Raw genomic sequence first — 72,089 nt, forward strand, 5'->3', positions numbered from 1 at the left:
TACAAATTTGTTCATTTGTTCATTCATTTATGTGTGAAGAGGTCATCATTTGTATCCTCTTCAAAATTTTCTTCATTTTGTTGTCATTGTCAATTATTTTTGTAGTTGTCATCTTCTTCATCTTCATTTCATTGGCCTCATGTGTTGTTGTCTTCATGTTGTCATTCGTCGTGTCATTTTGTTGATGTCGTTCATTGGTCCGAGAGGGTGCAAACTTCTTGACTAATGTCATAATGCACACATGCATGTCAAATATAGTGATCATCATATGTCTGCCAATGTGTGTGCTCATGAGAAAGGTCTTACCCTGATTTTGCAAGGTAGCATCTAATTCTTGTGTACATGTGTGTAAAGTGCCTTTGTTCACATGTAGTACATACATTTTGAAAATGGGATCTTTGCAAAGAAAGACTTTATCTTGATTGCTTGGTGAAGCAACTCTCCCTTGAGTGTTGCGAAGAGGGCCCCGAACTTTGTGTCCCTTTAAATTTGAAGAAGAACTCTGATAGTGCTCGGTGTGGAACAAGCCCTTGAGGTTACTATGAGAATGAGGCTTTCTGCTCTTCAGCTCGTGGAAAGAGATCCTTTGTAAGAGCTAAATACAAGGGGCAACATGATTGTGGGAAAGGGGTCCCCTTAGGAGCAAAGTAATTACCAGCTACTCACTTGCAAAGTTGTGTCGTCTTTTGCCTAGCTTTCCAGCCTATCGCCATCTGCTCTGCAAGAAAAAATCATAAAGAATTCAATTTTCATTTAAAGCCTGGTTTGTAATCTTTAGATGTTTGTGTTTATAGGCAGAAAATTTTAGGAGCACGTAGTTGGTGAGTTGCCATATGTGGCACAAGCTGCAACTAATGATGCAACATGAACCTGAAGTACACAACGTAATGGCAGAGCAACAGCTGATGAGTGGCACCCCTAGATGATGGTGTGAGTTGCAATGCTAACAATGAAAGAGTGACCGAGTTTTTGATAGCAACGTGGTCATTGAGTGAGCTCACTAAGCTGAGTTGGAAGTGGGATGATGATGAGGGACACTGGATGAAAATTTTAGGTGTTGTAGTAGATGAATGGAGCCAATGATAGGGTGGGAGGTCAAGCCTTTGCTAACTTTAAAGTAGGAGGTCTGTGGCAATGGGTATTGCCCTCACTCTGTATGTGCAAACGAAGGCAATATTGAGGTGTTTCCGACTCCCAAGACAGGGAGAAAATCCACCACCCCTTTAAAAAAATGAAGTTCCACCACGTTCCTTCTAGGTTGGTCCCAAAGCTCTAAAGTTGAATTGAGCGCCTTCTTGGAGTCCACCCCGCGAGCCTTGTGTGAACGCCCCTTACAGGACCTTGGCTCCTATTTTTGGGGAATTCCCACTCCTATTTTTTCTAGCAACCTTCTAGAAGGGGAAAAGTAAGTGGCCTCTAATGCTCAAAGCTTTACACACACACACACACACACACACACACACACAGAAGCTTGAGCTATTGCATGGAAGGCATTCCAGAGCGTTGAAAACCACTAATCTTGCAAAAATTAATTGAGCAATTAAATGCTTTCATGAAACCCAATTAGAGAAAGTTGACAATCATCAAAAAGCTCTTGATGTGGCCTTCTCAAACACATGACTTGCTCAGAGTAAGGATGGCATTAATGAGAGCTATGGCACAATGAAATAGGCTGAAAATGAGCGTAATAAGAAAAAGAAGAAATGCACAGACACATAATGATTGAGCTCCACTTATAAAAAAGCCACAAGTCAAGAAGGGTAGACGCTTATTGGTATTGCCAAGAGGCTGCAATATGTCATCCAAGGCAAGGTACACATATTAGGAAGCAATAATTGATGAAGGCAACAATGTAGGCTCAAAGTTCTATTCCACTTCTAAGGTCAAGGGTGATTATGTTTGCATGTCTATTGTACTTGAGTCATTTTTGGAGGGGTGTACAAAGGTAATTAGTTTCTCATTGGATGCTACTTGAGCACATTGAAAAAACAAGATGGTTGGTCTAAACAAGAGTTCAAAGGATATGCATAAAAGCTTATGGTTATTTTCTAAAGAACGGATGCTTGTGGAAGCACCCAAAGAAAAGGGATGCTACACCACAAAGGGCTATATGTGATAAGAAAAAGCATCGAAGGGAGAGCATTGAGAACAAAAAGGATAGAATCTGTATGTAAATTCCTCCTTGATGATGTGATTTGTCGCTATGGTTGTGTAGGAAAGGTAATTGCAGATAGGGGTGAACTGGATGTTGAAGAAGCAAGGGAATTCTTCTCTCACATTGGAACGAAGCTTTCCCTTACTATTGTTTACAATCTAGAAGGTAATGGGAATTGTGAACGAGGGAATCCTCCAATCATCAAAGCTTTGTCTATGACTTAAGAGGGGCCCAAGATTGTTGGCATATGCTTTATGGGCTGATCGCACAACACAGAGATGTGTAGCTTGTTATATGCCTGCAGAGTTGATGTATGGTCAAAAACCTGAAGAAGCAATTCCCACATGGAATGTGCTACCTTGGCATGAAGAAGATATTGAGGTTGCAAATTGTGTTTGAAGAATGAATAACAAAGAATACTTTGATGAGACATGCATGCTTAGAAGAAAGGCAATTGAAGAGGGTAATTGGGCTTTGATGTGTGATATTAGTCTTGACAACTAGTATATTGTCATGCAAAAGCTCTCAAAAAGATGGTTTGGACCATATGTAGTAGAATATGTAAATGACAATGCTACTTATACCTTGTGTGAGCTAGATGGGAGAAAGATGAAGGTTCCTATCGCTAGGAAAAGAATCAAAGTTGATCAAAAGAAGAGGTGACAGTGACCCGTGATACAAAATCTTCCATTTCTTTCTTAATCATACATGCTACTCCTCCTTTCCCTCTTTGCTACTTGAGATTCTTTGACCACATCAATGAATACATTGTAATCCTCCAATCCGTTAATCCTTTGTGTATCATTCTCCCAAGTTTCAACAAGAAGCACAACATTGGATTTGCTTGTTAGTTCATCAATGCCAACCCCCACATTCCATGGGTATCCATTGCAATTCCAAAAGCATACTTTCAATTGTAACTCAACCTCATAGGAGAGAGAGGCAAAGTGACTGAAGGAGAGGAGGGTGAGATAGAGTTGGGATAGAGAGAGAGAGAGAGAGAGAGAGTTAGGGACACTTTACGAGAGGGTGAGAGTGTTTCTATAAATATAAAAATTTAAAGCTCCAATCTCTCTCTCTCTCTCTCTCTCTCTCTCTCTCTCTCTCTCTCTCTCTCTCTCTCTATGAGAAAGAGAGGTAGGGAAAGAGTTAGAGAGAGAAAAAGAGAGGGTGAGTGTTTTTATTTAGAAAATTTTTCATAGACTTTGTCTCTTGCACTCACCCTTTCTCTCCCCCTCCCCCTCTCTCACCCCCCCTTAGACACACACACACACACACACACACACACACACACACACACACACACACACACACACACACAGAGGAGGGTGAGATATAGAGAGATGATGGGAGAGAGAAAGAGGTAGGGACATAGAGAGATAGAGGAATGTGGGAAGGAGAAAGAGAGACTATGAGAGAGCTAAGAGAAAGAGAGGGAGAGAGATAGAGGACAATAGATAGAGAGATAGGGAGTGAGTGGAATGGGATAGAGTTAGAGAAAGGGATGGACAGTGGGTGAGTGAATGAGATATGATGGGGGAGAGAAAGAAATAGAGCGAGAGGTAGGGAAATAGAGAGATAGAGAGGGAGAGTGGGAAGGAGAGATAGATAGATTTTATTATTGTCCTCGAAGCTACTAAATTGTAAAATTTGGAGTCAACGGGGTTCACAATTATGAAGAGTGAATTTACAGAAACATACAATGCACGTTATAGACCAAGAATTTCAATTCAAGATTCCAAGAGAATTGACTCGGTAGTTACTGTAGGGGATGATGGCAATGGGCTCAAGGTGGCTTGAAGGTGAAGGCATCCATAGTTCAGACGGTTAGAGAGAGAAGAATACACACTTCTAAAAAAGTGGATTCAATACACAAAAAAGGGGCTAGCAATACTTTTGCATTGTATATTTACAGCATAGGCTTGGGCCTTATTTATGTACAAAGCTGGAGTGGCTATCCGGCTGATGACTCTCCATGTGGCCAGCCCCTCTTAGAAGCTTACAACTCATAGTCTAAATGTCAATAGCAAAAGGTATGCACATGTAGAGGTGTTTCCAATAGTCGTTGAAGAAGGACATGCCTATCTCAACAATCCTCCCCTTAGGTATGGACTATACTGAAGCAAGCTGGGTCGAGACTCAATGCCACACAAGCAAGCAATCACATAACCTAGGGTAGTCACAAAGACTAAATCATGGTCTCAAACAAACATGGTATCACACAGACTTTAAGGATTCCTCCCCTTAAATATGAAAGGCAAAAGATAACCATATCTATAATTGTTAGTGTCTACTCTTAGTAGCACCTCCCCTTGCTCCTAGTCATATTCATTATCTGATATGGTTTGCTGCTGCCACCACTGCAGCCTGTGCATACTTTGTCGACGATAGCTTCACCTTTGGTTCTCTTCTTGACAAAGACATTTAGCATACATAATAGCATGCGAGTGATGTTAGCACGAAGGTTTATTTCAAGGAAGGTCTTACCTCCAAATATAACTGGGGTAGTGTCTAGTCCTCTCACATCCTTTGAAAATAGATTCGTGAAAGGTAAGGCTTCGTTATCATGCCTTGAGTGCAAGAGAAAATAAAATGCATAATGAAATGAGAAGTATGCAATGCTTTTGTACAAATGCAAAATAAGCTTGTGCAATGCTTTGATAGCTTTTACAACAATTGAAGCTTGAGAGAATGTGCAAATTCAAAAGGCTTCGAAAAACTATGAAGCTTGATTGTGTGCCTTAAGTCGACAGGCGAAGCTTTTAGACATGCGTACTTTGAAGTTGAGAATCGAAATCCTTATAAAACTTTCAAGCTCTCAAATTCTCGATGCAAGGTTGTGCAATTTGTATGTGGGTCTGAGGGCGACTTGCTATCAAGTTCGCAGGTTGAGCACGGGGTCGACTATGTTGGCTACAAGGGTGGGGATATTGGTTGTATTATGTTGAGGTAGGTGAGATCAGACGAGCTGTGTGTGGGTACAATGGCTTATTATCATAAAAATTACAAGCATAGGAGTAAAATAAAATCCAACGAACTCAGTCGATTGTCAGAACGAGCAGGAGTCGTCCAATGTTGCAGCGATGGCATGAACTGAGGATGCAGAGTAGTTCACCTTGGCCTCATGACTCAATCTGTGGGGGCTAATCGAGGCTAGGATGATGACGCGCTAGTGTGTGTGTGTGTGTGTGTGTGTGTGTGTGTGTGTGTGTGTGTGTGTGCGCAAGAGCTTGCTGCTCAAGTTACTCAATTGATGTCATAAGCTTTTGCCTGGTCCTGCAGCGTCCATCTGCACTCGGTGTTGCCCTCAATTGTTGGTGGAGAGCTCCCAAGTCTTCAAGGCTCACTTAGTGTTTTTTTCTCACGGGCTGTAGCCCAATTTCTTGCTGCAACTACACACTCTGCTGCTTGGTATTTGTTGGCTTTAGTGGCCACCGATTGCTCCTTAGATTGCTCGATTGTGCCCTTCCTACCTGTGCTCAATTTGCCACAAGTTGCCCCCAACTTGCAAAGCTCAAGGGATCTTTGCTTTACTGCTTTTGGATTCTCTCCTCTCTTTGATACTTTGCTAATTCCCTTGTTGTGATGCAATGCCGAGATCTACCTTGCTTCCAGCTGGTTCTACTCGCTATTGCTCGACACTCTCCCTCATTCAATTCCTTTGCTCTCCTACTAGTTGCCGACTAACATGCCCGATTGGCCGATTTTGTGCGGTTAAGGGGCTAGCCTTGATCGCCTTCAAAACAAGTGTGTTCTTGATGGAAATTGGACAAATGGGTATTCTAAGGATTGTGTGCGGTATTGCTAAGCTAATGGCGGTGCTAACCGGATCTGATAAGCTAATGGGTATTCTAAGGATTGTGAGGTATTGCTAAGCTAATGGCGGTGCTAACCGGATCTGATTCCAGTTGTAGGGGATGATGGCAATGGGCTCAAGGCGGCTTGAAGGTGAAGGCAGCCATAACTCAGATAGAGAGAGAAGAATACACACACTTCTAAAAAGGTGGACTCAATACACAAAAAAGGGGCTAGCAATACTTTTGCATAGTATATTTACACCATAGGCTTGGACCTTATTTATTTTCAAATCTGGAGTGGCTATCCGGCTGATGACTCTCCATGTAGCCCTTCTTAGAAGCTTACAACTCATAGGCTAAATGTCAATAGCAAAAGGTATGCACATGTAGAGGTGTTTCCCATAGTCGTTGAAGAAGGACATGCCTATCTCAAAAGTTACTATGGAAGCCCAAATTTTACAACATACTATTGTCAACATGCACGAGAAATTCGTGGTTGAAACAACCAATTCATAGGTCCAAGGCAAGAAGTATGAAGTTCACATCGCAAGTAGTCCAATGTGTACATGTGACTCGACTTTGTGGATCGAGTGGCATAGAGCAAACAATAAATGGCTTGCAAGCATATTTACTTTCTCTTCTTTGGCTTGGATGTGAACCATAACATGTTTATCCATCAAAGCAAGCCAACCAATGAGGACATGCTTTGAGTGTTCAATTGTTGTCTACCATTTAGTCAAAGCTAATGGGTACACTATGATTGTTGTATCCCAAGAACATCCAAGCCATCTGGCGCGATTTCACCTTGTAATTCCTTTTTGACAAATTTAGATATATTTCTTGGTAATCATGTTGTTGATTACTTGTATATGCATGATTGTAGAATGAATGGTGTTGCATGAAGAAAGTCTTGTTTGGTTTTGGTAGCAAAAGAAAGTATGTGGGAAGGAATGGAGGGAAGAGAGTGTGATGTGGAGAGAGATTCACAAAGAGAATGGTCAAAACATCGAGACACAGAGAGAGAGAGAGAGAGAGAGAGAGATTGGAGGGAATTTGGAGTCCGAGAGTGAAAGAAGCCCTTCTCATACACTTTTTTCTCTGGCCCATCTCCATGAGGCAAATCTAAGCCAACCTTTGGTATTTAGTTCTCCAAGTTGAACCACCTACTATGTTGTTTAAGTCGGGCTCTCTAAAAATAGAATAATATCAAAAATATCTCTCTCTTGAAAGGTCTCTCTAGTGATCTATGAAGCAAGCATTTTTAGTAAATACCACATGTAAAGAAAACGATAAAAAAAATTCTCTCCAAAGTTTACTCCGTTCCCATCCCCCATGTTTACCATAGCCTAGCTACACATATCACAATGCAAAATGATAATTGTGCAAATGAGGCTTACTTAGATAAGCAACAAATGAACGAATCAACATGTTGGGACTAATTTCTACCAACAAATTGGATAATTCCAAATTTGCAATAAGAATATGTCAATGGTATCAAAGATCCACCATCTTATGTTGGGCTTTGGCATTGGTCTATAACGAACGGTCTACCTGATGGCTTCAAAATAAATATATTCACTACTACTTACATAGTGAAGGACACTCTAAAGAGAAGAAACTTAAAGGGAAGGCCCTCGTAGTTGTTCAGTAGCTTTAGTATACACTTCTTACTTTTGTGCGCTTGTGGGCACACAACACCCCCTACAGAAAAAATAGGGAATTAGTACACGGGATTACCTGGGTTTCAATTCATAGAGATGGAAAAGGGATGAAATAGGTGCAACCACTTAGAAACCACAATTCTAGTAATTGAAAGCTTGCATTTTTGTAAAGCAACTCCTAACCTCACTCTTAGAGGCATTCAATTCCACAAATTGGGTGTCCTTGACGAGAGTGAGAGGTGAGGTTTGAAAGATAAGTATGCATTTTTATGAGTATCACGCTATATGGGAGAAGTGGTTTGGCATACCAAAAGACTACTACCACTTGCTACCATAGTGAACTAGATACATAAGAACACATACAAGAGTAAGTGAGAGTTGTTGAAGTTCCTCCTAATGACTACAAGCATAAATAATGACTTCAAAGGCTTTGTCGTTGTGGGAGAGTGCGAAAAATAGCCTGGTGCCACATTCTTTTACTAAAGATGAGAGAGAGAGCTAAAAAATTTGGCAAATGGAGTGCACTTTTCAAGTATTTAGGCTCCGCATCCCTTTTCACCCTAGCTTTAGTGTTGACCCTCAAGTACCATTAATAGGGTCCTTCCTGAGCAGTGGAAATTGTCATAGTGAGATATTTTTGAAGACACTTACAAGAATTCCTAGTGGCCTGTGAATATTACGAAGCCTCTTAAACTTGCCAAGCTTAGGCATTACCATTTTGTTGGTTATTTCAATATGGATATGTAAACATTTTTTTTCCCTTGGTTAGAGATACCAAATCTCTCAACAAATAATGAAAGATATTCCTAATGGCTTCAAAAAAATTAAAAGGTATTCCTCATTCAAAGATTCTCTCAACAACAACAAAAACAATGTGCTAGTCTATAGCACGTAGCAACGGGCAATGATGAAGCACATAGATTTGCAACAATATTAGCTAGAAAGGACAGATACAACATTTAGAGAGAGAGAGAGAGAGAGAAGAAAACACTAAAGGAAAAATAAAGAAGAAGAAAAACACTTTGAAGAGAAGAAAACACTAAAGGAAAAATAAAAAAGAAAAACACCTCTTTATATGTGTGGGAGTGGTAAAGCCCAATGTGCCGCGCCTAAGTGTTGGGCAGACGGAGACTACCAGGAACTAACACTGACCATTCATTCTACATAAAAGAATAAGGACACATAACCCTAACACTATTGTGTTTTGGACTCCACCCAAACTTGTGTCTCCTATTGGAGCTAAATTTGGAGACAAGCGGAGAAGCAGCAAAAACTGCAGCACGTTTTTTCATATCTATTTTGGCCTACCAAAATTACTTATCTAAGTTGATTCCTGATCGGTTTTTCGTCCTCTACAACTTTGTAGAAGAAAGTTTTCTCAAAATCTGCACCAATTTTGAGATACGTCCCTCACACTGCTTGTAGGTCATGAAGTAGAAGCTGCAGATTATAGATTTGTTTTGATTTGTAAAAACAGCTTATTTCAAGTCCATTCCCACTACCCCAACCGTTTTCGCGTGGTCTACAACTTTGCAGAAGGAATTTTCTGCAAATTTTGCACAGTTTGAGAGATATTCAGTTCAGACAGCAGGGTGGTCTACCCTCGTCAGCTCTTCTGCGTACAGGTTTTCGTTGCAGACTCTTTCTGCAATGTCTGTCACATGCATATTTGATGTAAGGTCTTGAGAGTCTGTTATATCAGACAAATTGCCGCAACGGTTATAGAAAAGGGTTTCTGTGGTTGATGTAAGATCTTATGCGGTTTATGTATTATGATGGAAATATGCAAAGCCTATTGTTGAGGGTCGTGGTAAGGTTTTATTGAGCTGGGGGATTCTCAAATGTGGAGATCCTTTCGGTGATACAGGTTTTGGAGCGAGCCCCCGACATCCCCATAGTTTCGGCATCGACATAGGATGTATGTTTATGTGGTTAGTGCAATATTGGTGTGCATCTGCTGACCCGCCATTGTTGGCATTGCTGTCGTCTTTATGCATATGCCTTTGATAGTGTTCATCAGTTGGTCAGAGACAGTCTTCTAGAGTTGGAGACATTGATAGTGACAGTTCTTTGAGATTTTATCTTGCCGGTTTAGCCACTTTGATCAACATTTCAATCATTGTACACATTTGTTTTGGGTTCAGAAGTCATTTTTGCAGGGGAGACTCTGCCGAAATTTTTCAGGTTTTCTATCATCTTCTTTAGTGGAGCGGATCTATCACTTTTGTTCCTTGTCGAGTGATGGCTTCATCATCAGAGAACTCTTTGTTCAACATTGAGAAGTTAGATGGCACTAACTCCCCATTTTGGAAGGAACTAATTTACAATGTCTTAGTACAGAAGAAGCAGATCCGGCGGATAAAGATGAAAGGGAGAAAGCCTGAGGATATGGATGACTATGATTGGTAGGAGTTGGATGAGCTTGCCAAGTCCACCATCATGCTGACTTTGTCAAAGAACGTGTACTTCAATGTGAACACGGAAAAGACTAGTTATGACTTGTGGAAGAAGTTATGTAACCTGTATGAGAAGCAAAGTGCAGCATCACAGGTTTATTGGCTGAAAAAGTTAGTTGATTTGAAGATGGATGAGGGCACACCTATGTGCAACCATCTCAATGAGTTCAACACAATTTTCAGTTAGCTTTCTGCGTAGGGAGTCAATTTTGACAATTCGGTCAAAGCAATGTTCTTGCTAGTTATGTTGTCAGAAAGTTGGGATACTTTTCGCACAACCATAAGTAACTCAGTACCTCCTGATGGTTTAACATGTGCTGATGTTGAGGGCAGTTTGCTTACTGAAGAGGTTAGCAGGAAGAATCTTGATACTTCTCGTGGTACTAGCAATGCTCTTGTTGTTCGTGGTCGATCACAAGAAAAGGGCAAGCAGAATTGAAGAGGAAAATCTCGTAGCAAATCACGTGACCGAAAAGACATTGAGTGCTATCATTGTCACAAAAAGGGTCATATGAAGAAAGACTGTCGAAAGTGGAAACAAGAGAAAGGTAAAGACAAGAAGTCGGAAGAAGGCAAGACTAAGGAAAGAAGTATAAAGATTGAAGAGATCAACAATGTTTTTGTTGAAGATTCTGATTGAGATATTTATCTCACATCTGCCATGGATTCAACATTTTTGGTTGCCACTGATGACTATGCTTTACAGGATTGGGTTATTGACTCAGGTGCATCGTTTCATGTGACTCCTCACAGAGAGTGGTTCAGTACATATGATGCAGCCCGTAAAGGTCGAGTTTGTCTTGGCAATGATTTTGCTTGCGACATAGTTGGAGTTGAAATTTCAGAATGGTTCTTTATTCATGCTCAAGAATGTGAGACATGTACCGAAGCTTACCAAAAGCTTGATTAGTATAGGACAATTGGATGACGCGGGATATTACTGCACATTTGGTGATAGTTCGTAGAAGATCACCAAAGGTTATTTAGTGGTAGCACATGGTTCAAAGTTTGGGACTTTGTACATGCTACATGTATCCAATGTGAAAAACCATGTAATTTGTATAACCGAGCAGCCAACTGTTTCTTTGTGGCATCGCCGATTAGGACATATGTTTCAAAAGGGAATGAAATCTTATCTCATTTTGGTTATGTGCCTGGCTTCAATTTCTCAGGCTTTTCAGTTTGTGAGCATTGTCTTTATGGTAAACAAACACAGTCACCACACAAAAGGGGAAGCACTCAAAAAAGTGAGCCATTAGAGTAAGTGCATAGTGATGTCTGTGGACCTATGCCTAAAGTATCCATGGGAGGTTCATTGTACTTTGGTACATTCATTGATGACTTCTCAAGGAAAGTGTGGGTATATCCTCTCAGGAAGAAGGATGAAGTTCTTTCAAAATTTCAGAATTTTGTGGCATAAGTGGAGAATCAGTCTGGCAAGAAAGTAAAGTGCTTGAGGTAAGACAATGGTGGTGAGTATGTCACTAAAGCCTTTCAGAATTTTTGTGATTCCAAAGGCATCAAAGAGAGTTGACTGCTCCAGATAACCCTCCACAAAATGGTGTTGCTGAGAGGATGAACCGTACCATACAAGAGAAGTTACGTAGCATGTTGTCTAATGCAGAGTTGCCTAATGGATTTTGGGCGGAAGCGTTAGCAACTGCTGTCCATCTTATTAATAGATCTCCTAACAAGGCTTTAGATGAGAAGGTACCTGAGGAGCTTTGGTCCGGGAATCCACCTTCTTACAAGCATCCATTAGGAGAAATATAGACCTTGCATGGGCCTTGTAAGGAATCCTAATTTTTAGGGATTAAGGCTAATGTTGTATAGGGTTAAGGGGACAAGGACATTCAAGAAGTTAGTTTTGAGTAGGCTTTTCTACCCTTTTTTTTAGACACATGTAGGATGTGGACCTAAGAGGTCACTTTCTCTCTCTAGCTTTTTGAAAGTGAAGGGAGTGAAGGAGTGTGGCCACATCAGCAAAAACGTAGGTCACTAAGAGCCAAAATTTGACTTTTTTTTTCAAAAAAGTTTTTTACTTAATTTTTACTTAAAACTTCCCCCCAACATATATACATATGAAAAAAATCATTTTTTGACTTTTTTTAAAACCTACAAATACTGAAAGTCCACTTTTTCAAAAAAAAATCCACAAAAAAAACCTTTGTTCTCTCCTCTCTCCTCTCTCCTCTCCCTCCCTCCTCCTCCCTCCTCTCTCCCTCTTCTCTCCTCCTCCCTCCCTGCTCCCTTTTCTCCTCCTCCTCCCCTCTCTCTCCCTCTCCCCCATGCCCCCTTCTCTCCTCCCATGTTCCTCCCTCTCCCTCCCCCCTCTCTCTTTTCATCCTTTGCTTCCTCACGCAAAAACTGCTATGGTGCTCACAGACATCACAAATCGTATGCCTCCACCACCATGTACTTCGCACAACAAAAGCGTACATATTTGCTTGTCGGACGGCGTTTACACTGAAGTCCACACACGTGAGGGTGAGCAGAGGTCATCCTAGGAACGTCGTACCATTGGTGAGACGAATGTTGATGGTTCTTCAATATCTTGGAAGGGGAGAAGTAGGCTTGTTAAACTATTGCAATTGATTGTGTATGGGTGCAAGTACATCTTTGCATTTGTTGGATGCACAAATGTCAAGCTCTTCAACTCAAAAGAGTGGCATTACAAGATAGTATTGCCTCTTCGAAGAGGGAGGTTGAAACTCTCCAACAACAATTGCAAGAAAACGATGTGTACATTATGAAGCTGGCCAATACCATCACATATTTAAAAGAAACACCCCTTGGTGCAAGGTAACAATATACTCTTACTTTTGGTTGTGTTCTTCTTATCACAGACTTCGAAGTCTAAGGTGTTGCCTCTACTTGTTTTGTAGTGCTTAGCAAAAAGGTTGCTTTTGTACACAAATAGTGAAAGGCTGCAGGTTAGAGAGGTCAAGTGTCACCACTTTTTCTCTAAAACAACCTTCTTTCTTACATCTTGCACGTAGGTGCTTCAAATCCATGCTTATTAGAGGTGGGTAATCTCATCCTAATGTACATTTTAGGATTATTGGATGGAAATACTTGCAAATTTGTACAGCATATACTTAACAAGTGTCTTTATTATATAGCTTGCAAATGTTGAATTCGTACATGTCTTTGTTTGAAGAACATGTCTCTAACACGTCACGATACAAGGTGACCTCTTACTATGCTAGTTGAGTGACGTTGTTTGCAAGAATGGCTCAAGGAACTGGCACAACACAAAGCTTTTACGATGGCACAAAGCTCTCCTCAAGCAATGTGTCTCCCACTACACCAAAAATCATTATGCTAACATGGAGAGATCCCTAGTAGGACAATACAACAGCTTTTCATCAGCAACACACCCTTTCCTAACATGAGGGTACCCCCACCAAAGATATTTTTATGTGATAGGTCACCCCATGAGCATACCATGTCATAGAATGGACGTAAGAACTATGACTGCACTACCCATTGGAAGTTGTTCACAAATGTATGTTTATCAAAGTTAATGAGAAGATATTTGGACTTTTTTGTTTGTTGATGTGTAAGAGCACTCTAGGTCTACCATACTTTAGATTGTTTGATAAGTTAAATAAGATTTGTAGTCATTTAAAGTGTAAATTTGTTTTTGTTTGGTAAGATTATACATGAGAAGACATGATAACGTACAAGAGATCTTGACGAAAAAAACCTCGGTGAGATTCCTACCATGCACTTGTGACACCATACCTCTCCTTGAACCCTTTGATTTCTATCATAGTGGGAAGTCCATGGCAAGCCTATTTTCAAAATTTTAGCGATAACTTTTTTTTGAAGAAAATTTTGGTTATTTTAAAGTTTGTACACAGTCTAGAAGCTCATTCTGATTGTTCTCCTTCAGTTTCAAATTTTGACCGAAGGCACTCCTTGGAAGCCACTTTTGAAGGTTTTAGTGCGAGATTTTGGGAAAGTTTTGTATATAGGAAATATAGCCCTTAACACAATAAAAAACATTGGTTCTTTGAGTATTTTCAGATTCCATGGTTTTAATGCTCGTTGGAGCCCGTAGATAAAGGAAAAAGTAAGAAATGTCTGTTTTACATCATTTTTTTAGAAATTTCCAACTTGCACATTCATTTTTGGAGAATCCGAGCAAGACATGATTTTTTTGCATCACACGATGGTCGAAGAGCGCGATGAGATGAACAAATTCATGTGAGACAAGCCCAAACAGATTCGGAGCTGATTAGAAGCTAGAAGCTGTTGAATGCAGCCTAAAAGTTCAACACTTATAAAAAAAATAAAAATAAAAAAACCAAACCTTGTATCATCCTCATACACAATAATTTTGTACTTTTTTCACTTTAAAGACCCCCAGGCCCTCAGCAAGACTGGCCACAAGGGCGCGCAAAAAGCCCATCCAAAAGTCCCAGATGGGCATTTTGCGCATCCTTGTGGCCAGCCTTGCTGAGGACCCTGGGGGCTTTTACATGGAAAAAAAATTGCAAAAATATTGTGTATGAAGATGATATAAAGATTTTATGTTGGATGTACAGAGAGCAAGAGCTTCCCCTCTCCCCCCCCCCCCCCCCCCCATTTTGCTATGGCCTGGATGGCCATTCTCATGCCCTTGTGGCCCCTCTTGTTGAGGGTCCCTGGGGCCTTAAAATGGAAAATACAATCTTTTTTTATCCATGGCTATGAGATAGAAGTGTGCAATTTGATGTATTCATAGTAAACTCCCCCCCCCCACCCCACCCCACCTTCCCCTCCAATGGCAAATACCTAAACCTTGTATCATGCTCATCAACCATTTTTTGCTTCCTTGTGTCCACTACCCATGTTCTTGGTGTGTGTTTGTCATTATAAGGCCCCAGGGACCCTAAAAAAGAGGGGCCACAAGGGCGCGCAGAATGCCCATCCAGGGTCCGCGTGCAAAATGCCCATCCAGGGACCCTGGATGGGCATTCTGCGCGCCCTTGTGGCCCCTCTTTTTTAGGGTCCCTGGGGCCTTATAATGACAAATAGGGGCTTTTTTTAATGCATGTCCATGAGATAGAGGTCTAAAGTTTGATGTAATCAGAGAACCTCCCCCCCCCCCCCTTTTCTCTGTGTTCAAAGGTCCGGAACATTCACTATGTAAAATTTTCCTATATCATGTGCGTTTACTAGAATGTATTAAAAGTACCCTTTATAGGCCTTATCTACACATGTGTCTATAACTTTACAAGAATATAAAATCCCTTCTATTGAACACATGTGCTATGTTACATATACTTTAGTGAACTCCCCCCCAGGTCAAAGGCCTCACAAATCCTATACATTAAACATTCAGCACTAGAAATCGACCAAACAAGGAGCCAATTTTTACTTCGTTGTGTCCACCTCGTGTTCTTGGAAATGTTTTTGTTAAGCCATTTCTTTGGTATTTGAAACCACATGTGACTCCTATTGTTATAGTATCCAACCAAAGGTTTCTTGATTAGCAGTTTACATAGGCTCGAGTGGTACATATCTTCTATGTTAAAAATGCATGTATCTTGAATTTATGTTTACACTTTCTTTATCCAAATGAGCTACATAGTAAAAATCAAATCCGCAATTTAACAATTAAGTTCACAAGGTAATAGCTATCGGTATCATCTTTAGCAATACCAAAGAGATAACTACCAATAGCTTATGAACAGGGATATTTAAGAAGATTTGATACCAAAAACTTGTCAAGACTATTCAAAAAGTTGGAAACTCAAAGGATTTACAATATATGTATAATGAAACACGAATCAATAATAAGTCACTCCTATACATCGACACCTCCATCTCAAGTTGTCATTTCTCTAAGTCAAGCTTGGCATAGGCCTTAGTATGGAAACAATAACATGTTGGAAAGCAAGAATTTAGCTTTCTCAACTTGTGAAACGTTGCTAATGATATATATTAAACATCCCCAAATGAGGACATCTTGACGAAGGTTATGATCCACTTTAATAAGAATAACCATTGATGATTAAACTGAAATCAAAATATTGCTTGAATTTCTTCATGGTGGAGTGACTAAGACTTGAGACTTGAAACGTCTTACATGAAAATCAAAATATCCATAAAGGTCAACAATATTTCTCAAATCTGTATGAAACTCCAATAATCTAAACTAAATACGCTCACTCAATGTGACACCATTTAACAAAAAAACATACTTATATTGCATTTATAGAGGAATCCAGCCTCATGAAAATAATTACAAACGGAGACAATGTTGTTGTTGTTAGGTGTCTCCTACAAGTATTTGTCTTCCCCATCTAGAGATTCATATACACTTGAGTGTTTGTGTGTCTATGACACTAGGGAAGATAGTCGTACTATATGGATGGCTTTTCTAAGAGCTCCTAGAGAGTACCTATTGGTTCAAGATTTTACAAAAATTATACTATTCTTATCCAAATCCTTTAACATGGTAGTGAAAGGTTCCTCACGGAACAAAAATAGAGTGATTTCCATCTCTGCAAATGGTTGCTTGCTCATGTCCCTTGAAAAAAAGTTGACTCTGTAAGGAAACAATAGATTATGTGAGCACAAAGTTATAAAGTACAAAATGATATCATTCTAATAATCTAATGACAACAATACAAAGAATAAATTATAAGAAAAATCTTTCATGACTCTCCATAGATAGCGTAACTTACTTGCATTGTGGGACTCATTCACATGCTACACAACTATAGATGGCGCACCAAAGCCATCAACAAAATAGCACCACCCAGTGTTAAGAGGTGTGAAGCCTAAACATTGAAAGCCATAAAGAGGTTTGTTCTCTCCAACATGATAAACTTAAAGATGGAGATGATGTTTAGCTCTGAATGTAAGCTACAAGGGTAGTTTTCTTACCATTCTATCTTTATGTTGGAGATGAACCCGTGCAATGCCCACACATTATTCACACCTCCTGTTGTTGTGGTATGCAAGTCATGTGAGCTCATACTTTTGTCACCTTCGAAAGTAGAGGTTTCCATGTAGTGTGAGTGAATGAAAGTAGAAGGAGTAGAATCTTGTTTCATGTTGTAATGGAGGTGAGAGAAGGAAGAGAAGCTAGCTTGCTGTGAAACTATGTGGTGGGCAAGGGGAAGAGATGGGGGAGGAGCTTGCTTGGTGCTACAATGGAGGTGGGAGAAAGCTAGCAGAGAGATAATGTTGGACTATAGGGGATGCATGTGGTTGTTGCAGCAATGGAGAGCTTGGAAAAGGGTTTGTAGAGAGAGAAAATCATTTTTTAGCTATAGAATAGGTTTGGAAAGACTTTAGAGGGTGAAAAATAATGTTTTGAATTTTTTGAAAAAAAAAAAAATTTTGGATCTTTTAGTGCACGTTTTTGACTTTTGGAGGTCAAAAATACTTTTTTGACTATGAAATAGGTTTGGGGACCTTTTAAGGAGGGAAAACTTGAAATTTGAATTTTTTAAAAAATTTGAATTTTTTAAAAAATTTGAATTTTTTAATGTATTTTTAAATCCGGACCAAAAAGTGGGGGAAAAGAGGTCAAAGTGCCCCCCCCCCTTTTTCCCCTAGCCACCTCCCTTACCTTCTCACTAGGTAAGAGGCCATTAAGAGGTGTAAGGCTACCTTGTCCCCCTACTTTTTTGAGGGTATAGAGTGTGTCCACCACCCTCTTCCTATTGGATGGCCTCTAATTAACCTTAATCCCAAAAGGCCCCTATAGGGTTCATATTTTTCTTAATGTCTTAAGAGTCTTTGGCTGTGAAGCGTATTGCCATATTCCAAAGGAGTTTCAAAGCAAGTTGGCTCCTAAGTCAAAGAAATGCATATTTCTTGGCTATGGCAATCCTGGCGAGATGGGATTTCGGTTATGGGATCCTGAAGCTAAAAAGATAGTTCACAATAATGACGTATATTTCAATGAATAAAAGATTCATAAGAAGCCTGTGCATACAGTGGAGGTCAAGAGAGTTATCTTCCAAGAAGATGGAATTGTCCAAAATAGGGATGAAGTGCCTAATGTCAGACAACAAGTACAAAATCCTCCTGCAGTACAAGACGTTGCTGAGGGACAACTGGCTCAAGCAGTTATTAGAAGGTCTACAAGAGTTTCAAGGCCTCCTGATAGATTTACTCCCTCATTGGACTACATTATGTTGACAGATTGCAGAGAGCCTTCCTGCTATATAAGGAAGCCATGTCAATGGATGACAAGGCAAAGTGGGAGAAAGCTATGCAATCAGAAATGGACTCGTTGCATAAGAATCAAACTTGGAAGTCGGTTGCCTAAAGGTAAATAGTCATTACCATGCAAATGGGTGTACAAGCAAAAAATTACACCTCATGATAATAAACCCAAAAAATTACACCTCATGATAATAAACCCAAGTACAAGGATTTAAGCAACAAAGCAGGGGATTGACTTTGATGAGATCTTTTCTCCAGTTGTCAAGATGACTACTCTGCGGTGTGTACTTGCGTTGGTTGCTAAAGATGACATGAAACTTGACCAGATGATGTCAAGACGACGTTCTTGCATGGTGATCTTCAAGAAGAAGTTTATATGCAGCAGCCAGAAGGTTTTGTTGAGAAGGGAAATGAAGACTTGGTGTGTCAGTTAGAAAAGACTCTTTATGGTCTAAAATAGTCATCAAGGGAGTGGTATCGTAAATTCTACTTGTTCATGCTCTCTCAAGGCTACAAACGTAGCAATATGGACCATTGCCTTTACACTAAGCGAGCTAACGATGGTAGTTTGCTGATTTTGGTCCTTTATGTGGATGATATGTTAATTGCCGGGAAATGCAGGGATGAGATTTCAGCCTTGAAGTCAGAGTTACATGCAAACTTTGAAATGAAAGACATGGGTGAAGCAAGCCATATCCTTGGCATGCGCATTAAGCGAGACAAATGCAAGAAATTTGTCTATTTGTCTCAGTCTGAGTACATTGCTAAAGTGATCAAGCGTTTCAATATGGAGAAGGGGAAGGCATTGAGTACTCCATTGCCTCCATATGTGAAACTTTCTAAAAATGATTGCCCTAAGTCTGAAGAGGAAAATGCTGAAATGGTACAAGTGTCTTATTCATCTGCAGTTGGGAGTTTGATGTATGCTATGATTGCTACACGTCCTGATATTGCTTTTGCAGTGGGAGTTGTTAGCAGATATATGTCAAATCCAAGCAAGAAACATTGGGAGGCAATGAAAGGGGTTATGCGATATTTGAATGGTACAAAAGACATGTGCATTTGCTTTGGAAGAAAGTGTTAAATATGGAGCCTGATTTACCCTTGTAATTTTCTGTGGTAAAAGCGCACATTTGTAAGGCCCCCATTATGAGGAGAAGCCATCGTGCATGAAGGAAAATCACTCACCGGAAACCAAAATTTTCACGGACAAGAATCAGGGGCAACTTTAGAGGCCTTGGGGGCAGAGGCCCCCGAGACTTTTTTTTTTCGCCGGAATATTATGGGCGGACGGCGGCTGGAAAGTGGTCAGAAAACAATGGCCGGTGGCCGGTGGTCGGAAGTCAATGACCGGTGGCCGGTGGCCGAATTCAAAAGCGGACTTGTCTTCTCAAGGGCGGCCACACATGGGCGGATTGGAGGGGCCGATTTGGACTTATTCGCACAAGGGTGGCTACACATGGCTATCTCTCATAAAAGAGGGCAGCCCTTTTGGCCTATAAAAGGAGGCCATTTCTACACACATTTCATAGTGTGAAGTTGATGCAACAAGGTGAGTGTGAGGTGGTGAGAGTGAAGCAAGGCGGGAGCTCTATCAAGGGTTTAATCCCTTTGTAAACTACTTCTTCTTTTGAAGTGCTAAAGCCATTGAGTGGCTGCTTTCCCGTGGACGTAGCCCACATTGGGTGAACCACGTATATCGTGTGTACTCTCGCTCTCTCTCTCTATACTCTATAATCTCTTGTGTGTGAAATCTATCTCTCTCCATTAAGTAATCTACTCAAAAATCTATTTAGCTACGTCTTATTTCCTAACAACTAGTATCAGAGCAAGGTTTGCTCGTAGCTAAATTGTCTCAAGGAAAGGATTCCTTGAATTGAGTGGGAGTTATGGCGGAGGAAGGGAAGCTCAAGATTGAGAAGTTCAACGGCAAAAACTACCAACATTGGAAGATGCAGATTGAAGACTATCTCTACCAGAAGGACCTCTATTTGCCACTAGGCGGTCTTGCAAAGAAGCCCGCAACAATGGCAGATGAAGCATGGATTGTCCTTGATCGAAAGGCACTGGGAACAATCTGGTTAAGCTTGGCGTCAACGGTGGCCTTCAATGTTTCGGAGATGAAGACCACGGAGGACTTGATGAAGTCACTTGACGACTTCTACGAGAAACCATCGGCATCCAATAAGGTATTTCTCCTATTGTAAAAATGAACTCAATTAAGCTTGTCTTAAGCCTTGTGGCTGCTCATGATCTAAATCTCGAGCAAATGGATGTAAATACGGCATTCCCTCACGGTGACTTAGAGGAGGAAATCTACATGCTTCAACCAAAGGTAAGGAGAAAATGGTTTGCAGATTAAAGAAGAGCTTGTATGGTTTAAAGCAAGCATCAAGACAATGGTACTTGAAGTTTGATCGATGGATGTTGGATCATGGATTCACAAGATGAAACTCGGATCACTGCGTCTACACGAAGAATTTGGGAGATGGGAAATTCACCATCCTAATGTTGTATGTTGATGACATGTTGATTGCAAGTGCTAACATGCAGGACATCAAAGACCTAAAAGAGGAGCTGTCCAAATCTTTTTCAATGAAAGATGTAGGTGCTACAAAGAGGATACTTGGTATGAAAATATCAAGGGAGAGGACGAAGAAGACAATAAAGCTATCTCAAGAAGATTACATCAAGAAGGTACTAGAAAGGTTTGCAATGCAAAATGCAAAACCAGTTTCTACACCTTTGGCTGGTCATTTTAAACTAACGAAGGATATGTGTTCAAAGACACAAGAGGAGATAGCCTATATGTCTAAAGTTCCATATGCTGCAACGGTAGGTTCTTTAATGTATGCTATGGTCTGGACAAGGCCATACATTGCAAATGCAGTGGGAGTTGTGAGTAGGTTCATGGACAACCCAGGTAAAGAGCATTGGCAAGCTGTGAAGTGGATACTTAGGTATCTAAAAGGGACAACAACAAATTCTTTGTATTTTGGAGGAACTGATATTTTTCTAGAAGGGTATGCTGATGCAGATATGGCAGGTGATAAAGATACTCGAAGGAGCACTACTGGCTATGTGTTCATGGTTGGAGGCACAGCAGTAAGCTGGGCTTCAAAGCTGCAGAAAGTGGTTTCACTTTCTACCACGGAAGCAGAGTATGTAGCAATGACGGAGGCAAGCAAAGAAATTCTGTGTCTTCACAGATTCTTAGAAGAGATTGGATTCAAACAAGACAATTGTGTCTTGTACACTGATAGCCAAAGCGCTATCCATCTTGCGAAGAACTCAGCCTTTCATTCAAGGACAAAGCACATTGAGGTGAGATATCACTTCATACGCACTCTTTTGGAAGAGGGACAGCTAAAGCTAGGAAAGGTGCATACAAGTGAAAATCCTGCAGACATGTTTACAAAGGTGGTCAATAAGGAGAAGTTGAGCTTTTGCTCATCTTTAATTGGCATTCAAGGATAAGCAGCCAGAATGGAAAGCAGGCACAGGTTTGGTTTGGAGATCAGTCTCCAAGTGGGAGATTGTTAAGTATGGAGCCTGATTTACCCTTGTAATTTTCTGTGGTAAAAGCGCACATTTGTAAGGATCCCATTATGAGGAGAAGCCATCGTGCATGAAGGAAAATCACTCACCGGAAACCGAAATTTTTTCGGACAAGAATCATGGGCAACTTTAGAGGCCCCGCCCCCGAGACTTTTTTTTCGCCGGAATATTATGGCCGGACGGCGGCCGGAAAGTGGTCAGCAAACAATGAACGGTGGCCGAAAGTCAATGGCCGGGGGAACGAATTCAAAAGTGGACTTGTCTTCTCAAGGGCGGCCACACATGGGCGGATTGGAGGGTCCGATTTGGACTTATTCGCACAAGGGCGGCTACACATGGTTGTCTCTCATAAGAGAGGGCAGCCCTTTTGGCCTATAAAAGGAGGCCATTTTTACACACATTTCATAGTGTGAAGTTGATGCAACAAGGTGAGTGTGAGGTGGTGAGAGTGAAGCAAAGCGGGAGCTCTATCAAGGGTTTAATCCCTTTGTAAACTACTTCTTCTTTTGAAGTGCTAAAGCCATTGAGTGGCTGCTTTCCCGTGGACGTAGCCCATATTGGGTGAACCACGTATATCGTGTGTACTCTCTCTCTCTCTATGCTCTATAATCTCTTGTGTGTGAAATCTATCTCTCTCCATTAAGTAATCTACTCAAAAATCTATTTAGCTACGTCTCATTTCCTAACAGAAAGGAAGCATGTGTAATTGGTTACATGGATGTAGATTATGCAGGAGACTTGGACAAGAGAAGGTCCACTTCAGGCTATGTTTTTGAATTCACCGGAGGTGCAGTTTCATGGCGATCTCGTTTGCAAGATTGTGTTACCTTGTCTACTACAAAGGCTGAATATGTTGCAACTTCAGAAGCTTGCAAGGAAGCTATATGGCTTGGTCGGCTGGTGGGAGACTTGGGAATCAATGTTGAGATGCCTGTGTTACATTGTGATAGCCAAAGTGCTATACAATTGGCAAAGAATCCAGTGTTTCATGCAAAGACAAAGCATGTGGATGTGAAGTATCACTTCATTCGCGAGGTGCTTGAGGACAAGCGATTGTAGCTTGCCAAGATTCACACCACTGAAAACCCTGTTGATCTTCTAACAAAGGGATTACCTTTAGAGCAGTTTGCACATTGTCGGGCACTCATGGGCATTGGGTAGATGATCATGGTCATTGTCTACATGTATTGTATATATATATATATTATATACATTGTCACCCCAGCTTAAAGGCACATTGTCCTTTAAGTGGGAGGTTGTTGGGGTGGTAAAGCCCAATGTGCCGCGCCTAAGTGTTGGACGACCGACTACTGGGAACTAACACTGACCATTCATTCTACATAAAAGAATAAGGACTCATAACCCTAACACTATTGTGTTTTGGAGTCCACCCAAACCTGAGTCTCCAGTTGTTGGGGTGGTAAAGCCCAATGTGCCGCGCTTAAGTGTTGGGCGGCCAGAGACTACTACCGGGAACTAACACTGACCATTTGTTCTACATAAAAGAATAAGGACTCATAACCTTAACACTATTGTGTTTTGGAGTCCACCCAAACATGTGTCTCCTCTCTTCTCCATTGCTGCACACACACACACACACGCTCTCGCACGCGCTCTTCAATATGGACACAAAATGTCTTTTGAATTTCCACCTTCATATGTCTTTTGACTTTTCACCTTCATGTTTTTTAACTTTCCACTTTCATCTGTCATTTCATTTCCTAAACTCACCCTTCACTTATCCACTTAATATGTTTTGAAAGAATTTTTATTTTTATGAGATTGAGGAGACCGAATCTCTTCAAAAAGCCACAAACTTGTAATTTTATCAACAAGTTTTTTTTTTTGAGTGGTCAAATTTTATACCGTTTGTTGAACAAGTAAGTTATAGTATCAAGTTAAAAATATGATCCTATCATCATTTGTAGAGAATTTTAGTCCTAGAAAGGATCATTGTTGGAAACCTATAGGGGTCATTTAATGGTTTGTACATGTTCTTTGAGCCTTTTAGCATTCTTGAGGTCTACCTTAGCTATTTTCACACAACACTATGATGTGGGCATTTATGAGCCTTTTGTCTCCTAGCCTAGAGAGAGAATCACATGATTTTTTAGCTTCAAACACAATCATTTTATGTGGGATAAAAATGGTATCTTGAAGATGTAAACTTACTTCTTAGTCATCATTAGATCCATTTTGACGACAATATGGTACTAAATGTGTTTGCCCACATCACTGCCACAACATAGTAGCATTTGTCTGCTTGCCATGACCATCCCTTAAATGTAGGGATGGTTGACCTCATAAGTTTTGGGTCATCACATGCACATTGGCTTCATGGCCAATGTATGCTGCTAGGATTATCATAGTATATGGAAATTCCTCTAGCCAAGATGCAACTCCAAACCATTGAGTAGCTTTTGTAAAGTCAATCTACCTCACATACGATTGCTACCTCACATGACATGGTGGACAAGGGTAGTGCAACAAGTGAGCCTACAATGCAATGTGATGAAATTGGAATGACAATGAGAGTTGGATGGTGAGGACATTGAAAAGGAGGGTTTGAGGGATTGAAAGTATGCAATGCTCACAACCAAACGGGATGTTGATAGATAATATTGGTACTTCTATAGAGTGTCTTGGGCACTAGGGGCATGATGCATCTGTCATCATTACTGTAGCTTTGGTGCAATAGAATGAAAAAGACATTTGGTGTTCCATATTTGGTATAGGTAACCCTTCCTGAAGTTAGAAGATTTATGATGAAACTGCAACATTTCAAAGATCATATTGGCCGAATAGTATAGGCCCCAAAGTGGTCGATCCTTAGAATTTATTAACACGCCTTCCCTAGAAGGGACAATGGCTGATGATCAATGGATGTTCCTAGCTGTTGATTGACTTCAAACCCAACTCCTCTTTGAGATGGAGATTGACCTAATCACTAAACTAACAAGTGAGTTCTTGTGAGGAAAGCATCAGTATGTCTCCCCAATTTTGAAGCACCTCTGATTAGAGGGTATCTTGGGAGATGCCCTCAAGTTTTGAAATGAAAAGGCAAGGACTCAGGAGCACACACATCGAGGGCAGGGAAAAAGGTCGATGCCAGGTGTGTGGGAAAACGCGCAGAGAGGGAGTTTTTTTTTGTTCTTGTAGCTGAGGGAAAAGTTCACACGGCACGTGGGTGGAGAGAGAGAGAGAGAGAGAGAGAGAGAGAAGAAGAAGAAGAAGAAGTTGATTGCAGTGCCGCGTGCTCATCTGCAGACGAGGGCAATTTCGCAGCTCATGGTGACTATGAGATAGACCGAGTAGGTGGCACGAGCAATGAGCAGCATGGAAATTTTTTTGCCCTGATTTTTTGTCATTGCGAGCCGAAGACAGAGAGCGGCCCTGGTTTGATGCATTGCTGCGAGCCTCAAGATAGAGAGAGCCGAATTTGTTTGGTGTGCTTCTACAGCCATGGGTTGCATGTGCACCCTCCTGTGTTCGATAAGCCTGTACAAGTTGGTGGGAATGAACGGAGGGAGGGAGACAGATAAAGGCGGAGGTTGTCTAGTACATGTATGGCCATTGCGAGAAAGAGTGGGAGGGTGTCATGCACGTGCATCATCCTGTAGTGAGAGAGGGAGATTGCCAACCATGGGAGTACCCTGCATAAGCTCTTCATTGGGAGAGTTCGTTCAAGGAAAATAGAGGTCAAAGCTGTGATGGCAAGAGGGCTGAGACGCAGGCCATGCTCTCTTTCCTCTCCCTCTTTTGCCCGTGCATTGAGGCATTGCAAGAGCAACCTCGCAGATGGTGCGGTGAAGGGAAGCTATCACGACACCTAGCATTGGTGAAGGGAACAACAGAGGGCGAGTGCAGGAGAGAAAGAGAGGGACACATACCTGCTTTGTCTGAAGGGTGAACATCGAGAGAGAGAGAGAGAGAGAGAGAGAGAGAGAGAGAGAGAGAGAGAGAGAGAGAGAGAGAGAGAGAGAGAGAGAGAGAGAGAGAGAGAGAGAGAGATGGACTATCTGTCTGAGGGCGAGGGGGCGTTTGCAGAGGCGGGCATGGCGAGGAACGGGGCAGGGGCAGCGCCCTTTTTTTTGCTTTAGAATTCACAAATTCCAGGCTGTTGCCGAAGTGCTTGCTGATGAGGCAGATGAACGGAAGAGAGAGAGAGAGAGAGAGAGAGAGAGAGAGAGAGAGAGAGAGAGAGAGAGAGAGAGAGAGAGAGAGAGAGAGAGAGAGAGAGAGAGAGAGAGAGAGAGAGCGCTGCATATTGACGCTCTAACTGAAGAGAGAATAAGCGGGAGAGAGGCACAGAGCAATGGGGAGGATGCATAGGTGGGAGGACTGAGACGTTCACGAGGGCATGTTGCCCGTGCAGATCAAGGAAGAGGCGACCTTGTAGAGCAGGGGGGGGGGGGGGGCGGGGGGGTTTCCTCGATAGCGATGGAGCTGCTGCCAATGGGCTGTGCAGGCAGGCCTCGATGAGTCACTTGGCGAAGCACGCGGGGGCGAGCACACGGGGGAAGAGACAAGAGAGAGATCGAAGAGAAAGGAGAGAGGGTCTACTTGAAGTCTTTTTGTTTGGTACGAAGGAATATCTCTAGATTCCTTTTAATAGGAACAGCGTAGAACCCGTATTGTAATCATAGAATACTAAACCAAAGTTTGCAAGTGTAGTTCACTTTAGGTTCACATCATGATCACATCTATTTCACACAGGGCTTTATACAAGTTCACATTGGTGCACCACTGCACATCATATATTTCACAAGTCCCGAGTCTACACTGTGATCGCATTCGAATTCGACGGGTCAATTATCCCTGAGTTGCAATGCGTGTTTTGGCCTATGGCAGAGTCCCTGTCAACGAGTCCTGAGGCCGGCCGGCGGTCACCCGAGAAGTCAAGTATGTGCAGTTTGCTGAAGGTTTGGTGTTTAAAAAAAAAAGAGTAGCAGAAGAGGGGGAATGGAGGTGGTACAGTACGCTCTATGGCGCTGCTCCATCATCCGCCTCTTCCTGCAGCTTCTCTTTCCTACTTTCTCCATAGCGCAACAATTGAACCCCTTGGGTCCCCTCTACTCCACTTGCATGCGGAACACCACCACATCCCTCACCGCCACGTTCGCGCGCAACTTGAATACCACTTTGCGCAATTTCACCAACCTCGCGTCGCAAGAAAGCAGCAAGTACGCCATCGCCACAGCAGGGAGCTCGGGGCTGGACATGGTGTACGCCGTCTTCCAATGCAGAGGCGATCTGTCGCCCCGATCATGTGGGGAGTGCGTGCAGAATGTCACTGCCCGCTTGCCGCAGGAGTGCCCAAAGTCGGTGGGAGCGCGCATTCGCGTGGACGGCTGCTTTCTGCGCTATGACAACCAGTCCTTCTTCTCGCTGGACACCACATACGTGATGAGCTTATGTAGCACTGCCAAAACCAGCGACGCTGTTATGGTGAGCGCCATCGCTGACGTGATGAAGAATGTGACGGGTGAGGCACCGAGGCAGGAGGGCTGGTGGGCAACTGCGAGTACAAGCCTCATGTATGCAGCGGCGCAATGCCTGGGCTACCTCAACCAGTCGGAATGCGCGCAATGCCTGTCCAGCTCCTCCTACCGCGCGGCCTGCGATTTTAGCTTGGGTGGACAGGTGTATCTGGCCAGCTGTGCCTACCGCTTTGAGGCTTACAACTTCCTACAAGCTCCTGATGCTGCCATCTCTGCTCCGAACCTGCCTGCTTCTCCTCCTGGAGGAAGGGTCATCCTTCCCTCTCCTGCCGGTAATGAACCACTTTCCCAATAGTTTCTTGCGTCTGATTTTTTTCAATAGTTTCTTGCGTCTGACGGTCAACTTTTAAAGAACGCCCTGCCTTTTTTTCCTTTTTTCTTTTTTTGGGTGGCACTGCATTTAGGCATGCAGAAAGGGAAGGTGAACTGCCCATTGCCACTGCAGAAGTCATTGCCCAGGATTTAAAGCTTTTTATTTCCACAAACTAAAATAGGAGGTTCTTCTATCTGGAGATATTAATTCTGTATTTAAACCATGCGAAGAAAGATGATGAGAGACAGTGCTCAAAATAAACTTTTTTATAAAAACCTTCACAAACCTACACAGGGAATATTTTAGAGGCAGATTGACTATTACTTTTTAATTGTAGGTGGGATTACACTAAGCCTAGGTTTATTTCAAGCATTGACATACAAGGATTCGAGGGTTTTAAAAACCTTGATGTGGTGGTTTGCGTAGGCAACAAGGCCCCCATTATTATTGCATTGAGTGTAGCTCTTGGAGTTATCATTGTTGTGGGAGCTGCATGTGCCATACTAGTGTGGCATTACAAAGCAAGCCATATTAAGGGTAAGGCAGAACTCTTAGCTATTAAAGCTGGTATGGACAAGCAAGTGGATAGGGCAGCAGCACCAATTTTCCTACAGAACAAGGCATGGGTATTCTCAGTAGAGGAGCTCGAGGAAGCCACTGGCCACTTCCATCCCACCAACAAGCTTGGAGAGGGTGGCTTTGGCATCGTTTACAAGGTACACCTCATGTTTAGCCAGTTTTCACTCCAAAAATATCTGCTTGCTCTCAAGGGTGATTATGCATGAGAAACTGTGTGGGGAATCTCTCTTTAAAGGATGCAAAAGCATGTTTTTGGCGAAGATGCACGTTAATTTGCATGCTCTTTTGTGTTGTTGGTACATGGATATTCCCCCTGCACATCCTTCAGGGAAAAATAACGTCTACTTGATGATCAGAGGATAAGGGAAGAAGATAAAGACACATGGTGGTTAAGGATAGAGGTCAATAAGCAATTCTGTGTTTAGGGAGTAGATGGCAGAATGGGTTGGCTGAAAAGTTTTGATGCTAGCAATCACAAGTAAATTTAATGGTAAGGCTTGTGTTTCGTAACCTGAGGGTTGCAAGCCCCCTTGGACCCTCATGAATGAAGCGACACCTCTGGTCACTTGCTGTATTTGCATTGCAGGACTTGCCCTTTAATACTTGAGTGATTCCTCCTCCTTGCGTCGATCACTGAAGAACGTGAATGAGAAGGGAATGAGATAGAAATAGAAGTTCCCAAGGAGGCCGGAAACAGAGTTGCCGCATTAGCAACGGAGTAACATAAAATTAAGGTATAGATGTTATGCATATGTAACATTATGGTAGAGATTTTCAGTTTAATTGTTGTAAAGAATGTAAAAGAGTGACTAGGTATTGGATATGGACTCGAGAGAGATGTTTGTGTTGTCCCTTTGAAAAATTTTAGCTTCCGACCACAAAATAGATTTTGGTCTTCAAGGGAGGAGTGAAATGCTGAAATGCTAAAATGTAGAGTTTTAGTTGTTTCTCACTTCTATGATTTTGAGGGGTAACCTGTAAGTCGATCGTCATGAATCTGGATCTCCACCCCAATCGGAATCACTCCATTCTTGAAGAGTAATCTTGGAGTCTGTATCTCGAGTGGCATACCATATGCCCAACAACTTGGATTGCTTCAAATTCCACAAGAACCAAAGCGCCTGCTCAAGATGGGACTTGATGAGTCTCACAGGGAAATTGATGTCAAAACGGGTGTTCAACAACCAAATCTGAGAGCCGACCAGTTTTCGAGACTTTGTAGCATAATCTATGTTTGAGGGGTGATACAAGGACGACTTCTGGTTGGGATTTATCAATGTGGAAATCTGCTTGCAGTTGTATGAAAAGCCTCTTCTTGGACATAGCGTTGCTGAGAGAGGAAGATGTCCCCCTCTATCTGTTATTTCTAGTCCAAGATAATAATGAAGCAAGCCGAGATTTGTTGTCTCAGACTCCTTGGCCAAAGTCTCCATCATACATCAAGTATGCTTGTCATGGCTACCTGTGATAACAAGATTATCCACATAGAGGGATAGCAAGTGGCACCGATCCTCCCTCTTTAAAAAGATATAAAAAAGGGTTTGCCAAAGAATGATGAAAGAATTGTCACATGAATCTTTTTGTGCCACGCTTGAGGAGCTTGCTTTAGGCCATAGAGAGCCTTCTGCAACTTGTAAACCTGTCACTTGAGCTTGGAATTGAGAAACCTGGAGGTTGATTTGCATGCACTTGCTCCTCTAAGTCTCCTTTGAGAAAAGCCAACTTGACATTCATCTGAAATATGAGTCATCGATGATGGGTTGCTAGAGCAAAAATTGTCTGATTAGTCGCCATACACATAGTCTATGCAAAGGTCTCGTCATAGTCCACTCCTGGTCGTTGAGAAAAGCCCTTGGCTACTAATCGAGCCCTGTGCTTTTGCAATGAACCATTTAATCTGTACTTTGCCTTGTAAACCCAATTGACATCAATAACCTTCTGCGTTGGTGGCCTCAAAACTAACTCCCATTTGTCATTCCTCTTGATGGAATTGAGCTTGGAGTGCATGGCCTCTTTCCACTTTGAGTGTGAAAGTCCCTTCTGAACTGTAAGAGATTCTCTGTCCTTCGGCATTGAGGAAATTAGGGCATAATTCACCTACAGTAAAGCTCCATCTTCTCAACTTTTTGCAACCGTCGAGATCGCTCATAGTACGCAGGGCAGGCCATTCCTGTGGAAAGTGTGTAGTCATAGCATCTTGCAATTGGAAAAGCTCATTGTTTGTGGATTTCTTCTCGGTGTTGAGCCTTGGAAGGACCTTCTCGTTAGGATTCAGGCTTGAGTTCCTTTAGCAGGCAGTCCATGGCGTCTTGAGACTCACTTGATTTTCACAAAGATTCGCAGAGTTGAATTGAGTAGGCTATGGGAATACAGGTTTTCCATGAGCAGGGCCTAGGAGATGTTGTGCACATGCTTGAGTCAGGCTTGTATGGAGGAGTGTCTTCGATAGTGTTTGATTTTGAACCCCTTCCGTTGCTTAGAGCATGGACATATGCTGGTTTGATCGGCTCATTTGGATGCAGTTTTGTAGCATGCCTATCGAGGATATACAGTTGGTGCTCGTGGTTGACTGGTATGTATCTTTTTGAGCTGCAGCCCCTAGAGTGGATGGGAGCTTTTATGTAGGGGGGGTGTTTTTTGTTTGAGATGCAAGAGGGTCAAATTTCTCTTGTGTTTAGTGGCAGTTGTGGACTCTCGTGTTCAGTGGCGGTTGTGGTCTCGGAGTGCACATTTCAAAGGATCAGAATACTCGTTGCATTTGTAGGACTCCTAGATCTAGACCTAGAGTAGGCACTCCGAGGGGACTGGCGGTTACGGGCATTTTGGAGCTCGATCTTTAGCTCAGCTGTAATGGGACCGTGGTGAGTGGTTTTGGCAAGATCCTTTTCCTCTTTCACCCACCTCAAGATCCCCTTTTTTCAATATACAGCCCCGGCTTGGCATTCTTCTATTGATGTCCATTGGGCAGACCATTCTAGTAATGCACCACCAAGATCCTGGTGGGGGTTTTTGGCAAGATGCTTTTGCCTCTCCCACCCACCTCCGGATCCCCTTTTTTAAATACATGGCCATGTATTTATGTGTAGGTTGCAAACAATTCCAGTAATGCGCACCAGCAGGGGATCACAGATGAGTTCTTGGCAGACTTTTGGAATCAACTCTGGGCTGGTCACCAGGCTAGATAGATTATTATCTTTTGGTGGCTAGTCGTGCACAGAGGGACAGCAATGGGGGTTTGGCTTGCACATGAACACTAGACACCCCTTAGTTTGCCCTGGGTGTGGGCATCCTTTAAAGACTTAGAGACACTGCCTATGGGGTTGGCCGTAAGCCCAATAGCATTGGCTCAGGATTCTCTGGGTGATGGCGTCACATTCACTTGGGGAGTGGTAGCATAGTCAGCATGTTCAGGGCCAACACTTGGATATGAGACCCATCATGATAGTTTTGGGATTAGGCTCCGGGCGGTTCGTTCTTAGTAGGGCCTGATATCGGACTACTTGACAGTATCTTGGACACATGAAAGAGACTCCAGATGGGAGCTGATCAATAGCCTAGGCCTATGGTTTGTATGGAGAGCCCGTTGCTACATTGTTTTTGAGGGCAAACCTGAGCCTCTAGCAGTGAAAATGCGTGCCTTTTGGTTGGAGCTGATACTCTCTACGGCCAATATGATAGGGTAGAGGATAGCTTTGATAAAGCAGAGCGACATCCCTAGGCTTTCATACAGTTATGGTGGCTAGGACCCTTCACGATGGGCCAGGTTATTCAGTTGTACTATAAGCCACTTGCATGGCTTCCCCCCCCCCCTCCCATTTTGTGATTTAGCCACTGTATATATAAATTTGTAGCATGGAAGAGTCTCCACTTTTCTCTCTTACATTGTATCCTCTTGCTAGGGGAGATAGCCCATTTGACAATTCCAAAAACTTAATGGACAGATGTATTTCATGTTAAAAAATAAACAAATTCTTCACTGTGTTGATTTGGGTCCAATGTTATTGGCCCATTTTTCGAAATCAAAGAATCGATCATGCCATAATAGGATAGTCACTCCTTTTGTGAGGACACTAGAAGAGATGTGCTCAACTACCAGTGAAACCAGTTCGCAAACTCTTGACAAGCAGTGAAAATTTGACAAGGTTGAAACCATAGAACTACAAAGAGCTAGAAAGATCTAAACTTGAAGACACCTTTGAAATAGAGTCAAGGACACCTGTTCAGAAAGAGACTCGAGGTGAAGTTCCCCTCAAAGAAGTAGGGTGCCTACCTCTTACAGACGAGAGGCAAGTTTCTCCCGGAGAAGTGGTGGCCCCTAATGTAAGGTGTAGCGGAAGTGAATGTTGATATTGCTTAAGATGAGTGCTCCGAACTGTGCTCAAGGGTTCCTTTTACTTACGGAAGGGAGAGCCTTCCGTTCCTTTAAAGAGAGAGTGCAATGATCACAAACAAAGTGAATGCTATTGTGAATGAAAGTGTTGAGACTTAGAGAAGAAAGAGAGAAGAATACGATACCAGACGGTTCTCAAACCCTCCTCCAAGGGCCCCTCTCTATGGCGAGAGAGGTCTATGCTATAGATTGCACAAATCTGGTACAATGGTCTAGATGCAACGGACTTGCCGACGATGTCGACACGACAATGATGGCGACGACGAGGACGGGCTGCAAACTGAAAACGCTAGGGCTGAAAAGCTGAAATCTGCAAAACGCTGAATTTCTGCGGAGAACTAGCACTGTGTCGGCGAGGATGCAATGACGACGACTCGACGACGACGCACTGAAAACGCAGATGCTGAAATCTGAAAACAGCAGGCTGAAACTGTAAACGCTGGCTGACTCAATGGTACGGCGAGGATCTGCTACGGGTAGGTGAGATCTGCGAAGTTAGGGGCTAGATCTGCAAAGGCTAAGTGCTGAAATCTGAAAACGCTAATGGTCTTGGCTGATCTGGCGTCGGAAACTGCAAAACGCTAGGCTTGATCTGCTATTGAAAAACGCGAGGCTGATTTGCTGTTGATGGAAACGTTGGGGAGGTTCTGCTGCAGAAAACGCTATTGAGTGGGATCCAAAAACGTTGGCTGCTTCTGTTGGCTGAAAATGCTAGGGCCTTCTGCCGGTCTTGCTGAGAAGGTGCACTGCAAGTTGCTGGAATTTCTTCTGCCTCTTCTGCTTCTACTGAGTGACAACTGGGTTTCTTTATATTTCCTTAGCAATTTTCCCTACTTACTTTTTCAACAAAAGTCACTTATTAATAAATAAGTGAAAAATGTGTATTTTGGGAAAAAGGGTTCTATGCTCTGAAAAATGCTCCTGATGGGTACTGAATGTCACGCTAATGATCATGCTGTGTGCAATCAGAGGATATGCGACTAATCTAATTGCCTGGACATGCACAGCCTGCGCACATGCACATAGGGTTAGATGTGCATGTGACATCCCCTCCTTTTCAAAGTGAGGTACTGATACCGAGCTGTATGGTGTCAAGGGAGTGTGCCAACAACTCCTGGAATCCTGCAAAGAGCGCTTCGCTGGCCCACTCTGATACGTGGGTCGTGCGATACTTGAACTTCATGAAGGTTTGCAATGCTTGCTTCTTTGGGCTGCGCAGAAAGCGACACAAAATGATCTGTTGCGGCTTCAATGCTCCAACTTCGGCTATGGTCGTGGGTCCACCTTCTTCAAGAATCTCCGAGGAGGAAAACTCTTGAAACCATGCTCAACACAAAACCATAAACGTATCCATTCCAATTAGAGTAACTGGAAAAATATCATTCTTCCTAAATGACCATGCATGCAATGCAGATGAACAAAGTGACGAAGTGCCAAACCGTTTAACAAACACACGCAAAAAGTGGGATCGAAACTTGACTTTTCGACGTAAACCTATCAACTGTGGCAAATCACAACGGAAATGCCGATGCTATATGGACAATCTTGCTCGTGCTCTTTCTGAAACTTTTTTCTTTTCGAGAGTGATCCGCATACATCCGTGTTCATCCGTGAGTGATTCATGTGGTACCATAAGACATGCTTGTGAAAAGGGAACACGTAAAGACGGTGACGAAAATACAAGAAACCTCACGAATGAGAAATTCGAACAATGCGTGCTGACTAATCATGCGAAACACAATACTTCCTGAGTGGGTTCTTTGGACCTCGGCTCAAGAGCCAAGATTGGTTTGGCGTGACTGATCATATCTACAATAAGGTTAGCTTCACTAGAAAAATCATCATTCAAACAATCATCCTTGCGAAAAATCAAATCTCTATTATGCAAAAAATGCGTGTCGTGCTTCGGAGAAGAAAGGACCAAGAAAGTCGTCTTCTCTTGTTTCTTTTCAAGCTTCGCCTGCACATTAGAAATGAGAGGTAAAGAATGAATACCCTCCTCACCACGAATGATAATGGGAGAGTCACTTTTGGCATTTAGAGTGAGCGTATTGTCTGCCCAATCAAAGAGAGGGTTATGTTCACGAAACCATCTAATGCCCAAAATCATCTCACATCTTGAAAGAGGAGACACGACAAATTTTCTACGGAAGAAGCTTGTTGAACAGTGAATAACTGTCATGAGGACGTGGCAAATGTTAACTATGTCACAAGGACGTGGGAATTGCTAACCTTAGTTGTTGGGTTCTTTCCAATGATTTTTGTTTTATTTTTGAGACCCTCTTTTTGAAGTTGAAAATGGTCGGACATTGTATGACCAATGTGAACGGTAGTTTCACCCGCACATGGGAAGTGGGTCGGCATTGGAATTCGTATAGTAAGAGGATGTCTAGGCTCAGTTCAAGATCATGTAGGTCCCCCCGTCGCACTTAGCAAGTTGGTGGATATTAGGAAGTGAACTCAATAAAGGCATAAAGTCAAGGTGGAATTACCAACAGAAAGTATCCGACAGTAGGGCCACATTGCACTTTTGGATGCGGTCCCAATGAGGATAGATGGTTAGATGACCAGTGGGAGCCCAACGGAAGCATCTCCTAAAAATTAGGGAACTACTATTTTGGGCCGTGAAATGTGTTCGCGTCATTACCTTCGGAATGACAAGGGGAACATTTTACAACTCTGCCGCGAAGTCAATTGGGCATACAGTTGGGAGATTTTTAGGCGGCAACCCCGAAACGGAAAAATACTTGTAATCGTGCCAAGTGGTGCATTTTAATGCACTTTCCTCATGCATGAAGAGGTAGCGTTGAATTTTTAGCTGGGAGGCTCATTTTGTAGTTTCCTGTCACAGGTTAAGAGCTATGGAGTGCTTCTTTTCCACTCTATGTATAGTGTGGTGCTAGGAGTGATGACTTGCACACTAGACATTGCTCTCTCTCCCCAACGTGCAGTTATGTGATGCCCCACAAGAGTGCTCCTCATTTGACTGATGTACAGCTGTGTGGTTTCATGCTTTTGTGATGAGGCAAGATCCTCCTTTAGCAAGAGCAGGAGTAGCTAACTGCTACTCCAAAAGCAGGCACCGGTGAGGATGATAACCTCACCGTACAGGTGCAATTTCAGCGCTGAATCCTGATTATGCGCTGTATTTCGACTGTTTTTCAGCCGCATGGATGCTAGAACCATTGGGAGCAGTGCCCCACTGAAAGAGGACAGTTCGGCGACTGTTTAGGGCTGAAAACAGGGCAAAAACCAGTAAATACAGCGAGCTGAATTTACTGTTTTTGGGCAGAAATCAGAGGGTTTATGCCGGTGGAAGTGAGTTCCAGCAGGGGAATAGGTTTCACGCAAGTTTTGGGGTTGTTATGTTGCCGAAATTTGGCCAGCACAGGTGGTATCTAGCTGGATACATGTAAAGAATTCCCAGGACTCTACTTTGTAATTTACCCTCTCAAACTTCAAAGTATAAAGAAATACTGAAAGGGGCGCCAATTTTGGGGCCTACAGGTTGTCGGCGTTTGCTAGGAGCATTCTAGCTTCCGAGCCGTGTGTGCTTAAGTGTTAATTCCCGTCGTAGGTTTCCTTTGCACGTTGTGTGTGTGTGTGTCTAAAGTAACCAATTTCGGGTGAAAGCCAAAGCCTACCGCCCCACGGGCCGCTTTCAAGGTTCCGTTACCGGGACATCAATCACTTTTTCTTCAAGAAGTGAGCCTCGGTTGTTTTGGGTAAAGACAGAGTACAGGGACGCGGGATTACACTATGGTCGACAAAGGGAAGGGCATTATGGAAGAGGTTTCCTCTTTGAAGGACAGACAAGGAACCCCTATGGTGTTTGAGATTGGCGAGAGCTCACGGCCACGTCAGTCTGTACCTCCTGTTGATGTGAATGTCCCTCCAGTAGTACAGGGCTTTATGACTAGGCAACTCGAGGATGATGCATTCAAGACTCAGTTACTTGCCGCGGTGAATGTGTTTTTGCAACTGGTGCAGAATCCAAGGTTTATGGAGTTCTTGCAAGCGCCACCAATGCAACAACAAAATACGAACGGAGCTTGTTGAGGTTCAAGCCCAAGTACTTCATGCGACTTAGCAGGATAGGGAACGCGCGCATGTTGCGGAGTCGGGGGCTGCAAAACAGGCTCCTCCTGTCCTTGAACAGGTGGTTAGGACGCCTATTCCACAGGTTATGCCAGTTCAGCCCGCCACCTTTCAGAGCCTGCATGCTGTCTTGAATGGACAGGGAATTGGTTACCAAGCAATGCACCTAGTTTTTCCACCGGCCACGGTACATCCTTGGTATTTTGAGGGTGGATCTGTGTTCCAAAGTATGGTTGGTTATGCGCCTAGAAGTCAGCCATACATGCCAAGAACAGTGTTTGGGGGTATGCAAGGCATAGTGCCAAACCCCATGTATGGTACCATTGGCATGCAGCAAGGTTTTCAGTGCAACCAGGGCAGTGTGGGGTGCCACAGGGTCATTTTGGCATGGTTGGTTTCTGGACAGCAGCCAGATATGGCACCTCTGACGCAAAATGTTAATGGCCAAGATGTGCCGATGATGCCTACTACAGTGCCCATGTTGCAGACTATTCCTTATGACAATTTGGGGGCACTAGAAAAGCCGAAAGCTTACAAAGAAGGTGGTGCAGCTGTAAAGTTCAGCACTTTCAGTGGCTTCGAGGATAAAGCAAAGGTTCTCACTTTCCTCCAACAGTTTGATACAACTTATGTAGGATGGAATTTTACAGAGGCCTCTAAGGTCAGGAAAGCTGCCACTTTCTAAAAGGACAATGCGCTTACATGGTGGACGACATTGTTAATGCAAGGACAGGCACCCGCCACTTGGGTTTACTTCAAGCAAATGTTTGCATCTGCTTGGCTGTCAAATGAATTTGAAGCTGACGTCATGACAGATTGGCACCAGCTTACTTCGGCTACATGCAAGAGCAATCGGAGGTTTTGTAAAGCGTTACTCTCATTGACCTCCTACAGATTTGTGCCATTGACATAGCAGATAGATTAGTATTGTTGTGGGCTGCCTAAAGGGCTTCGCGATTACTGTACCAAAAACAGAGTGGCTACCCTCACTCAGCTTATGGAAGTTGCTAACACTGGTCTTGCCTTGTTGAAAGGAGAGGACAGTGGGTTTCCGAGCAACGAGAAAGGAGGGCAGCAAAAGAAAAATTCAGCGAAGAAGCCCTTTGTGAAAACGACTCTTGAAGCGTCACAGGGGTCAGAAAAGGCCACCAAAGATAAGGATTCAGCCGGGACTTCTGGAGCGCAGGCAAAGAAACAGAAAAGAAGGCCTTTTGTGCGTAAGTCGCTCGAGGAAAAGAAGGTCCTAATGGCTGAAAATAAATGCTTTCTATGCGAGCAGCCTGGTCACTTTGCTACCAATTGTCCACAAAGGAAAAGACCAGCCGACTCAGATGATAACGAGGACCAGAAAGGCAAGAAGCCTAAACCCACGGCAGGTTTGGTGCCAGATATGGTGGGTGATAGGCCCAGTATAGATGCCAGTGAGTTATGCAGGGCATGGGGTAAAGTTAGGGATCAGACGACACTCATCTTCTTTGATCCAGGTGCCAAAGCAAACTTTATCTCACGAGAGTTAGCTATGAAGCTGGGCATCAGAGCTAAAGAGATGGGGTACACGGCAGAGGCAGGGTTGGCATGTCCTGGCCACTCAGAGTGTGTTAATCCCATTATTGGAAAGCTGTGTCTGCATATTCAGTCGCGTGTGGACACAAAAGAGTTCTATATCATGCCATTGGAAGGGTGCGATGCGCTACTTGGAATTCCGTGGATGTTCAGAGTGCATGGCGTGCTGGATGCCTTCGGCAAGACGATCACCCTCTAGCATAGGGGCAAAACTCATGTTTTGGATGTAAAGCTCAAAGGGGAGTTTGTCCCTATTGTATCTGCTTCTGCTATTACTTCTGTAATAAAGAATCATCTTTCTGTGTACTTGATTTTTGCACATGTTGTCTCAGATAATTGTCTGTCAAATTTATCCGTGTTAGATAAAGAAAGGTCACCATTTTTGTGAGAGTTTAGTGACCGTTTCTCTGATTCATTACCGTCGCAATTGCCGCCAGAGAGACTTGAGGACCATCGGATAGATTTGATGCTAGGGTGTAGCCCACCAAATAGACCTCCCTACAGGGTTAGCGTGGCGCAACAGAAAGAGATTATGGACCAGGTTGAGGAGTTATTAGAGAAGGGGTTGATTCAGCCTAGTTCTTCACCTTTTTGCTCCTCAATGCTCCTAGTGCAGAAAATGGATGGCTCATGGCGCATGTGTATTGATTGTTGAGGGCAACAAAAAGGTTTCTCCCATTTTGCATACAAACGACAAGATCTTTGATGCAGATTGATATGTTGAGAACATGGATGAAATGTATAGGAAAATTCAAGTTGCCTTAGAGAAGACTCAGGCAAAGCAAAAAAAGGCTGCTAATCGTCACCGTCGTGAATTGCTGTTATCACCTGGTGATTGGGTTCTCTTAAGGTTCAAAAAGACAAGGTTAAAGAAGATGAAGGGCAAGGAACGGTTGTTTCCTAAGCTCAATATGCGTACTATGGGCCTTTTCAAGTGCTTGACAAGATCAACAATGTGGCTTACAGGCTGAAATTGCCTGATGCGTGGAAGATTCATAATGCGTTTCACGTGAGTCTTCTTAGACCCTTCGTGGGTGATGTGCCAGAAGATATGCCAGATGAGGATGAGCCAGAAGTTGAGGAACTTGATGAGGTCCTGGTACCTGAGCAAGTTTTGGCACATAAGGACAGAAAAGTTAAAGGACAGGTTGCAAGACGCTACTCAGTGAAGTTCAAGAACTATCTGCCTATGGATGCAAAGTGGATGGAAGAGCATGAACTGTCAGAGTTACCAAATGTATTGCAGCTTTACCTTGAAGCCTTTGGGTTACAACCTAAGGTTTTGGCACATAAGGACAGAAAAGTTAAAGGACAGGTTGCAAGACGCTACTCAGTGAAGTTCAAGACCTATCCGCCTATGGATGCAAAGTGGATGGAAGAGCATGAACTGTCAGAGTTACCAAATGTATTGCAGCTTTGCCTTGAAGCCTTTGGGTTACAACCTACTTATGTCCCAACCCAACGTGTGCAAAGGAGGGGTAATGATAGAGCTAGCACATTAAATGTACATATGAATTGAGTGTAATGGATGGAAATGACAAAAAGTATGGAGGTCTCATTAAGTCATTTGTATCTATGTGTTACGACCTTTCTTGCGGATACATGCGATGATAAAAGAGTGCTAACAACACAAAATCATTAGTGGCGTGTATTTATGATATGCAATCGAGGACGTTTGTGATTTCAAGAGGGGGGTATGTCACGAGGACGTGGCAACTGCTAACCTTAGTTGTTGGTTTCTTTCCAATGATTTTTGTTTAATTTTTGAGACGCTCTTTTTGAAGTTGCAAATGGTCGGACATTGCATGACCAATGTGAACGGTAGTTTCACTCGCAGATGGGAAGTGGGTCGGCACTGTAATTTGTATAGTAAGAGGACGTCTAGGCTCATTTCAAGATCATGTAGGTTCCCCCGTCGTACTTAGCAAGTTGGTGGATATTAGGAAGTGAACTCAATAAAGGCATAAAGTCAAGGTGGGATTACCAACCGAAAGTATCCGACGGTTGGGCCACATTGCACTTTTGGATGCGGTCCCAATGAGGATAGATGGTCAGATGACCAGTGGGAGCCCAACGGAAGCATCTCCTAAAAATTAGGAAACTCCTATTGTTTGTTGTGAAATGTGTTCGCGTCATTACCTTCGGAATGACAAGGGTAACATTTTACAACTCTGCCGCGAAGTCAACTGGGCAACCAGTCGGGAGATTTTTAGGCGGAAACCCCGAAACGGAAAAATGCTTGTAATCGTGCCGGGCGCATTTTAATGCACTTTCCTCATGCATGAAGAGGTAGCGCTGAATTTATAGCTGGGAGGCTCATTTTGTAGTTTCCTTTCACAGGTTAAGAGCTATGGAGTGCTTCCTTTCCACTCTATGTACAATGCGGTGCTAGGAGTGATGACCTGCACACTACACACTGCTCTCTCTCTCCCCTACGTGCACTTATGTGATGCCCCACAAGAGGGCTCTTCATTTGACTGATGTACAACTGTGTGGTTTCATGCTTTTGTGCTAAGGCAAGAGCCTCCTTGAGCAAGAACTGGAGTAGCTAACTGCTACTTTAAAAGCAGACACCGGTGAGGGTGATAACCTCACCATACAGGTGCAATTTCAGCGCTGATTATGCGTTGTATTTTGACTATTTTTCAGCCGCATGGACGCCATAACCATTGGGAACAGTGCCCCACTGACAGAGGACAGTTCGGGGACTGTTTAGGGCTGAAAACAGGGCAAAAACCAGTAAATACAGCGAGCTGAATTTACTGTTTTTGGGTAGAAATTAGAGGGTTTATGCCAGTGGAAGTGAGTTCCAGCAGGGGAATAGGTTTCGCGCAAGTTTTGGGGTTGTTATGCTACCGAAATTTGGCCAACACAGGTGGTATCTAGCTGGATACAGGTAAAGGATTCCCAGGACTCTACTTTGTAATTTACCCTCTCAAAGTATAAAGAAATACCGAAAGGGGCGCCAATTTTGGGGCCTACAGGTTGTCCGCGTCTGCTTGGAGCGAGCATCGAGCCGTGTGCGCTTAAGTGTTAATTCCCATCGTAGGTTTCCTTTACACGTTCTCTGTGTGTGTGTGTCTAAAGTAAAGAATGTCGTGTGAAAGCCAAAGCCTACCGCCCCACGGGCCAAGCCTACCGCCCCATGGGCCGGTTTCAATTACACATCAAGGCACTCTCGTTCTATGAGAGAGTCCATACTGGGAGCGAAGCCCGACACCTCGAGAGGAGTTGTCTGGCTAACCTCCAAGCGGGCTCTTTCTACAAGAGAGGCACCAATCACCGCTCATATATTTTGCAAATTTTGGGTCCTTCGCAAAATTGAGCATCTCTTTGTTGCATCGCCGATCAATTGACGACGCTCCATCTCTTGACGCTCTGCCTGAGTAGGCCGAGGCGGGCCATACTCCTTGCCGGAATCTTCGTTGTGATCCCTTGCCGCATCTCCGGATGCAAAGGGAGTCGACTGATCCTTGCCTGAAGCCATAGGTGCCGCAAAAAATAAAATTGGGATCGGATTTCCTGTAGAAGAGAAATCAGCCGTGCTCTGATATCACTATAACAGACTTGGACTCTCCAAGTCAAGAATCTACTGCGAGACAGCACCAAATAACCACTTCGAAACAGTTCACAATTCACAATTGATTCACACTGGCCCGGGCGGAGTTCCGTGCCTAGAGATATTGGCCCCAAAGACTGGCGCCCCTTTCGGTATTTCTATTTGTATTAATCTGAGTTCAAAGTACAAGAGTGCGGGCATGCGCTCACACTCAGACTCTGCGTCCAGATGCTCATAGTTGTGAGAGGCCTGCTCACAAATTTAAAGGTACAAGGGATGCCAAAAGCTGAAAATCAAAAGCTCAAAAGCTTTGCACAAATAAAGCAGTTTCTCTTTCTCTCTCTCTCTTGCTAAAAGAAAGCAAAGAGGCTTTTCTTTCTCTCTCTCTCTCTCTTGCTTAGTAAATTAAAGCAAAGAGGTTCTCTCTCTTCCAATTGCGTAGAAAAAGCATTGCTCAAAAGCTGTCAAAAGTTGCCAGCGCAATTCACGCCGCAAATCACGGAGATCCATACAGCTGCCACGTCAGCAAAATTCAGGATTAGGGTTAGGGTTAGGGCAGAATTAGGGTTTCAGATTTTTAGGGTTAGGGTTTCAGATTTTTAGGGTTACGGTTTCAGCAGAGCGGGCAGCCACGTCATCACTTTGTGACAGTCAATTTGGCACAATATCTACATATTGTAATCACTTGGAAGCAGTATGTGCGATTTGTAGGAGCCGATTTTTGAGATTGTGTCATGTGTTTTGCCTAGACTAACCATGTAGTCTCAACCTCATATTGTACCTATGACTTCTCAAGCATTAGTACTACCTTTCTTCATTGTCTTTCAACCGCAAGCTTACATTTTATTAATGCTTCTTCGGAAACTCAACTACCTTTTTGTACTATGTCTGACCCAAAATTTTTCCTCCCACCTACTCTTGTTCGACCTATTGTTCTTCAAAATCCTTTGGGAGGAGTTTTCCACACGACGGCCAATGAAGAAGCATTAATTTGAGATACCCCAACCCCTTGTTTCAATTAATATGACTTCTTCACTGCCCAATTTTTGCCAGTTTTCAAGATGTTATCCTTCATGTATGCCAGCTTTCACCCTTAATATCAACCTTCAACGATTTTTGGGTTGAAACGTTTCAGAGATTGTGGCTTTCTGGTCAAATTAACCCTTTTTCCGTTGTTAAGGATTGTAACCGTGCTTTATAGTTTCTGTGGCAATTTGATGTGGTCTTTGATACCATCGCTTGTTAGGAAGATGCAAAGATTGCTTGAGTTGTCGGATTCCTAAAGAAAAATGCTCTACAATGGTGAAGTGCACTTAATGCAAGACTAGAGGTACCAAAGACCTGGCATCAGTTCAATGTCGCCTTTGCCAAGAATATTGGTTGCGACTTTTGAGCTCGACAAATTCTCTTCAACTCACTATGCGTCCTTCAATGATTACAATGAGAAATTTTGAAACGCCCATCTTTTGGCATCTATATTCAATGACTGCACACTTTCCGATTAATGTGAGGATAACCCTCGCCTTTAAGTCACTATTGCTTGAAGATTAAGGTATCCGCCATGCAGGAATTGAGGGATAATGTGGCATCAGGATATGATACAATTCGGATCACTTTTCTATGTGACAACCATGGACCTCAAAGTGAGATGTGATCTAAAAATGTCGTTTTTATCACGTTTGTCACTGTCATGGTTTTCACCTTCAGGGTACACTATCAAATGGAGAACAAATTGCAATCAAAAAGCTATCTATTGAAAGGCAACAAGGAAAGCAAGCGTTTTTAAATGAAATCAATCTCATGACAAGCGTGCAACACAAGAATCTCATCAGATTGCTGGGATGTTGTGTGGAAGGACCCAAGAGACTTTTGGTATATGAGTATCTACTGAATAAAAGTCTGGATTTTTTCCTCTCTGGTAAGATATGTACGTAATGTTTTGTAAACTAAATGATATTTTCAATGTACAAAAAAGGAACTGATCTAGATGAATTTGGTGTGGTGCGATCTTATGGAGGAGCAAGGGACAATACGCTATTTAATTGGTCAACTCGATACGGCATTGTTATTGGCATGGCTAAGGGATTGGCATATCTTCATGAGGAATCTCACGTTCGAATTATCCATAGAGATATCAAGCCAAGCAATATTCTTTTGGACGACCAGTTGAATCCTGTCATTGCTGACTTTGGTCTTGCTAGGCTTGTGAAGGATAATGAAACACATGTCAACACAGGAGTGGCAGGGACAATGTAAGGGCTTTGCAGGTTTGGAATTTGATTGCAAGCTTTGGCGTTACTCAAGTTTTCTCATTGTGTTTCTTTGTCATGAAGAGGATATCTGGCCCCTGAGTATGCTCTCCGTGGTGCTTTGAGTGAAAAGGTTGATGTGTTCAGTTTTGGTGTGGTCTCCCTCGAAACTGTAACCGGAAAGCAAAATATACATAGTACACTTTTAACAAGGGTCTCTCTCTCTCTCTCTCTCTCTCTCTCTCTCTCTCTCTCACACACACACTCACACACACACACACCCCAAATAATATGTTTTTTACACCTTGTAGTCGTGATGATTCTGTTATTGTTGTGATTGTGTTTGTGAGTGTGTGTGTGGAAATCTATGTCTACAGTTTCTTTATGCTCGATTCAGCAGACAAAAACTCGTAATGACATCGCTATGTGAATGCAGGTTTGGGAGGAATACCAGCATGCAAAGGTTCTAGACTTGGTGGATGAGAGGTTGGGCAGTGCCTTCTCTCCTGAACAACTCATTCGTGTCGTACATATTGCATTGTTGTGCACGCAAGAGAACCCTGAGAAAAGGCCAACAATGTCTATGGTTACTATATGGCTTTCTGGAACAACAGACATTCTTGAAATACCCAGCAGGCCAACATTTCTTGATTACAATGATACAGCAGCACCCATGGGTGAAATCAACAGCAGGTAGTCTACTTCTACTTCTTCTTGATCCACCTATGTTTTCGGAGGAGATTTCTGGAGGAGTGCAATCCTTGGTCTTAGGTAATGGATGGCCAGTCCAGCATATAGCCCAAATGGTCCAATAACCTTGCTTGCCCATCTTCTCAAGCATGCTTAGCATGTCAAGCAGTGGCAATTCCTCTTCTTGAATTATATGGCAGACAGGTTGACTGGCATTTTTATGGCATTCCTTATCTTGTCATAAGTATGTCACAGGCTTGGCTCTACTGCTCACATATCCCCGTTTGTAGTGTAAATTTCCCGGTTGAAAATGAAAACTCCTGGTTTTAACCTCATTGGCCCTTAATTTTCAAGTTCACAATATCGGCATTTCAGTTGTAAGTACTGCAAATTATCTTCTTTTTTGGACTAATTCTAGGTTTTTCGTTAGCTTTACCTTAAAATCAAGGCCGATTTTTTTTTTTGGGGAGCAATGCAAGTTGACCTATGCAAAAGTCCGTGTTTGGCGGCGGAAATGTCTTGGTTGATGGAAAAGTATCCTTCCCCTTTAAGTAAAGAGTGTTTCTTTGGAATAGTCTTGTTGGAATACTTCCAATCATTGCAAAACTTATGGGCAGTGTCCATGTTTTACATATTTAGAACGAAACCTTGCTCATTTGTGCCCAGGAATAAATTTGCTGGTTTTTTTTTTTTTGGGGGGCGGGGTTATGGTACAACCATTTGTCACATACCCCCCACTTAGAGAAGAATAATTATCCTCTATTACACCTACAAACATGACTTAATAAATCAGGCATTGGTTAGATAATGATTCACAAAGAGAGAATGGTGCAGACATTCATCTCTTGGCTCAAGTAAGTCTTGCGTCGACGGGACATCCTTGTTAACAAGAGTACAAGCTGTTGCAAAATGGAATTGGTAAGACAAACACATGATATAATCAATCACATTATAGTATGTCCAACATAGAAACGTGCTCAACCATTGCCTTTATGTTGCTTACACATCACATGATTGCATAGCATTGAGAAGTTTCCCATTACATCAGATTTGGACAAATATGCACATGGTGTGAAAGTTTAGTAGCAATATATGATGCCACATTGCATATATTAGAAATATGTTACTTATATTACATTTGATAAAGTCTTTGAAAACATTCACATTGAATCTCTTTCGATCTAATCGTGTATCAAATGAATTGGAAGGTCATGTTTCTTGCAAATGAAGTCAATTTCCTTGAGTATCCAATCTTAAAACCGCTTCAAATAGGAAGATGCATAGCTTGGAAAACATTTTTAAAAGAAGGTATCTTGTTCAAAACACCTTCACCTTTTAGTGGTGCTGGAGTTGTGACCTCACTAGTAGAAAGGATTTGGAACAAAAAGTTACTATTTAAATTAATGAATATAGAAATATACTTTGTCTCACTAAATAGTCTTTTGGGTTAAAAACTAGTTGTTTTCATTTTTCGATTTGCGTTACAGGCAAAGTCCCATCCACTAGAGAGTACTTTCACTAGTTATTCTCTCAAATAACATCCATTTCTAGATGCTTGGCATCACTTGTTGAACCATATTAAGTGTACCTTGAGGATCATGAGGCATTACTAGAAGCTTAGTGCCATACACTCTTATAACTACTTGAATCCTAGAATGCTTCGATTGTGCCAAAGGCTTTCACTTTGCTACTGGGGATGCTAAATAGCATTGATTAATCAGAACCCAACATTCTTTAAAACAATTATGGTTTTTAAATATGCCATAACAAAGTAGGCTTTTGATTGATATTAGAAAGGAACATTACATTGGGATTAGTCACAGAGAAGAACCTCTACAAAAATTTACATACAAATATTCCATCAATATACATGCAAGAATATACATGTAAAAGGTTTAAGCAAAGTATTGTTGAGCAACAAGGGATGGGGGAAAATAGATCTAGAGGTCATTCATCATATAAGGAGGGGTTTTAGTTATTGGATTTAGCTATTCTTGTGAAAAAATCAAGGAGTGGAAGGAGGAATATGACATCAACACAAGATGCAAGAGAAACACCAAAAATAAGACAATGGTATTAAGAAATTAATTATTTTCATCATTGCAAAAAATACCCTAAAACTGTCATAAGAGGACCTTTTTGCAACATTAACGTGTTGACAAGAGGTGGTGTGGACTTGTTCACTTCAACACCTTTTGTCAAGTCCATCAACATGTTTGACATTGTTGGAAAAACAAGAGCAACAGGCACCTCTATAGCAATACCTCCCAATACTGCTCAATAGAAAAAAAATTAGCACCACAAACCATATCAAAAAAATTACCACAACTCAAAGGATGCTTCAAAAATGGGTGGATGATAACTATGGTTCAGGCTTTGATATTGGGAGCCTTATTATGGCTGAGTTCTACTCTCGAAGTTGGAGTTTGTGTTGTTTGGCTTTTGATCCAGGTGGACATGAAGTCTTTTGCTACTGCTTAGCATGAATGCTCTTATAGACTAGGGGTTGGAAAACTAATGTGCGCATTTTGAAGATAATGCTTATACCCTTGCATTTGAGACTCATTCATGATCATGGTAGCCTTTTTGCCTACATCCATCTTATTAGCATCATCGTCTTTGACATGAAGGGTGACATCAAATTGCTTAAACAAAGAAGATGGCATACATTGAGCATTCTTCTTGATCTCATTATGTATATGACATTTTTCTTTCACATGTTCAAGATAATGAGCAACATGGAAGTCTTCATTGCACACCTTGTCCATATTTATATCTAAAACATGAGATACATTTCCCTTCACATCTTCTTGTAATCCAAGCTCCCTCACACTCTCTAGCTTCCATTCCTTATGCTTTGCAACCTTTACTACATCCTCAAAAGTGTTTGGCCCTTTAAGCTCAACCTTCGGTCTCAAATCATCCCTTAAGCTTTGCATAAACATGGTCAATTTAATCATAAGAAGAGAAATTTTATTGCCCAAATCCTTACACCATCTACTCCATAATTCATTAAATTTTCTTACTTGTATATCCACATTTTCATTTTCACCTTGCATAAGACTCTTGATGGAAAGCCATACATTCTCTAGATCCTCTACCTTCTTAAACCTCTCAAAGAAATCATCCTTTATCACATGATAACTCATCTCTTGTTGAGATTTACATAAATTCTATTAAGCTTCATATTCATTGGACCATGTCCTTGCATCCTCTTTCAAGCAAAAGAACAAAATTCTAAGCAAAAGCATTGGATCTAAACAACAGCAAAGGACACCTCTATGGCGATGTCTCCCAATAGTGCTCAACAAACAAAAATAGCACCACAAAATATATCAAAAGAACTCCCCCAAAACCACAACTCAAAGAAAAGCGATCCCTTGGGATTTACAAGCGACTAACCAAAAGATAACCATGGAAACTAAGAAGCACTTGCCCTTGCATGAAATTACAACACACTCCAACCAATGCACTCGAGGAAAAGAGCTTCCCCCTTCACAAATTGATCCTTTAGAACCACAATTGCTAAGTTTACATATTCCCCAAAATATGTAAACTTTCACGACCGACTCTGCATCAATAGGCTGCCAAAAACAGATTCTATCTTCTAAACTACAACTCCAAAATGGATGACTTCAAGCCTCGAAATTTCTATGGAATTTTAAAAAAAGTTCAACTAAGAAACCATTTTGAATCTATGCACCCTATGAAAAATTGGCATAAACAACATGCTATCATAGCACACCTACACATAAAGAAGGCCGGTCAAGGGCAAAATAATGCATCAAAAAGCATGAAGGAGCCACAAAGCCCAAAAACCTATAAAATTGTGATAATAATCTATCCCCTTACTTTCTTACAAATAGGGATTTCATTCATGTCTTCACGTGACGTGTGAAGTGGTACTAACTCATGTTATTAATATTCCATGGGAGTGTTAAATTCACAATGACTAGCTGGAACCGGGTGTTCTTGTATGCCCACCAAAAAAATGACGTAGCCCATCGGGCTAGAAGGGATGCCCGACATGCTTGGCTATTTCCTCAACATAGCCCCATACTTGGAGGTGGATATATAAACAATGCCCACTGCTCCACGCCCTCCATTTTGACACACTCTGTAGAGCTTTCACTAATAACTTTAATTGAGATTTTCATTTGGCTTTATTTTCTGTTTTCTAAAATCCATGAATAGTCATCTCTCGTGGGTGTCTATCTGCCTTATCAAGTAACTTTCTATTCTCTAAAATCCATGAATGGTCATCTTCTTAGGGTGTCTATCCGCTTGGAAACATATAAATTGGGTAGGGAGCATGCTCGTGGAGGGTTTAGGTGGTTCAAGTGCCTAGGGATCATTTCCATAGTTGGAATGGAGTGCTCCTTATCAGTATACCGGTGTACTTGTATGCTATGGTTAGTTACCTCCTCCCTTGTGTGTCTATTTGCCTAGAAACAAGTTTGGATAGGGAGCATCCTTGTGGAGGGTTTTGGTGGTGCAAGTGCTTGGGGTTCATTTATATTGTTGGAATGTAGCACTCCTCATCACTACACCGGCGTACTTGTCTGCTACATTTAACTACCTCCCCTAGGTGTCTATTCACCAGGAAACAGATTTGGATAGGGAGCATTCTCATGGAGGGTTTAGGTGTTGCAAGTTTCTAGGGATGATTTCTATTGTTGGAATGGAGCGCTCCTCATCACTACACCGGCATATTTTTCTGTTACACTTAGTCACCTCCGTTTGGAAATAGTTTTGGATAGGAAGCATCCTCGTGGAAGGTTAAAATGGTACAAGGGCATGAGGCTCATTTCTATTGTTGAAATGGAGCGCTCCTCATCACTACACCAATTTTGCACTATTTTTTGTTTTGTTTTATATGTATATTATTGGACTTTATCATCCAAATGTTCAATTAAATTCAAATTTTAAAAAACTAACATTTTTGTGATTGGATGAATGCATAGACGACTTGTGAACTTATCATAGATGCTAATTCTTGCTCCCAAAACATCAATGCAGTTGGTTGTTCTAGTTGCCCATCAATTGGTGGTAAAGGATCAAACAATGGAACTTCTAGTAAAGATGAGTACAAGGATGATGAAACGGTGTTAGGACGTGAGTGGCAATTTGCAAAGAATGTCAGATCATTTATATATTGGTAATACAAATTATGTGGCAAAGAAAAATCAAGAGGTGCACCTCATATTAAGGAGCACTTCCTTGGATTATGGAATGGAACAACTACTAGAGAAAATGGAGGTAGATGTATGGCATAGGTCATGAGAATGCTAAGAAATGTCTGATTGAGTTATTGGGAGATGTATCCAATGATGACTTAGAATATAGACTCCAAGCCGGTTGACTTCATAGCTTCAATGTAGTTTTGCCTCAATACAAAGTAGACAAAATAGTGGTGCACCCTCCATGCCGACCACTACACACATAGAGAGAGCTAGTATCCAAGATGGATCACTTGAGTACCAGTTTGGAATGCATAGAACAAGGCAAGTAAGTCTCAAGCAGAGCTTTTGATCAACTGCTCTTGGAGAGGCACAATCTGCTCTCGCACAAGGTATGTATTTTACAAACGATTCTATGTTGATGGTCACACGAGAGCCATGGAAGCATGTGTGGAAGAAGATCATGGAGTATGGTGTTGGTTTTTCCCTTCCATAATATCATCAGCCAGATGTGCACAATGTGCTTGGATGAATGCTTTGTAGACACCCAAAAGGAAGTTGATAGGTTGATCTTGAAATCAATTGATCAAACAAGATGCACTATAGTCAATAGTGGATGGTCAAATGTCTAGCGTAGATAGATAATTAATGTGATGCTATTCAGTCCTTGATGGGAGTGCTTCAGTACATGAGTAGACAACTCGGGTGAGATTAAGTTTGGGAGCTATATAGCTGGTATCGTAATAGAGGCAATTCATCAAATAGGTGCTCCCAATGATGGACAATGCATAAAATTGTAGAGTAGCTGGTCCTCTCTTGGGGGAGCGCTTCCCTAGCTTGCACATTTTGGTTGCAATGTTCACAACTTGAACCTTGTGTTGCAAGATTGGTACAAAAAAGATGACATTGATTGCTTCAAAAAAGATGACATTGATTGCTTCAAAGGCATTATAGACAAAGCAAGGAAGGCGTTGAAGTTCATTTTGAAGAGAACGTGTTTTGGACATGTATTGGTAATGTATGTCTGCTATGCTGAAGCTACCGTGAGAAACAAGAGTTTGCACTAACTTCTACATTGTGGAAATTCTGCTGCAAAACAAAAATGTTGTTTTAGAGACATTTTTCATTGTTGGTTTCTATGAGTGGGAAGCTGAGCAACCTGAAAGAGTAAAAACAAAGGTGAGATTCTTTAAAGTGCTTATTGATGACATATGCTTTTAGTCTGACTTTGGTGACACAGACTTGGTAATGAGGCCTGTGACGATATCCTTGTGACAGTTTAATCTTAAGTTACCCAAGATAGGGAAGGTGTACATGGGTTGGTACAATGTTCAAGAGGATTTGAACTCTTCTTTAGAGCCTACAAATTGTTTGATTAAGCCTTGAAAAGCACCCTTTAATAGAGCTAAAAGGGATATCTTAAATAAGTGTGTACATGATTGATGGGTCAGTGTGCACACAGTTCATTGCACAATGTTACTTTTTTGCTTGATCTAGAGTATTGGAAAATGGACTGTGATGAATTGGATAAAGAGGTGATTGAAGAATTCTATTAAATGGTCAGTACTTTCTACAGAAATTCAAATGATCAAGCTTAGGCCGTCTTTGACCTGATGAAGTATAGGTTAACACTAGAATGGTAACAGGAAAATCTGAATTATTTGAAGAGTATGAAAATGAATTTCTAGGTGCTATATATCCACAAAGTTGCCTTATGAGCTGAAAAAAACTTAGCATTTTTTTTGGAGTATCGATCTCACCATTAACCTTACTCTTGCACAACATTTTTGAACCTAAACTGTATGAAAAAACTGGTCCTATTTTTGGCTTTTTTTCAATTTTTGGCAACTATACCACTCTAAACTTCATGTTTGTGAGGTTTAGATGGCTAGAGATTAGGCCTTCATAGTTCTCAACATGTTTTGATGCTTGTAGGGAGAGCTAAGTGTTAAAATTGAAGTTATGACCAATTTACAAGAATTGCATAATCCTATTTTTTGGCCAAAATTAGCACTTTTATGATTTTTTTGGTGGCTTTCTTGATATCCAAATTCAATTTTGATTGTGTAAGTGTAATGTATAACATAAAGCTAATCTTCCTTGAGTTTTGGGGGACCTAATATGCTATATAGCATAATATATAATGATGGTTGATTTTTTTATTGTTGAATCATACGATACATTTTAGAGTAGCAAGTATAACTTTCTCAATATTGCTAGTTTCTTAGGCCAATTGTGTGTATTTTGTAGGTAGTAACCATATCTAATCATAGACTACAAACTTGGCTAGATATTGTGTAGTTTCTATGGGTTTCTAGAGGTCATAATGCTAAACCCAGTTTTTTCATGTTTGCTGTATTTAGCACTTTATCATTGCCCCCAAGGTTCCAATTCTAAGAGATCGATTATCCTTTTGACATGCTCCATGGCTCCTTTTGAATCCAAACTCCCAAAGGAAACTAAGAAAACATGCATATAGTATTTGTAATGAGCGTGACTATAGAAACTTTGATGATAGGTCCGCAGAATGGCAAAAATGCAACTTTTTTGTACCTATTTTTTTTGCCCAAAAAATGTTTAGTGAGGTAAAAGCAACCATATGTTTTGGTCACCAACCCATTGAAGTTAACGGGGTATTTTATCTCATGTCTCACAAAAATCCCCACTCTTATTTATATGCAATCAACCGTAAGAAATTATTGTTTTGGGCAAAATGCACTGGTCCATCAACTTTGGAGGCTTGTAGTGACCAAGGGATGAGAAAAATTACAAGTTTCTCATTTTTTCCATATGTAGTAGTTATTGAACTATAAGCTCGTGGCAGGATTTTTCAAAATGAGTGGATCTACTATGGTTTTGGAAATTTTTCCCAAAACCCTGAAAGGACACTTTTATGTCCTGTTACGTTACCATTCTAGTGTTAAAGGATGACCTTTACAATTCTAAGTTTATTTAGAACCTTGTATTGGAATAGCCAACATGGAGATGGTGGCTCATGGATGGTGCTTCAACACCTACATTACACAGATTGGTTGTTAGGGTGCTTGCACAGTGTGCTGCCAACTCAAGTTTCTAGCAAAATTGGAGTACCTACAACTATGTGCACTCCTCGACTTTTTGTAATCACCTTCTAAGCGATCGTACAAAAAAATTTTGTATACGTGTATTATAATCATAGGCTCCTTAGCAATATTCAATCAAAAAAGTATGAAGAAGATAGACCACGGTGGATTGTGGAAAACAATGAAGATGACCAAGAGCAAGGGGAAGAGGTGATGACCGAAGAACTAGAAATTTTTTAGCTTGGTGGATGAACTTTGTTCAAATTGGATGCAAATCTTGAGGTGGATGATTGTCCTCCTACTCAACAAAGAAGGCTATTGCGGAGCAATGATGTAAACATAGATAGAATTGTAGGTTTCCGTTAGGGTGGGGTGCATAACATTTTTAAGTCCTTTCACAAGGACAATTGGCAAGCCACATAAACTTTGTATTTGTTAATTGTGGACAATGGGAACCACTGTCATCTACTGCTTCATTGTCTATCAAGATTGGAGTTTAAGTAGAACCATTTATGAATTTTAAAAATATATAGCTTGATTCAGTTAATGACTTTATCCACTTTGCAAGTTGGATATGTTGCATTAAAGTCTATCACCATCAAAGTTAGAGTACATAGTTAAGTGAAAAGTCATGTTTACCACCATTGTCTATCACCACTATTAAATACTACTTTAATGTCTATCACCACTGTAGTTAAATACATTTAGGACACTAATATTAGGACCACCATGTTGGTGGATATACACCAAGTAGAACCATTTATGACTAAAATAAACCTATCACTTGAATCAGTTAATGACTTCATCCACTTGGTAGGTTGGATATGTTGCTTCAAAGTCTATCACCAACAGAGTTGAGAGTGCATTTATAAGGTTAAGTGACAAGTCATGTTTACCACCATTGTCTATCACCACTGTCAAATACTGCTTAGTGCCTATCACCACTCGAGTTTACATTAAAACACTAATATTAGAACCACCATGTTGGTCGATATAAACCAAGTAAGACTATCAAAACAGTCACAGCAAACATTTCATTATGAGGAATTCTGCAAAATACATTATACAGAATGACATTCTTTCACAACCAAAAGTTTTGTAAACGAGAATATCATATACAAAGATTTAAAAATTTCATTGCAAGTTTTACAAGGCTTCAATTTGCATTGAAAGGGTATCATATGCAATAATTCAAAAAGTCATTGCAATTCAATCAAGTTGTGACATTTATAAATATAAATCTAGGTTGTCCAAAGTAGAGTCTTTGTCTCTTGTAATGGATGCCACTAAGCGTCAATAGTCTTTCTCCATTTTAAACATAGAATACACAAGCGCGTCAATGGGAGCCTTGCATATATGGCATTTCTTCTTATTCACCATATTCTACATGAGACATGGACAATGATACATATGGTCGCTATTTCGTAATGACCACTCCAGCTCTGAAAGAAGTACCTCCAAACTTGGCAAGGACCCAGTGTGTCTACTATGTAAAATTGAGGTGGACGTAATGGGTGTTCCCAAAAATCAGGCAAGGACACACAATGTGGCAAAGAAAGTGAAACCAGTGGCATTACCTCTACCAAAGGACTGCACGGATAAGATGGATCAAGCTGCTTTTCATCCTAGTCTTTGTGACCCAAGCAAGATTGGGCATAAGTTTATACGGGATTCTTTGAAGGAGTTAAAGATTGGTTGTGAGGATAGTTTGACAAAGGTTGAAAGAATATGCTTTGAAGAAATTCTTGGCAAACATGGAAAGGCCGATAGGACCATTGCCGATGTGAAAGGTAGCATTTGCACACTTAAAAAATTAGAAAAAACATTAGAACAGAAATTTATACCAAATTAATCACACCAAAAAGTACATGAAATTACGGTAAGGAATATATCGTTAATTTTCATTTGGCGTGTGAGGGCTTGGGAAAGCTTGGAAGGATAGCTTGGCGGTTTTGAAGGCTGGAAAGCTTGGGATTTGTGAGGAGAAATGGGGCCAGTAGGGCCTCCTTATATAGTACCGAGAGGGCCTATCGGGCTAAGCATCGGGCTTGGCGGGGTGCTGTTCAGCAGGCTAGGAAGGCATCCCGATGAGAATCAATGAGCTAACCCTCTGTACCGGTGAGAAATCCAATCGGCTTTCCAAGTTCCCTTTAGGTCACATTGTCATGTTTTGTGAATGTGAAGAGTTGTGAATTGAGAATTTTTGGTAATTAACAATGTGATCACAAAAAAACCCGTGATTACATGAATATGAAATCCCTGCTTACAACTCACATCTCACTTATATACAAGAAACACTTCAAACTGCACACATACATGCCCCTACATTGACCTACTAGATCATGCTACATAGTTGACATGCTTTGCATGTACTTGTACCTAACACACCAAGCTAAAAAGGCCACAAAATAAACTCATAAGGGGTCTCATGTCATTGTGTGGCATACGTACAATATGTACAAAAAACCATTCTTCAAAATGTGCACAACAATGTGAAAACCTAAACGTGAAATGAACAAGACCAAAACACCTAGATGCTAATTGAAAGACTTTGAAGATGGGCCTTCACTTACTCCTCAAAATAAAGCCCTTAAGGGAAGCTCCATCATGTTAATTACTTCTCTATGCTTAAAGATGAAGAGGTCTTTGCTTGATGTCCTCATGTAGCCAACTCTATGTATATTGTACCAATCACTTGTATACTACACTTGGTGATTCCATCTTCTTTTGCCACACATATTGTTGTAGTAGATTCATCATTCTCTATGATTAATCTAAAAAGAGAAAACTCATAATGCTCATAGTTTGTGTAATATCGCTTTCAATAAAATTTGCTTTTGGGAATCCATAGATTGCTTGTGCAAATTCTTACTTGATGGGTTACTTGATGGGTCTCATTCTACAACAAGGAACCCTTTCTCATTTGTGGGTTTAGATGGGCATGCATTCATTCATTTGTAGCTCTTGAAAATTTCTTGACTTTTATTGTGTATATCTAATACGTGTAGCATCCAAAGGAGAGTAATATACACATGTGAGGTCATGTCAGAGCTTGTCCCACTGAATATTCACCATGTGCCTCCTCCTTGAGATTGGCATGTGTGATCTCCTCAAGAGATAACAATGAGTTTTCATCTTGGTAGCTTTGATAACTTCCTTTTGCATAAATGTAGTTGGCTAATTTCCTCTTCAAAATAGCTTGCTTCTTCCACAAATCCTTCTAAAAATGTCCATGTCTAAACAATAGTAATTCTAGATGGAGTTATTGTAGCTTCTAATATTCCTCTTCCCATACCTCTTGAGGAATAGCCTCCTCTCTTCCAATAGCTTCACAAGAAAGTTCTTGAATGATCCTAGTGCTGCCTTCTTATCTCTCTAATCTTCGTCTCTAAGAATTTTATCTATCATATCAAGTGATGGATTTTCCCTCAAATTGAGAGGCCTTTGGCTAAGACTATAGAGATCTCATTGGCACCCAATTTGTCTCCAACTACAACTAGTTTTTGCTATAGATCCTTCAATCTTTTGGTGCAAGTCTATTGAGAGTGTTACAATCTTGCCTTTGTGCGTCTTTGTGCTACTAAGTTCAATTCTTAAAGAAAAATTTTCCTTGATATTTTCTTTGAGTCATAGATGTTTGTGAATGTCTCCCTATATTTCTTAGGGTCTTCAAATCCACTAGATAGCAAAGGATTTCATCCTTGACACTTAGTTTCATTGTACATACAACAAACATGGTCTTCTTTCCATTTGTCCAATTTATCTTGGGTATGTTGATGTTCCCTAGATCTGCAATTGAAACCCAAATCCCAATAATCTTGAAAGAAGAGTAGAGACTCCATCTTCACCTTTGCACAATCATAATTGGTACCATTGATCTTGTTACGTTTCTCCAAATGTAGGTCGTGTAAACTTTGTGCTATATTCATCTTCGAGGGGATGATGTGATGAATGGGATGCTTTTCCTAGCAAGCATCTCCAATCTGCTTAAATTGATGTGAAAAATTGGTGAGAGAAAGGGAAAGGTGACACCAACACAACATGGAATGTTGACACAAAAAATAAAATGACAATATGTGCAAAAAGATAATCTATTCACCACAAGAACTTCCTTAAAATGGCTAGAAAAGTAATTTTGAAGAAATTTTAGAAAGTTCTCAAATTTCCTCAAAGAACTTTGGCTAATACAATAAGCTCTTTCAAGCTTTAGTGTGTATAGAGCTTTGAAAACACTTTGTAAAGTGCTTTTAAATTGGTGTTTGGAAAAGTTTCTTGAAGGTTCTTGTGATTCTTTCAAGTGCTTTTAGACTAAGCCCCAAACCCAAGATAATGTAAAGGTCTAGAAAAACAATGTACACAAGTATGCTTGTGTTCCCTAGCCAATACTACTCAACAACATAGACTATATGTATGAAAATCTATATGCAATCTCTGCAGACTTTCTCCTCTCTATGTACTACAACTTCCTCATCAACAACCATCTTTATATGGTTGGACTTCTCCTTAGTCTGAGTGAACAATATGTACTCACGCTTCGTCAAGTAATAACCAATGTATCTTCTAATCAGGCTTGGAAGTAGGTGGTTGATTGTATTCCAAAAGTTTTTGCATTGAAATCAGCCAATTTGGAGGGTCAACCAAACTCTTTAGACATATATTTAGAGAGATACTTTTGGTAAGTTGTAGACCATATTAAGTAGAGAAGCTTTTCTTTGTATTGATTCACAAATATTGGTTGCATTGAGAGATATGGTTCTTGCAATTCTTGCACATTTTCACTTCTAAAAACATGTTTAACTTGTTTTAGAAATGTAGAAATGTCTTGTGTTTTGAAGTGGCACGTTTTTCATATCTCTGCAAGTTAGGTATCTACTGTAGGTTCTGAATTTAAAGGAAATTTTCACCAAGCAAGTAGAATTATATGTATGAAAATATACATGATCAAAGTCTACAATGCCATACTAGTATCATCATGAGAACACTTTGCCATAGTTCCATCTTGCCATCATCATAGGAGCTTGCCAACACCTTGTTGACAATAGATGTTGTGAAATTGGACACTTAGCAATGCCTACCAAGAACTCTAGCTTAGCCTAAATCTTTGAAGAAAAGTTTCTCCACTTTGTTAAGCTATAAAAATTGAGGGCTAGGAGTCATGTACAAGCTCTTTGGCCCACTCATGCATGTGCATCATGATATCATCCTGAACAATATCATAGTTGAAAGCCTTTGTCGTGCTACAAGAGTGCTCAAGTCTATGAGGAAGTATCACAAGAGTGCTCAAGTCTATGAGTAAGTATGTTGAGACATCAAGAAAATTTGAAGCTTGCTTACGTGACAAATTTTAACATGTACAACCATTAGCAATGAAAAACTAGGCCTTAAAAGAATGAGTGTATTTCCAATAGCACACAACTTTGTATCTTCTAAATTTACAAAAAAAAAACCTCTTGTTTGTCACATAAGGTGGGGGATGATCTTGAGGGATTGTCCTAACACAATTTGTTTCCAAGGGTTGGCTCAAAGCTTGGGAAAAGGGGGGGGTGAGCATAGTTTGGTTGCTTAGGCAAGAAGCGATGGTGGCAGATATTTCAACGCCATTCTTGCACCTACATCAGATAGGGTCAAGGATTCCTAGGCAAAACAACCTTGATTATGCTCACTATACTGCTTTGTGGAGGATGAACCAAATTACAAAGAAACTTTGGAGGGAGAAGTGGCTTCGAAATGTCACATGCACTTGTGGAAAGAGTGATTGAGACATGTGTAGACATAGTTAGACATGCTTAAAATAGAAGTTAGACATGAACTCAAAGCTTGGGAAAGAGGGGGGGGAGGGGGGCTGTGAGCATAGTTTGGTTGCTTAGGCAAGAAGCGATGGCAGATATTTCAACGCCATTCTTGCACCTACATTAGATAGGGTCAAGGATTCCTAGGCAAAACAACCTTGACTATGCTCACCATACTGCTTTGTGGAGGATGAACCAAATTACAAAGAAACTTTGGAGGGAGAAGTGGCTTCGAAATGTCACATGCACTTGTGGAAAGAGTGATTGAGACATGTGTAGACTTAGTTAGACATGCTTAAAATAGAAGTTAGACATGAACTCAAAGCTTGGGAAAGAGGCCGGGGGGGGGGGGGGGGGGGGGGGGGGGGGGGGGGGGGGGGGGGGTGAGCATAGTTTGGTTGCTTAGGCAAGAAGCGATGGCAGATATTTCAACGCCATTCTTGCACCTACATCAGATAGGGTCAAGGATTCCTAGGCAAAACAACCTTGACTATGCTCACCATACTGCTTTGTGGAGGATGAACCAAATTACAAAGAAACTTTGGAGGGAGAAGTGGCTTCCAAATGTCACATGCACTTGTGGAAAGAGTGATTGAGACATGTGTAGACATAGTTAGACATGTTTAAAATAGAAGTGCTTACAATGAAATAGAATCAATAAACATGCATAACTAACAAGGTAAGGAATGCAACCACGCACTCATTAATTAAGTGACTTAGATGAAATAGAAGTGCTTACAATGAAATAGAATCAATAAACATGCATAACTAACAAGGTAAGGAATGCAACCACGCACTCATTAATTAAGTGACTTAGATGTAAAAAACATTAATTGAACTCTAATCTAATCCATTAACCTCAACAAAAAGTAATTGAGACAAGAAGCAAGATTAAATTATGATCAAAGAGTTACAAGAACATGAAATCCCAAGAACATTATGACTACGTCTGGACAGAAGAGTCCATCTTGAACCTTCTAAAGCATAAATCTTGAAGCTAAAGGCTAGTCTACTCTCCAAGAATTCTTAACTCTTCATGAAAGCCTTCTTATATAGGCATGGACCTCAAGCCCTTATACAAGATACTTAAATCAGGTCCAATCTACCATAGACTATACAAGTTGGAACTCCAAACAAGCCCAATGCCGCAAACATGAGTGGAAATTCAAGGTGTATTCTTCTTGCTTAGTGCATGCGTTACCATCTTCCAACAAGCACCATTGCCATTATTCAAAGTGGGTCTATCATCTACTATTGATGATGGTGGGGTGCAGAGAGAGAGAGAGAGAGAGAGAGAGAGAGAGAGAGAGAGAGAGAGAGAGAGAGAGAGAGAGAGAGAGAGAGAGAGAGAGAGAGAGAGAGAGAGAGAGAGAGAGAGAGAGAGAGAGAGAGAGAGAGAGAGAAGGGGGGGGCGGGAGGGGGGATGTGGTCTAGAGGGGATATAGACCAGTGGGGCTTCTTTAGCCTAGAAGAAGCAATTGGTGCCTGGGACTTTTGGATCTCCAAGGAAGCCAAATAAGGCTGAGCAAGAAAAGGGCTATTGTTTCCCCATAAGTTTGATTTTCCATCTTGAAAGATCCATGTCCGAGAGAAACGAGCCCTCCCCTTCATTCCATTTTTAACCCCACTTAGATATGCCTTAATTGTAAACACACCAATTTCCTTTTTTCGTGGTCTTGGATAGGGGGATATCAAGGAGGGGCCACCAAAAAGGGGGATCCTTTGTGGTGGGATGTCTAGCAACACGGGGAATTATTGATTCCAAGCTTTCCATGTAGAGGGAGTAAGCTAATAGCCTTTGGGTGAGTAGGGGAATGGATTGAAGAGTGGAAAGTATGCTAGGAGGTTATTCTAACCTTTGTGGTCTTATGAGTAGAATAACTCAATTTTTTTAAAGAGAAGAATAGCCCATCATGTAGGTCTCAAAATCCCAGAGCACACAAGTGTTTTGGGAGGAAGCACATAAACTAACCTTAGGGAGGCTCAACAACATTGTGGAACTTTAAGTGAAAGTTGGGGGATCCCAACATGAGAGATAATAGATGAGAGTGGTACAAGAAATTGGTTCAGAACCAATAGCTTTGCAATGTAGGTACAATTGCATGTGATTCCATGGTAGGAATTTGTCCTAGAGAGATTGTTAAACTAGTTCCATTGCTTCCCACTTTAAAAAGTCCATGGGGATGTACAGAAATGGAAAGATCTACCCATCTTCAATGAGTTTATGCTCTTGGTCAAGAATCCATTTGGTTGTGGGGAGGAGCTTTGTATGCCTTTTTAGTGTGGTTTATGAGAGAACGAAAAAAGAGGGGCCAAAGGGCAATCGTCTATAACCATTTGGCTTAGATTGGAGGAACAAGAAAGATAGCCCTTAACGAAAAAGGGGGCCTTGGGCATTGCCAAACAATCTTTGAATCCAATTGATGAGATGGTCCCAAAACTTGTTGGTTGCTAACAATAGAATCTAGTATGTGTCTTCCTTTGGTTAATTATATGCTTTGCATGTGATGCATTAATACATAGGCTATATCTTTCCAATGATCTTGTGGGCATAGTTGAGCATGGTGAGTACCAAAAGCTCCTCCTTATGACCCTTTTTATGGATTATCTTGATGACCCCATATTAAGTATTAAGTAGGTATTAAGTAGATTACTCCCAAACTTGAAGAAATGGGGGGAGACCACAAAGACCAAGGTTACTAACTTCTAGAAGGTATTCCATTGTTATTGCGATATTTGAAATGGACAGTGTTGCATCCAATAGTAGCTGAGTAGTTGTAGGGGAAATGGTGGGGGCATGGAAATTGAAAAGGAAAACTTGACAAGCTTTCTTCCAAGTGAGCACAAGTTAGGAGCATTGACGAGTGTTGAAGGAAAATCTTCTCAATATTCTTCAGAGTTTTGGCCTAGAGGTCCCCCTTGCAAAGGAGGATATATGCTCTTTGATAGTCTTGTTTTTGAGTAATTTGAACATTTCTTTGGAGGGCCTATCAACCTTGCCTACCCACCATTCCGGCAAGAAGGTGTCCTCTTTTGACCAAGCCTGAAACTCATGCTTTGTATGTGTGACTAAACTTCAATTGTCAGAGGTCAATTGAATTCTAGTTCTTTAAGCAAATTGTAGTGAGCAAGGCTACGAGGATATTGAGAAAGGTATTATGCTGAAATTTTGCAATTTGTGCTTGGGTTGCTAGCAAGGCAAATAGACTATTCTGAATGTGAAATCAATGTTTGGGCACCTTAGTTGCCTTGTTCTGTCATCTTGCCTAGTCTGTCAAACCTTTGAACAATGACTCATCTACTTGTTGATGTATGGAAGAAGCAGGTAGTGCTAAAATTACATTTTCAATTGACATACTTTATTGCTAGATTAAGGGTTGCAAGGATGCACAAACAAACCTTGAAGAAGATTGAGAAGTTCAAGCACACAAAACACAAGAAGGTGTATTACTTTGTGTGAAAGTCAGAGATGAGTAATGGCTTAGGGCTATCGATCTTTACGCAAGCCAAGGAGACAAAAACCTCCTAGTGAGGAAAATTTATACCCCAAAAATTCTAAGTATTCTCACACATCATTATCATACCATGGTAGCAAATAAGTAGCAAGTCTCCTCTACGGATGACATCTTTATGAATGACCTCTTTTTAAAAAAAAGAATGATGCCAAAACCCAAGAAGCTTAGTCAAAAGGTTTTAATGCCATAGATAAAAATTCTTAATGAAGTTTCTAGTAACATGCTACCGAAAATGGCATTGCAGATGTCAACAAAGATTCCAAGTGGCTACTAAATGTATTGCCAACATCAAAGAGTTTGTATGCAAGCTATATTATGTGATGAAACTTGAAGGATCCAAGAATTATTGCCAATAATTGGCGTGTATAAGATTGCATAGATGTGAAAAATGGTTAATAAGTATTGATGGTGCCAAATATAGACAGCCAAAAATATCAGTTGCTAATCAAAGCAAAACTATAGAATGTATGCATGCTATTGATTCTAGAGATACTTCAACATTGATTTTGTTGGTGTGTGTCATCTCTGATAGTCCACTTGCTCATAGAAGAATGCTCTTTTGGCTCCAAAAAATAGCAACACTAGGTTTGGAAAGACAATTCCATCCAAATCTTAGGGGAGACACTACAAAACAAATTGCATATCGTGTGGGTTCAATAGTAAGAATTATTTTATAATATATTTTCTCACATTTTCACATACAGAAGGATGTCGAAAAAATTATCTTGAAAAAACTTTACAGATTAAATAGGAAAAGGATCCCTTTTATTGATGAAAATTTCATAACTAAGTGGTTTTGTAAATAGTCCTTGAATGCACATGATATATAATATTTACATTTAACAACATCCCCCCCCCCGGCCCCACGATCCAAAGGACAACAAACAGTGGGCTACTCTAAATTCTCATATCAACGATATGAGGATTTTGATGTCAAGTTGGTTGAATATGGTGTGGAGTAAAAAACAGAACCTTTGGACATTGGTTTTAGCACTCATTATTGCTTCATTTAGTCTTTGAAAGTGTATGTAAGAATTTCCAAAGGCTATTACTTGCTTATTGACTTTCTAAGACTCTTGAGTTAGAGAGCTACTACTAGGCCACTATAAATAATAACATGCCTAAAATAAGCATTATGAGTATCCCAAGTTGATCCTCTAAACTAGGCATTTGGACGAATGTACAATGCTCCATATTTGCTTTAAAACATAAACTTTTTCATAAAAGCAAGCTGAAAAATGAAGTCTTTTGGGCTTATTTTCTAAAGGAGAGTTTTATGTATAGATATGATAAATAAATGCTAATTTAACCAAGACTGAGGTTGATTGAAAGCTCTTAGTCTATAAAAATATTATGCATGCACATAATATTTTTAGGAAACCCCTTGACAATGTATGCATAGTCAGCACTCTGCCAGGGCCATTCCCTCCTAATACTACCCTTTTCCCAACAATATGTGCCGATACAGGCATCACAAGTGTAAAGAGTTCCTTGTAGTGTTTTCTACCCGACATTGAGCAAACCTAATGGATGTTACATGTGGCTTAGAGTTCCATAAATGGCACCTACCACCCCTCTTACCCTTCTCATCAATGGCACCACTCCTTTCTCCCCATGCCACCCACAACTTGGACATAGCCACCTCATCTTCTTGGACTTCTAACACCAAGATCTACAAGTTCTCTCTCTTCTCTTGTGCCATGTGTGTTTGTGTGTGCACGCGCGTGCACACACACACACACACACACACACACACACACACACACACACACACACACACACACACACACACACAAACCTCTCCCATCAACATTTTCTCATTTTGGTGTTCTCTGGTTATAGATTGTGCAATAAGACTTAAAAATATCATTTTTAACCTTTTAAAATTTAAAATGATATATCTCAAGAACTTTACTAAAGGTTATTCTCACAACCATTCACATAATGGATAATACACATTCTATTATTACCATTAAATCTAATGATAGTACATCTTTAGTTGTATCCATTGCTTGCTCTCGGAGCAAAAGAACATAATACAAGCATGATTATTCTAAACAATTGAGGCCTAGTCGGGAGCCTATACAAGAAAGGATGAAGCTTTGGATGCATAAAAGTGAATCTGGGTCTACATCCAATGTACTATGGCACATAAATCCTTGGTACTACAACTCAGCAAAACAAGCAGGACTAAGACCACTACTAGTTTCTAATATGATATGCTCTATATAAGCTAGCTAGTGGCCAAAATTTACCAACAACTATTAATAAGCACTCTTTATGTGATGGTTTTGATATTGTGGTTTGCACCCAATAAGAAGTATGAATTGTGAGTGCATGTGCTAGTAAGCATCTTGTATTTCTCTATAGCACACACATATATGCTAGCTAGCACTCAATAAGTGCAACAAGTTAACACTATCACCTTTAGTACTTAGTAGCAACGATGATTAGTTGTTTATCCCAGGGTTTATCTATGTCAATATGATGAAACTGAGATAGGTAGCAAGTCCTGGTAGCATTCCATATCTCATTGTTGTAGCACACTACTCATGATTTTGTAAGATCATATGTGGACATGCAATAACTACAGGTGTGTTCAATTGTGCCTTCGTTGATGCAGAAGACCTTGTAGTTAATGGATTACTTGCATTTCTTACAAAAACCCAACTTAAAGGTATATGTATTGGCCTTCAATGGTGCCTTCATTGATGGGGAAGACTTTGTAATCTATGGATTGCTTGCATTTCTTGTAAAACTCCCAATTAAGGGTGTAGGTATTGGCCTTTATGTAATGATGCATATGCATGAATGGAATATGAGAACTTAAAGTTGGCTCTACATCTTCATGCGAGTGTCACAAAGGTAGAGATATCTATAGTATTATAATAGGGGGAGGGATTTGGGTCCTCCCCCTTGACACGTGGCAGTAGGCTGCTCACTCCGGCGGTGTAGCCTGTAGCACCCGACAACACAGTGACGCACAGAGAGAGAGAGAGAGAGAGAGAGAGAGAGAGAGAGAGAGAGAGAGAGAGAGAGAGAGAGAGAGAGAGAGAGAGAGAGAGAGAGAGAGAGAGAGAGAGAGAGAAGCGGCAAAGGCCGCTGGCTGTACTAGTTGATATGGTGTACTTTGTCCATGAAGATTCAAAATGATTGCTTTATTGATCATGGCGCATAAAAAGTAGCTGATTTTTATTGATGAAGTTTAGTTGTTTTGTTATGGAATTGATATTCTACTATTTATTGCAGTTGACAGGTGGAAAAGACTTGACCGATCTAAGACTATGCAAAAAAATATATATTATGTACTTTTATTATTCAAGTGCTCTTTTATGAGCTTTGGTCGTTTATGCCCGGCCAATTTGTACTCAATTTGACCATTCAAGAAATCTATAAATCAAATACGTGCAAAAGGGAAATGGTCACTCTTGCACGGGGGGAGATTGCATCCAGTGCTTGTGTCTTGCTCTTTCCTCTCCTCTCTTCTCTCTCCATGCCAACGTAGCACTCCACTCTAGGAGATGCGCTTGTACGCTTTCTTTCTCTCTTTCCTGCTCTCTGTCCCTCTCTTATCTCATACGGCTTGGAGTATGTGCAAAGATGGTTGCTAGGTATACAGTTTTGTCAATTATGGCTTGCAATATGCTGTTTTTCTCTATTCAACAGGCAAACCTCGCCTTCCATTTGTAGCAGTGGTATCAGAGCGAGGTGATGCGTTCCCGAGTATACGATAATCACGTTTATGGAGATTAGCAGGAGTAAAGATAAGTCATGTTTACTGAAACTTAACTTATCTTGTTTGGAAAAAAAAAGATTATTATTAATCTCATGAAATTTCAAATTTGTTTTGATTGTTTCAAAATTGTGAATTTTCATGACTAAATAAAATATATTCACTGATTATAATCAGTCATATGAAGCTAATTATGCATGAGGAAATGAGAAGTTTCGCTCCATATAGCTATAGAAAAAGCTCATTGCTAATATGAATATGCATATATAAGAGATATAATCAGATATGTTGGGAATTAGCAAGTGCAAGCCACAAGAAGAGATTGGATGATTATCGATATAGAATAAGGGATCGTCTCGAGAAAAAAGGAAGAAGCTTAGATAGAGAAGGGGACCTTTAACTTTCAATTCTTAACCCTCACGCACATTCCTATCACCTAAGACGGACACTGTATTATTTATTTGGTAGAGTCAGGTACCGGGCTTGTCGGTCCAATAGGAAAAGGGTAAGAGTGATCACTAGATGAGAGGTGCACTCTAACTGGAACATTCAAGGGATTAGTTGGCTAAGCATACGCGCCCAAGTGTGAATGGGGTGAGCTCATATAAAATTCAACTAAACCTATAATTCACTCATTCTCTCATTTGTGCAATTGAAGAGTGCTCTTGCTCCATCTCCATCTTCTTCTTCTTCATCTCCTTGTGTGTGTGTGTATGCATGAGAGAGAGAGAGAGAGAGAGAGAGAGAGAGAGAGAGAGAGAGAGAGAGAGAGAGAGAGAGAGAGAGAGAGAGAGAGAGAGAGAGAGAGAGAGACAGTGCGATCGAGCATTGCGGCGGCACGACGGCAACGAGGTGGTTGAGCACGGCGTAGCGGCGTCTCCCTCTTCTTTGCGGTGAGGAATCCTCCACGACAGCAAGCGTAGACTGGTGAGTGACACACCATCGCCATCCTTGAGCTTACTAGTTTAGGTTTGTTGTGTGCTTGGAGCCATTTGTGGTTTGCACATAGTGTATTGGCAAGTTCCTTGCATTGACAAGTGGGACAGACGCACACATTTTTGGCACCGTTGTCGGGTAATGCCATACACTAAGGTTGAATGGCACTCTGTGCTTCTTTTGTGGTGCAATTTCAACTGTAGGAAAGGTAGGGAAGGAAGGTGTGTGTGTTGAGAAGAAGGATTTTGTGTTGCTACTGTGTATTTCTTTGTTGAACTTTTGAAAGGTTGCTGTGTTTTCTCTGTGTATAAGGTGTTAGTATTAAGGTTGTTAGTTCTGTGTAATGTAAAGTACAGTAAGTAGTGTTGGGGTATAAAGCCCAATGTGGTCGCCCAGGTAAGTGGGCGGGCCGCCAGGTATGTACACATATTCTTTTGTAAAAACCTAATAAGAACTCACTATGCTCTACACATTACAGTAGAGCGAGTTCACCATATCGTCGTGCTCTTCTTCTCGCACTCTCTCTCGCGTCGCACTTCCGCTCGTACTCCTTCAACAGGTATCAGAGCTCAGATCGAGGCTCAGGGCAGCACTGCAGGAGGCTAGAGTCACCAACTCAGATTGGAGTGAAATTCGACAGGCGAAGACACGGCCCCAAATCTCGTGGGCAAGCCCAAAGGGCTTGGTGTTGTCAGAATTTCATTCTGAGGTCATCTCGGCCACCGTTTGGCTTCGACAAAGGTCTGTGCAGGCCATTTTCGACTACGTGGTCTCGACGGGTGCAGATTTGACTCTGCAAATTTGGGGTTTTCGGCCTACGACTGCAGGTGCTGAGGATATCGACACTCCCAGAGTGTTGATTTGTGGCTGTCTACACATCGAAGGACGGCTCACAGTTCTTGGAGGCGTGTCACATATGACACGGGCGCATCTACACATAGACTGTAGGCGACATCCACTAGTTCATCAGGTAGCTTGTGTTTGCTGCTTGATATTCCAGATTTCATCCTGACATTGCAGGTACTTCCACATGGGATGTATTGTCAGAGATGATGTATGTCTGTTGAGGGTTTGCTGGCTGTGAGTCACGCAGCAAACAACCGCCGCAGCGGTTACAACATACAGTGGGAAATTTGTGGATGTATGACTTTGTGGGAAGTCTATGTACTGTCAGATTTACTGCAGCCTTTGTTGAGGGTCGAGTGAGGTTTTATTGAGCTAGGAGATTCTTGAATGTTCAAATCCTTTCGGTGATACAGGTCTTGGAGCGATCCCTCGAGCACCCTTAGATAGGCAGCTAGGATGTATTGACTGTGAGTTAGACAGTTGGGATTGCATCTTTGCTTTACTGCTGTTGAGGCATTGTCGCAGTCTATGCTTACAGGACAGTGACAGGACAGTCAAGGACAGTACAGGTGCAGGACAGGTTTACCCGCAGCTTACAATGTCAGAGAGACAGTGTTTTTGAGCTGTTTTTTGGTCTGTTTTTTGAGTACAGCCGAGCCATTTTACAAAGGAGACTCTGCCAAAATTTTTGCAGAATCTGAAGCTTTCTTGGTTCATTTGACAGGTTGATATTGGTTCAGAGGTCAGTTTACAGTGGAAACTATGCCGAATTTTTCCAAGGAAAGTAAACTACTGTGAAGCGTAGCTATGGCTGGATCACAGGACACTTCTCTTTACAATATCAAGAAGCTGGATGGAACCAATTTCCCATAGTGGAAGAAGCAGATTTGGCACGTGTTGGTACAAAAGAAGCAGATAAAATCTATAAAGCTCAAGGGGATAAAACCAGAAGATATGTACGAAGATGAATGGAGCGAAATGGATGAATTGGCACTTTCTACCATTATGCTGACTTTGGCAAAAAGCGTTTACTTCAATGTAGCAGACGAGATGTCGGCTTATCAAGCATGGTTAAAGCTGAGTGATCTTTATGAGAAGCAGAGTGCAGCTTCACAGGTATACTGGCTTAAGAAGCTTGTTAACTTGAAGATGAAAGAAGGGACACCTATGTCCAATCATCTGAATGAATTCAACACAATCTACAGTCAGTTGTCAGCTCAAGGTGTCAAGTTTGATGAACCTGTTAGAGCTATGTTCCTGTTGATCACATTGCCGGAAAGTTGGGACACTTTTCACACAGCTTTGAGTAATTCTGCACCTCCAGATGGTTTGAACATAACAGGTGTAGAAGGAAGTCTGCTTACTGAAGAAACCAATAGAAAGACAATGGACAAAGGCAAAGGAACAGCCTTAGTTGTCGGGGAAGGACCAAAGAAAAGTACAAAGGTGGAAAGAGGAATCAGTCTCGTAGCAAGTCCCGTAGTGCTAAAGGCAAGGGTGACATAGAATGCTACCATTGTGGCAAGAAGGGTCACATGAAAAGAGACTGCAGAGAATGGAAAGCAGAAAAAGGCAAAGAGAAGCTGAAGACCACGGTGAGAAGAACAAGTCCTCAGTGAAGATTCAAGAAATAAATGTGACAAACACTGTTGCAGAGGATGACAGTCTAGTGTCAGGAGACATCTACTTCTTGAGGAATACAATGGACTCAGCTCTTCTTACAGCATCTGATGGAAATGCACTGAGTGACTGGATTATAGACTCAGGGGCATAACTTCATGTGTCTCCAAACAAGGAGTGGTTTACTTCTTATGTGACCACTAAAGATCATGTTCGGCTAGGCAATGGGCAGACATGTGAGATCTTAGGTGTTGGAGATGTTCAATTGAAGTTTCAGAATGGCTCTTCTTTCACGCTGAAGAATGTGAGACATGTTCCCACAATTACAAAGACCTTGATCAGCACAGGTTTACTTGATGATGCTGGCTACGTCACCACTTTTGGACAGAACATGTGGAAGATATCCAAGGGTTCTATGACAGTAGCAGATGGAGTAAATTCTAGAGGACTTTACATGATTTATGTATCAAATGTCTCTAAAAATGTAATCAATGAAACCGAGTAGCCGAATGTTTCTTTGTGGCATAACCGGTTAGGACATATGTCCAAGAAGGGAATGGAAATCTTGTCTCGTTCTGGTTATTTGCCTGGATTTTCATTTAATGATTTTGAATTCTGTGAACATTGTTTGTATGGTAAGCAAACACAGTAGCCACATAAGCATAGAAGTAGTAGAAGAGATACACAGTTGGCACTTGTTCATAGTGATTTGTGTGGACCTATGCCTAACCTATCTCTAGGGGGAGCTTCTTACTTTATGACATTTATAGATGATTACTCGAGGAAAGTATGGGTTTACTTTCTCAAGCACAAGGATGAAGCGTTTAGTGTTTTCAAAATGTTTGTGACACTTGTGGAGAATCAGAGTGGCAAGAAGCTTAAATGCTTACGCACTGACAATGGTGGAGAGTATCTTTCAAAGGCCTTTTAGGACTTTTGTGAGTCAAAAGGTATAAAACGTGAACTTACTGCTCCTTACAATCCTCCTCAAAATGGTGTTGCTGAGAGGATGAATACGACCATACAAGAGAAGGTCAGAAGTATGTGTTCTAATGCACAACTGCCAAATGGGTTTTGGGCTGAAGCTGTATCAACAGCTGTTCATCTTGTAAATAGATCTCCTAGCAAGGTTTTGCAGAAGGATTCAATGCCAGAGATGGTATGGTCAGGCAAAATGCCCTCATACAAGCATCTTAGAGTCTTTGGCTGTGAGGCATATACTCACGTTCCAAAGGAATTTAGGAACAAACTTGAGCCAAAGAGTAGAAAGTGCATCTTTCTAGGCTATGGTAATTCTGGTGAGATGGGGTACAGACTTTGGGATCCCAAATCCAGAAAGGTTGTCCGCAGCAATGACGTTCACTTTAATGAATCCAAATATCTAAACCAGAGAGGGTTGAGGAGATTAGAAGAGTTGTCTTCCAAGAAGATGGACCTGCACGTGCAAGACAAAATGTCAGGGCTCAAGAGGAGCAAGGAGAGAATAGAGTGGAACCACATGTTGTGGCTGAGCCTGAGCCACCTATTGTGCGTAGATCTGGACATGTCACGCGACCTCCTGATAGGTTTGTTCCATCTATGAACTATGTCATGTTGACTGATTGCAATGAGCCTTCATGTTACAAGGAAGCAGTGCAAATGAAGGACTCCGGGAATTGGCAATTGGCCATGCAGTCAGAGATGACAGCTCTGCATAAAAACCAGACATGGAAGCTAGTTAAATTACCACGGGGCAAAAAGGCTCTACCTTGTAAATGGGTTTACACGTATAAGATCACAGCTCATGATAGTCAGCCAAAGTACAAAGCAAGGCTTGTTGCCAAGGGCTTTAAGCAAGAACAAGGCATTGACTTTGATGAAGTCTTCTCTCCGGTGGTCAAGATGACTACATTGAGATGCTTTCTTGCATTGGTTGCCATATTAGATTTGGTGTTGCACCAAATGGATGTCAAGACAGCGTTCTTGCATGGTGATTTAGATGTGGAAATTTACATGCAGCAGCCAGAAGGGTTTGTTGAGAAAGGCAAGGAAGATTGGGTATGCCAGTTGTTAAAGAGTCTTTATGGCTTAAAACAATCACCGAGGGCATGGTACCATAAATTCCACAAGTTTATGCTTGCTCAAGGCTACAAACGTAGTGAGTTTGATCACTGTCTATATACAAAGAAGGCTAAGGATGGCAGTTGGCTGATCCTTATTTTGTATGTGGATGACATGTTGATTGCTGGCAAGCACTTGGAAGAAATTTCAGCTTTGAAGTCAAAGATGGAAAAATCGTTTGACATGAAAGACATGGGTGAGGCAAGTCATATACTTGGTATGCACATTGAGAGAGACAGATCAAAGAAGTTGATTTGGTTATCTCAAACAGAGTATATTGACAAGGTTTTGCAACGTTTCAATATGGAGAAGGGAAAGGCACTGAGTGTTCCATTGCCACCATATTTGAAACTTAGCAAACAGGATTGTCCTGTGTCTGAGGAAGAACAGGCTAAAATGGATAAGATTCCATATGCGTCTGCAGTGGGTAGTTTGATGTATGCAATGATTGCTACTCGCCCAGACATTGCATTTGCAGTGGGAGTAGTAAGTCGATACATGTCAAACCCAGGCAAGAAACATTGGGAGGCAATGAAAGGAATATTGAGATACCTGAAAGCTACA

General features: G+C 41.4%; 1 protein-coding gene across 2 annotated transcripts; it reads left to right on the forward strand.

The window, feature by feature from the left end:
• The first annotated feature begins 26,590 nt into the window (after positions 1-26,590).
• Positions 26,591-45,105, forward strand: LOC147443247 (cysteine-rich receptor-like protein kinase 8). Of its 2 annotated transcripts, XM_086529156.1 has the most exons (6): positions 26,594-27,575; positions 28,043-28,332; positions 43,513-43,723; positions 43,823-44,057; positions 44,139-44,268; positions 44,491-45,105. In XM_086529156.1, the coding sequence occupies exons 1-6, from the start codon at positions 26,765-26,767 to the stop codon at positions 44,749-44,751; spliced, it is 1,938 nt and encodes a 645-aa protein (XP_086385282.1). In that variant the 5' UTR covers positions 26,594-26,764; the 3' UTR covers positions 44,752-45,105. The 2 variants fall into 2 exon arrangements, with proteins under 2 accessions (XP_086385283.1, XP_086385282.1); XM_086529157.1 differs by lacking the exon at positions 44,139-44,268 and having other exon boundaries at positions 26,591-27,575; positions 43,823-44,072; positions 44,491-44,600.
• Positions 45,106-72,089: the final 26,984 nt, after the last annotated feature.

This window comes from Adiantum capillus-veneris, chromosome 14 (assembly GCF_014529385.1).
Source record: "Adiantum capillus-veneris isolate H3 chromosome 14, ASM1452938v2, whole genome shotgun sequence".
NCBI lineage: Eukaryota > Viridiplantae > Streptophyta > Polypodiopsida > Polypodiales > Pteridaceae > Adiantum > Adiantum capillus-veneris.

Coding starts and splice junctions, on each gene's coding strand:
- LOC147443247 (XM_086529156.1), top strand. CDS start 26,765: ATGGAGGTGGTACAGTACGCTCTATGGCGCTGCTCCATCATCCGCCTC. Junction 27,576..28,042: donor CATCCTTCCCTCTCCTGCCG/GTAATGAACCAC, acceptor TGGTTTGCGTAG/GCAACAAGGCCCCCATTATT. Junction 28,333..43,512: donor GCTTTGGCATCGTTTACAAG/GTACACCTCATG, acceptor TTTCACCTTCAG/GGTACACTATCAAATGGAGA.